The sequence below is a fragment of the Pristiophorus japonicus genome, chromosome 10 (assembly GCF_044704955.1).
Source record: "Pristiophorus japonicus isolate sPriJap1 chromosome 10, sPriJap1.hap1, whole genome shotgun sequence".
Lineage (NCBI taxonomy): Eukaryota > Metazoa > Chordata > Chondrichthyes > Pristiophoridae > Pristiophorus > Pristiophorus japonicus.
In genome coordinates, this window is record NC_091986.1 from 10,195,166 (window position 1) to 10,267,254 (window position 72,089).

General features: G+C 47.1%; 1 protein-coding gene across 1 annotated transcript; it reads left to right on the forward strand.

Moving 5' to 3' along the window:
* The first annotated feature begins 28,958 nt into the window (after positions 1 to 28,958).
* Positions 28,959 to 50,452, forward strand: LOC139275344 (small ribosomal subunit protein eS28-like). The gene is made up of 2 exons (XM_070892656.1): positions 28,959 to 29,037; positions 50,205 to 50,452. Exons 1-2 carry the CDS (start codon positions 28,959 to 28,961, stop codon positions 50,450 to 50,452), a joined length of 327 nt encoding a protein of 108 aa, XP_070748757.1.
* The last annotated feature ends 21,637 nt before the right edge of the window (positions 50,453 to 72,089 follow it).

Here is a 72,089-nt window from a genome sequence, read left to right on the forward strand (position 1 = left end):
TAATAAGAGTTATATAAGAGTGATAAAGAACTATTTAAATAATGTTATCATTAAGTAATATGATGCCATTTACAAATATGATCAAGAACATCATTTTAAAAAGTACATTCATTGGGAAGTTATTGATGCTTTAGTCACAAATCTATAGACAGTTGTATCAGTAACTGGTACAAATAAAAGATGTGTAAAAAGGTAATAATTAAAATTAAGCAGATCTTAAAAGTAATTGTAAACGGGTGGATTTAAAATCTTATGCAAGTTCAGCAGAAGAGCTGCGGAATCTCTGACAAACAGTGCAAGTGGTGCTTACAATTTGTTTCTGGGATTTCTGCAGCTCTTTTGTTGAAGTTAACAATGAACAAGTAGGAGACCCTCTGCAGAAATTCACCCAAAAGTCTCAGACTGAAAAATTTAATTAGTCACATTCAGGGACTGAAAGCAAATTGAACCAGTGGAATGGGTGATGAGAATGAAAGTGTTACGGTTGATGAATTGATTTAATGTGTAACTGGACAATCACAGCATACTGTGAGAACAACCTGACCAGAAATAACACATTTATTTAAATGGTATATATCATTTTTTATAGTGCCGATCAATTCACTGCAATTACTGTTCAGTTGGAAGGCAACAGCCGAGAATGGCCAAAGAAAAATGTATTTCCCTCACCATCCAAGGTAGCACTTGCATCCCTTCAGGAATTTTTGAATTAACATTTACCAGTAGCTTTTCAAGTAGAACAGAATCTCCATCAATCTGTTCGCTGATGTAATCAACATGTTTTTATTTTGGTTTATTTTCCATGCTGTGCACTAATCAGCTGGAGCAATGGCCACTGAACTCCCACCTGAGTTTGACAAACGTGGTTCCCGAGTTGTGTGAATCCCATGGCCATTCATGAAAATTTAAAAAGTCAGGGGAAAAAGATTCTTAAGTGCCTGTAAATGACCTCATAACGATTTCAATTGTTCCTCTGCCAGTGCAAGTCGGGTCGGCTCTGCGATGACAGAAGAAAAGGCGCGTGGGAGCGAGATAACAGCGGCCTCCCGACCCGCTGTTAAAGTAACAACTTTCCCAGCCGACCCGCCTCCGATCTCACCCGTTACCACCGCAGAAAATTCAGCCCATAATGTCCAATGACGCTCCAGCGGTGGAGTGAGAGATTGCTGCGTGGGATGTTAAACTAAGATCAGGGCCGATGTAAAAGATCGCACAGCACTATTTGAAGAGTGGAAGAGTTCTCCTGGTGTCACAGCCAACAATTTATTCCTCGGCCAACACCAAAATAGTTTAGTTGATCATTTACTTCACTGGTTGTTCGTGGGACGTTCATCATCATCATCATAGGCAGTCCCTCGAAATCAAGGAAGACTTGCTTCCACTTCTAATTACTGTGCACAAGTCAGCTGCCACACTTCCCCATGTTACAATAATTCAAAAGGGCTTCATTGGCTGTGATGCACTTTGGTACATCCTGTGTTCATGAAATATGCTACATAAAGGGCCAGCAGATTTAGTGCGAAAAACTAGGCCATATATTAATACTCATATGCTGCAATTTATTTTGGCAATATTAGCGGATGAATGCTTAGTGCACTCAGATGGACAACTTCTGCCTGTAATTTTAATGGAAGCTTTGCTCCATTTAAAATTGAACAAGTTAATGCCTAAACTAAATTAGCACACAGCAGAATGTCCTATGAAATGGTTAAGGATGCCGACACTGATATCAGCAGTAGTAATTTGCAGGCATATATATCTCTCAAATGGGATTTTGTTCCTAAACCCAAAATATTCTCTATTCTCTATTTAAAAAATAGTTTATGCAGCTCATTTTCAAAAATAGATTCTGTGTGAGCAACCTTCAATGTCACCTGGGAGCCAGTTGGATCAATACTAATAAAACAATCATTTGTGCAAACAGATATAAACAATCACTTTTTAAAAGCTTAATGCAAAAAAATAGATACATTAAATAATCTATGAATGTGTTTGTATGAAATTACATATGCTTGCTGAATAAAATAATAACTGCTTAATAGTGGTATTAATAATTGTGTTTATTTTTCTATACTATTTTAAATTTTTTACAACTTAATAAGATGAGTTCATATGTAGTTAAATAGTTGTTAAGGTATTATTAAATGCTTGTTTATGACCCCTTAAATAAAACTCCACCATAAAAAATTCCAATCCAGTTTTAGAATTAGGCCATGCATGGTCTGACCCAATTTAATGAACAAATCCGTTCACTGCAATCAGGGACTGAAAGATTGTGGGTGCGGCTTAGAAGCCTGTCCCAATTATTGGCTGAAGTTGATATAATTTTGTACTATTTTCTTATCATACAATACTTTGAATATCTCAGAAAATAGAGTGCCCAGCTTTAGTGAAGGTACTTCTCCTTACTGTCGTCCTTATCTCCGCAAGCACCTTCAGCTGGTTCTAGTCATTATCAGGGTCTTCTCGAATACACAGATATATATTTATACTGGCCACATCAAATTGTACACTCCCTCTTCAATTTTACCCATGAATTATATGACACGTTTTGAGGATTATGCTACTAGTTTGCATTGGCACTGAAATTCCCGCCTGGCCAGGTCCGTATGAAATACGGATCTGTCAAGAGAGCTATCTCTTGACAGATCCTCCAATTCCTCGGGAGAAGGACATCCGTGCGGGAGAGATTGAACTATTTGCCCATCTCTTGCTCAGTGAATGTCCTTGAAACTTTTACGCCTGGTAAAAGCAGGCGCATAGCTTATTTTTACCAGAGTAAAAATTTAAAAACATATAAAAATAATATTTAAATACATACTTTTATAGTAAAAACCCTGTCCACTAAGGTAACTTTATATTAAACCCTATTAAAACACGTTAAAAAAAAATCCCCCAAATATTTTTTTTCTCTAAAACATTTAATTAACTTTAATTTCAATGAATTTTAAGTATGTGTGGTGTTTTTATTTATTATGTTGTGTTTGGGTGTTTTAGGGGGTTATTCTCATTGATAGTAATGGGAACTCGTAAAATCGGAGTTCCCATTACCGTTAATGAGAATACTGTGCCGTGATTGGTTGTCCAGGCCCACGTGACTCCAGCTTCTCTGTCCATATCTAGAAGATGGGATGCGCGGCGAAGCACGCGGGAAGAAGGCCCCCGACCGGAATCCAAGGCGCCTCCGGGAACACCAGGTACAATCGTAGAGACATTTCGGGATGGAGGCGTTCGTCCGAAGGAAGCCTCCGAGCGGAATTTCAGAGCAAATACGTCAACCTTTTTAGACTTGTAAGAAATACAAGAGTTATAGCAAATAAACAAAATGTTTTCAATAGCATACATTATTCCTGTTATTCATTATTTCTTTGTAGATCAATAATGAAGTTTGTGTTAAGAAGAACGATACAATTCAGGACAGACAGGTTAAGAACAAGAAGAATTATCATTGTTTATTTTAAACCACCAAAGAAGAACAAAGTGTATCAGGACATTTAAACAAACAGTTAGACCAAATTGTGTACAATGTCTATTATATTATATTATTGTCACCAATGTCTCAGCTTAAGTCATCTGTTGTAAACATGGTGCTCTTTAATAAATGAGTCATGACAAAACCAAACTTAACTCCCAAAGGCAGAAGGTCCTCTGTTAGAAACGCAAAATACTAGGGATCTATCGAGAGAAACAGAGTTAACGTTTCAGGTCTGTGACCCTTCACTGATGAAAGGGCGAGATCCTCTGTTAGATTTTGTTTAGAATCAGAAAGACATGAAAGCACGTTTAAATTTAATTGGCTCAATTTCGGCAGTCAATTTTGCTCAAAGCCTTTGAAACACTCATCATTTGCCTTAAATTAAAAATAACAACTCACTCTATAAACTTGAGGAAACCAAGTCAGCAACCTCTTCAATATACTCTGTACCTCATCTTAATTTACCAGGCTGCCTTCCGTTCCAGTTCCTCTCTACTCCCCTCTGCTGGCCAACACCATAAGACAGTGCCATAGCTATAGATGTCCAACTGCAACAGAGCTGCATTAATTAACAACAAGAAAAAAATTCTCTGCAATAAATTGTAGAAAGAAGTTTCATTTTCATAATACATTTTACTCACTTTAGTTTAAGTTCTCGTATTAATTGTGCTTTGTGTTTATTCAATCTAAATTATCCTTACACATAACAGAGAACAGAGAGTCGGGATAAATGGTTCATTCTCTGGTTGGCAACCAGTAACTAGTGGGGTGCCGCAGGGATCAGTGTTGGGATCCCAACTACTTACAATTGATATTAACGACTTGGAAGAAGGGACCGAGTGTAACGTAGCCAAGTTTGCTGGTGATGCAAAGGTGGGAGGAAAAGCAATGTGTGAGGAGGACACAAAAAATCTGCAAAAGGACATAGACAGACTAAGTGAATGGGCAAAAATTTGGCAGATGGAGTATAATATTTGAAAGTGTGAGGTCATGAACTTTGGCAGAAAAAAAATCAAAGAGCAAGTTATTATTTAAATGGAGAAAGATTGCAAAGTGCTGCAGTACAGCGGGACCTAGGGGTACTTGTGCATGAAATACAATAGGATAGTATGCAGGTACAGCAAGTGATCAGGAAGGCCAATGGAATTTTGACCTTTATTGCAAAGGGGATGGAGGATAAAAGCAGGAAAGTCTTGCTACAGTTATACAGGGTATTGGTGAGGCCACACCTGGAATATTGTGTGCAGTTTTGGTTTCCATATTTACGAAAGGATATACTTGCTTTGGAGACAGTTCAGAGAAGGTTCACTAGGTTGATTCCGGAGATGGGGGGATTGACTTATGAGGAAAGGTTGAGTAGGTTGGGCCTCTACTCATTGGAATTCAGAAGAATGAGAGGTGATCTTATCAAAACATATAAGATTATGAGGGGGCTTGACAGGGTGGATGTGGAAAGGATGTTTCCACTGATGGGGGAGACTAGAACTAGAGGATGTGATCTTAGAATAAGGGGCCACCCATTTAAAACAGAGATGAGGAGAAATTTCTTCTCTGAGGGTTGTAAATCTGTGGAATTCACTGCCTCAGAGAGATGTGGAAGCTGGGACATTGAATAAATTTAAGACAGAAATAGACAGTTTCTTAAACGATAAGGGGATAAGGGGTTATGGGGAGCAGGCAGGGAAGTGGAGCTGAGTCCATGATCGGATCAGCCATAATCTTATTGAAAGGCGGAGCAGGCTCGAGGGCCCAAATGGCCTACTCATGTTCCTATTTCTTATAATACCTCATATGACACGAGGCAAGAAATTGCAGTTGACAAAATCGTTGGATGAAGGCCTCATGTTTTTATATGACATCAATGTGATTATAACCCATTTATTTGAAATGAGTTAGCACCTCCAGCAGACAGAGGAAGGTCAGACAAACACATTCAATGTCTAGTTGCTAATATTGCCAATAGTATCTTCTGGCCACTGTGCTCCGTGAAAATGCTTCACATTTCATGGAAATTATAAAGGGCAACAATGCGAGAACACAAAACAGTTCGCAGATACCTGGGCAAGGCCAGCCTTCAGTTGGTGCATCAGTTAGAGTCTGCATTTAACACTTATATCTGATTCTCACAATTTTCATTTTAATTGATTAGCAGTGTTGATCTCAAGCCAGGATTAAGCTGGGGCTGCCGAAAGTGATCTAAGCAGCTCTAGATGGTGGAGGGGAAAAACTGCCCAGAGTTGCTGCCCTCGATCACTATCCAGATACCTTTGCTGGTATATGTGTTGGGTGAAGATAGGATTAAGCTCATCTGTACTGCTTTCCCATGAGAACTAGCCTGCTGACATCCACTGATTGGCTCATGTGAATTTTGTGGGTGAAACACTGGAGGGTGATCAGTATCTGAGATACCAAAGTTAGTATGTAGGTACAGCAAGTAATCAGTAAGGCAAATGGAATCTTGGCCTTTATTGCAAGGGGGATGGAGTATAAAAGCACAGAAGTCCTGCTGCAACTGTATAGAGTATTGGTAAGGCCACACTGCATTCAGTTTTGGTCTCCGTATTTAAGGAAATATGTTCTTGTATTGGAGGCTGATCAGAGAAGGTTCACTTGGTTGATTCCGGAGATGAGGGGGTTGACATGAAGATAGGTTGAGTAGGTTGGGCCTATACACATTGGAGTTCAGAAGAATGAGAGATGATCTTATCGAAACTTATAAGATAATGTGGGGGCTTGACAAGGTGGATGCAGAGAGGATATTTCCACTCATAGGGGAAGCTAAAACTAGGGGACATAATTTCAGAATAAGGGGCCGCCCATTTAAAACTGAGACGAGGAGAATTTTTTTCTCTCAGAGAGCTGTAAATCTATGGAATTCTCTGCCGCAGAGAGGTGTGGAGGCTGGGTCATTGAATATATTTAAGGCGAAGATGGACAGATTTTTGAGCGATAATGGAGTAAAGGGTTATGGGGAGTGGGCAGGGAAGTGGAGCTGAGTCCATGATCAGATCAGCCATGATCTTATTGAATGGCACAGCAGGCTTGAGGGGCCAAATGGCCTAATCCTGCTCCTATTTCTTACGTTCTCATGTAAAGCCTCACTAGACGCCAATGCCTTTAGAAGGGGAGGGGAATGGATGCAGGACAAACCTTGGGACACCATTACCTCCAGGCCACACAGCATCCGAACTTAACCACATATTACCGTTCCTTTATTGTTGCTGAGTCAAAATCCTGGAATCCCCACCGTAATAATACACTGGGAGCACTATCGTCACAACAACTGCAGCAGATGAAGGAAAAAGCTCACCATCACCTTCTCGGGGCAACTAGCGATGGGCAATAAATGCGGCCCTGTCAGCGTTGCCCGCATCCCCGGAAAGCAGGTCAGAGATGATAATGTTGGGTAATAAAACAAGTTTACACTTTTGTCACCGAGTGTACCCATTCTGACATTACAAATAAGACAGGCTGGATACTTGTAAATTGTGCCCGAGTCCCAACTCCCCAAACCCTCTACACTACCCGAGACCATCAATTATATTTCCGTTTTTCTCTTCCCCATTTTTCTTTCTTTTCTCTTTACCCCTCCTAGATCCTGCTCTCCTCTCATCATGCCTCCTTTCCAATCCCTTCAGCACTCCTTCACCTTCCTACTCTCCTTACCCGCCGCCCACCCAAACTTGACTCCCTCTTATATAAGCCTACAGCTTCCCTATTCCCTCTTGGAATCCTCCAAAGGGGCCCATCGAAGCACTTGTCACTTCCTTCGCACCAGCAGCAACCCCAACTGCCCCACCCTACTCTCTTGCTGACCTTCCCACCCAGCGTGCTCGCTGGGGGCTAATCTTTCCGGCCGCCTTCCCGTCACACTCACCCCTCCCAATGCTGACCCTGTGAACCCTGCCACTGGATCAGCTATCTCCCTCCTCCTGCGCAGCTCCCTCCAGAATGTCTGTTCGCTTTTGAACAAGGTCCTTGCCATCCATCAGCTTATTGTGGGTGACTGCATCGGCATCATGGCCTTTGTGGAAACCTGGCTGAAGGGTGATGACACCTTCCCCCTAAATGAAGCCTCCCCGCCTGGCTATTCCTTCCACTACGTGCCCTGCCAAACCACCATGGTGGAGGTGTGGATCTTATCCCCAAATCATACCTTGGTCTGTGCCCCTTCTTTCTGGCACCTTCTCCTCCTTGGAGCTTCTCACCTTAACCGATAAGGGGATAAGGGAATCTGGGGAATGGGCAGGGAAGTGGACCCGAGTCCATGATCAGATCAGCCCTGGTCGTATTAAATGGCGGAGCGGGCTTGAGAGGCCGGATGGCCTACTCCTGCTCCTATTTCTTATGTTCTTATGTTCTTGTCAAAATCCTCATTCTCTACCACCCACCCAAGTACCATAACATTTTCTCACCAAGATATCTTCACTGCTTTCCTCCCTCAGCCTCATCACTGAGAAACCTCTCATCCTCGGTGATTTCATCATTCATCTCAACTTATCATGCTCTCTCTCCTCTGAGTTCATTACTCGCCTGCCCTCCCTTAATCTCTCCCTCCATATAAACTCCCCTACCCATATTCACGGCCACCCTCTTGACCTTTTCATCTCTCGTTGCCTCATTACCCCGCTTGTGACAATCACAGGTAAGGCCATCTCTGATTACTTACTCATATTGCCCTCCATCCACATATCCTTTCCCTTCCCAATCCTATTTCCTTTTGTGTCTGCCCCAGGAAAAAACTCTCCCAATTCACTTACAACAGCACTTTCAAAATCCTAACTCTCCAGCCTTTGGCCCTCCATTCACCACGACATTTCTGTAGCTACTGATCTGCTCAACAGCATCCTCACCACCACCTTATTGTCCTAGACTCCATTAAAAGCATTACTCTTTCTCACCTTGGTCATTCCCCCGATTACACCCTTCATCTTCGCTCCCTGAAGTCCAAGAATTCAGACTTGAATGGATATGGCGGACAACTGGTTTAGTCATACATCGGCAGCTCTGACTGGACCACATAAAGGACCTTCAGGTCCTACTGTCCTCTGCCAAAACAGCGCACTGTTTCAGAATCATCCTGGAATACAAAGATAACCTCGTGTTCTATTCTCTACTGCTCACCGTCTTCTTACATCCCTCTTCTCCGCCTCCACAACTCTCACCTTCAATAACAACTGCGATGAGCTCATGGAGTTTTTTGTCAGCAAGATTGAGACCATCCGTTTGGCTGCCTCTGTTGCTTACCTCCTTCCCCCCAGCCCAACAGGCCAAATTCCTCCAAGGTTCCCCCTGCCCTAGCCCTGAACTCGCATATTTCCTTGTTTCCTATCTCCCCTCATGTCCTCTCTGTGCTCATTTTGTCCATGAAACCCACTTCCTGCTCCCTTTACCCTATTCCCACTAACTGCTGACCACCCAACTTTCCTTGCTGGCTCCCATGTTAGCTAATATTGCTAACGGTTCTCTCTCCTCAGGTACTGTCCCCCTCCCCTTCAAATATGCTGTCATCACCCCGCTCCTCAGAAAAAAACAACCCTTGACCCCCTCTGTCTGTGCAAACTACCAACCCATCTCCAAACTCTCTTTCCTCTCCAAATTCCTTGAATGTGCTGTCGCCTCCCAAATCTGTTCCCATCTTTCCCAGAACTCCATGTTTGAAGCCCTCCAATCAGTTTCCTGCCCCTGCCACAGTACCAAAACGGCTCTCGTCAAATTCACAAATGACATTCTATGTGACTGTGACAAAGATAAACTATCCCTCCTCGTCCTTCTCGACCTGTTTGCAGCCTTTGACACGGTTGACCACTCCATCCATCTCCAACGCCTCTTCACCATCGTCCAGCTGGGTGGGACTGCACTCGCCTGGTTCCATTCTTATCTCGTTACCTCTGGTGTCCCCCAAGGATCTATCCTTGGCCCTCTGCTATTTCTTAGCTTCCACACTCCATAAATGTAAGCTCATCCAAAACTCAGCTGCCCGTGTTCTAACTCGCACCAACAACTCATCACCCCTGTGCTCGCTGACCTACATTGGCTCCTGGTTAAGCAATGCCTCGATTTTAAAATTCTCATCCTTGTTTACAAATCCCTCCATGGCCTCGCCCCCTCGCTATTTCTGTAATCTCCTCCAGCCTCAAAACACCATGAGATGTTTGTGCTCTTCAAACTCTGCCCTCTTGAACATCCCTCATTATAACTGCCCAACCATCGGTGGCTGTGCCTTCAGCTGTTTGGGCCCTAAGCTCTGGAACTCTCCCTAAACCTCTCCGCTTCTCTGCCTTTCTTTCCTCCTTTAAGACACTCCTTAAAATCTACCTCTTTAATCAAGCTTTTGGTCATCTGCCGTAATTTCTTCTTTGTGGCTCGATGTCAAATTTATCTGTTTCATCGTGTAACACTGCTGTGAAGCGCTTTGGGACGTTAAAGGCTCGATATAAATACAAGTTGTTGAAGTCGTTGTTGTTATATGTAAATGAGGCCTAAGCATTAATTCCTGGTGCGCTGGCTCAGACTCATTTCAATCTCAAAATTTTGTGAACATATATTCTACAACTTCCACAAGACGTGGTTAGAATGGCCCCAAGTTTCCATGTGATTTGCTCCTGATTTTTAGGAGCAACTGGTGTAGAACGGAGTATCTTAGAAATCGGAATTCTCCACATTTAGTTTTCTGCAGTTCTAGTCAGGTAGAACAGTTTCACTTTGGAACAGAATTTTTTTTTCAAAAGGGGGCGTGTCCGGCCACTGACGCCTGATTTGAAAGTTTCCACAGTGAAAACGTACTCCAAACTAACTTAGAATGGAGCAAGTGAAGATTTTTGTAGGCTTGAAAAAACCTTGTCTACACTTTAAAAAATCAGGTGCAGTTTACAAATTAGGCGTCGGGAACGAGGTGGGGGGGGGGAAGGGGGGGGGAATGGAAGTCATTAAATTCTACAATCAATCCTTAGTTATACTTATACAAATATTATACAAATAAATCCAACCTGAATAAACATTTATAAGCAAAGAAAAGATTAAATAAACCATGTTCCTACCTGTGTGAAAGTGCTTCAGGCAGGCCTTGCAGGCAGCGGTGTGGCGTCAGTGTCTCGACGGCAGTGGCAGCAAGCAGCCTTCGAGCTGAGCTGCTGTGCTTGAGGCAGGCCTTCATTCCCCACGAAGATGCAGCACCCGGATGGACTTGAGGCCATTCGGCCATGGGATTGCAGCGGCGTCAGTGGCTGGCCGGGAGCCAAAGAATGAACACAGGACACACGCAGCTCATTAAGGTTCTTGAGGCCATTCGGCCACGCTTTAGGGGCCAGTCAGTGGCTGGCCGGCAGCCAAAGATACAGCAGCAGCCTTCGAGCTGTGAGGGGGACTGAGGCCATTTGGACAGGGAGAGGCAGCCACATCGACAGTTTTATATTTAAATTTGCAGAATGGGTGCTGCATTGTCAACACCACATATTATGCAATGGTTTGATCCAAACACACAGTCCTTAATTTGCAGGCACCGGTTCTGCAAGTTTAGCAGTGAAAAGCTGAACTCACTGATTTCAGCAGGTGATTTATTCAGCAGTGCTGCTAAAAGCACTCTCTCACACACAGAAATATCAAGAAAATTAAAATACAAGCCTTTGCAGGGGTCCAAGAAACAAATCTTCACTTTTTCTGCAGCACTTTTAAAAATGGCCGAGTGCCAATGTTTACTTCAGACTGCGCGTGCGCGAACGCTCCAACGCGGACGCGCAGGGTTGCTGGCACCAAGAAGCCTCATTTCAATTGTACCCGCCCCCTCCTACTTACAAAATCGGCGCGACTGGTATACTCCGCCTCCTGTGCGCCGCGCCAAGCAGACATCGAGCTCCAAGGAGCTCGAGAATACCGCACTTTTTTTCCGGCGCTGTTTTCGGCGTGTAAAACAGGTGCCCAGCTCTGAGGTGCACCTTTTTCACCACGTGTGGAAACTTGGGGCCAATGTTTTAACAGATGAGTGCTCATGAACTCGAGTGAATTTTTGTTACACCTTTCCAGATTCTGGGGTGGAAGTGCATGTGCTTGTAGACATTGGATGAGGAGAGAATCTAGATCAGCTGTGATGTTCACAAATAACCTGCTGACACTGTCCAGGCTCACACATGAATGGCGACTTGGACTAGATACTAGAAAATGAAGGAGGCCAGCTGTCTCCTACACCGGACAGGCGAACGTGTTCAAAAAAGGGTAAGGAGAAAAATTGACAGAAGAAATTGGAGTCAAAAACACACAAGACTCATTTGGTGTTCAGCTACTAAATATTAAGATATGGCATTACAACTTAAAAACAATATACCTCTAATGGAGTGTTTCATAAGACTGTACTTAGGTACACATGGTTTAAAATATAATTTACATATAACTGTTTCTTACATAGTCAGCTATTTGCTAATCAATGTAACAATTTAGCTATTTACAAACTTAATATGACTTAATATGGAAGATTTTTAACCTTGTCTTGAGACAGAGGAATGACTTTCACATTAATATACGTAGTGCAAGTTGTCACAGGAGATGGTACCATTCCCTGGTCACACTACACAATACATTACATAACATTCTGTTGACAAAGCTGAAACACAATTTAAGATTGTAGTTGTTGTGTATCTGTAAAGCATGCACTCCCATGTTCCGCAACCAGGGAGTTCATCCCCTGAAGTCCCAAGGGATCCCAGCACTGTATATAAGCCGGCCCCCAAGGCCTGTTCCTCACTCTGGAGTGTTTTATTAAAGACTGAGGTCACTGTTACTTTAACCTCATCTGTGTTAGGAACACAATAACTGGCGACGAGAATACAAATCCAATGCAAAGATGCAGCAAACTGTGGGCATCCTGGAGAAGTTCTAGGAGGGTGAGGACTGGGAAGCCTATGTCGAACAGCTAGACCAGTACTTGTAGCCAACGAGCTGGACGGAGAAGGAAGCGCTGCAAAAAGGAGAGCGGTCCTCCTCACGGTCTGCAGGGCACCGACCTACAGCCTCATGAAGAATCTTCTGGCTCCAGTGAAACCCACAGATAAGTCATATAAGGAGCTGTGTACACTGGTTCGGGAGCATCTTAACCCGAGGGAGAGCGTGCTGATGGCGAGGTATCGGTTCTGCACGTGCCAGCAATCTGAAGGTCAGGAAGGGCGAGCTATGTCACCGAGCTAAGGCGACATGCAGGACAATGTGAGTTTGATGGCTACCTGGAGCAAATGCTCAGAGACTTTTTTGTACTGGGCATTGGCCACAAGACCATCCTATGAAAACTTTTTGACTGTAGAGGCACCAACCCTCAGTAAGGCCATTGCGATAGCACAGGCGTTTATGTCCACCAGTGATAACACCAAACAAATCTCTCAGCACAAAAGTGCTAGCAATGTTCATAAATTATCTGGAACTGTGTTTGCGAGAAGAAATGTACAGGGCAGAACCCATGAGTCTGCAACTGCCAACAGGCCTCAGGTGACCCAGATGACTCGAGTCCCCAACAAAGGATGAATGTAAGGCAGTTGCTGGCGTTGTGGAGGCTTCCATTCAGTCTATTCATGCCGCTTCAAAGGGTATGTTTGCAAGAGCTGTGGAAAAATGGGATACCACCAATGAGCTTGCAAACGAGCTGCAAGCTCTGCAAAATCTGCTAACCACCACGTGGCAGAGGACGATCGGTCCATGGTGGATCAAAGCAATTTCGAGCCTCAGAGAGAGGAGGCAGATGCTGAAGTACATGGGGCACACACATTTTCGACAAAATGTCCACCTATAATGCTAAAGGTAAAATTGAATGGCTTACCCATCGCCATGGAACTGGACACTGGCGCTAGCCAAACCATCATGAGTAAAAAGATGTTTGAGAGACTGTGGTGCAACAAGGCACTCAGACCAGCCCTGAGCCCTATCCACACGAAACTAAAAACGTACACCAAAGAGCTTATCAATGTCCTGGGCAGCGCCATGGTCAAGGTCACCTACGAGGGCACGGTACACGAACTGCCACTCTGGATTGTCCCGGGTGATGGCCCCACACTGCTTGGAAGGAGCTGGCTGGGCAAAATCCGCTGGAACTGGGATGACTTCCGAGTGCTATCACATGTCGATGAGGCCTCATGTACCCAGGTTCTTAACAAATTTCCTTCCCTTTCTGAGCCAGGCAATGGAAGCTTTTCCGGGGCAAAGATGCAGATCCACTTGGTCCCAGAGGCACAACCCATTCACCACAAGGCGCGAGCGGTACCTCACATGATGAGGGAGAGAGTGGAAATCGAGCTGGACAGGCTGCAACGTGAGGGCAGCATCTCCCCAGTGGAATTCAGCAAGTGGGCAAGCCTGATTGTTCCAGTACTCAAAAGTGATGGCACGGTCAGGATTTACGGCGATTATAAAGAAACTATTAATCGTTTCTCAGGACCAATAACCGCTACCTAAGGCAGACGACCTATTTGCGACGCTGGCATGAGGCAAGACGATCACCAAGCTCGACCTGACTTCGGGCCTACATGACGCAGGAGCTGGAGGATTCTTCGAAAAGCCTCACCTGCATCAACACGCACAAGGAACTGTTCATCTACAACAGTTTCCCGTTTGGAATTCGGTCAGCTGCAGCGATCTTCCAGAGAAACCTGGAGAGCCTACTCAAGTCGGTACCACACACAGTGGTCTTTTAGGATGACATATTGGTCACGGGTCGGGACACCGCCGAGCATCTACAAAACCTGGAGGAGGTCCTCTTCATCGACTGGATCGCGTAGGGCTCCGGCTGAAGAGGTCGAAATGCATCTTCACGGCAACAGAAGTGGAGTTTTTGGGGAGAAAGATCGCGGCGGACGGCAAGACAGAGGCTATCAGGAATGCACCCAGGCCACAGAATGTCACAGAGCTGCGGTCATTCCTGGGACTCCTCAACTATTTTGGTAACTTCCTCCCAGGGTTAAGCATTTTAGAGCCCCTACATGTGTTATTGCGCAAATGTGAGAACTGGGTATGGGGAAAAAAACAAGTAATTGCTTTTGAGAAAGCCAGAAACATTTTATGCTCCAACAAGCTGCTTGTATTGTATAATCCGTGTAAAAGACTCGTGCTAGCATGTGACGCATCATCGTACGGAGTCGGGTGTGTATTACAACAAGCTAACGTTGTGGGGAAGTTGCAACCTTCGCCGATGCTTTCAGGATCTTGTCTAAGGCTGAGAGAGCCTACAGCATGATTGAGAAAGAGGCATTAGCGTGTGTGCTCGGGGCAAAGAAAATGCATCAGTACCTGTTTGGCCTCAAATTTGAGCTGGAAACCGATCACAAGCCCCTCACATCCCTGTTTGCTGAAAACAAGGGGATAAATACTAATGTCTCAGCCCGCATACAAAGGTGGGCACTCGCGTTATCAGCGTATAACTATACCATCCGCCACAGGCCAGGCACCGAGAGCTGTGTGGATGCTCTCAATCGGCTACCATTGCCCACCACGGGGTGGAAATGGCGCAGCCTGCAAACTTGTTGATGGTGGCGCAGCCCGCAGACTTGTTGATGGTCATGGAAGCGTTTGAAAATGATAAATCACCTGTCACGGTCTGCCAGATTAGGACTTGGACCAGCCAAGATCCTCTGCTGCCCCGAGTAAAAAACTATGTACTGCATGGGAGCTGGGCCAGCATCCCCGTTGAAATGCAAGAGCCAATCAAGCTATTCCAGCAGCGAAAGGACGAGCTGTCCATTCAGGTAGACTGCCTGTTGTGGGGTAACCGCGTAGTGCTGCCAAAAAAGGGCAGGGAGACATTCATCTCAGATCTCCACAGCACACACCCGGGTATAGTAATGATGAAAACGATAGCCAGATCCCATGTGTGGTGGCCCGGTATCGACTCTGAATAGAGTCCTGTGTACGGCAATGCAGCGTATGTGCTCAGTTGAGCAACGCGCCCAGAGAGGCACCACAAAGTTTGTGGTCCTGGTCCTCCAGATCATGGTCGAGGATCCATGTCGACTATGCGGACCCGTTTCTCGGTAAAATGTTCCTGCTGGTGCTGGATGCTTTTTCAAAATGGATTGAATGTGAAATAATGTCGGGAAGCACCGCCACCGCCACCATTGAAAGCCTGAGGGCCATGTTTGCCACCCACGGCCTGCCTGACATACTGGCCAGTGACAATGGGCCATGTTTCACCAGTGCCAAATTTAAAGAATTCATGACCCACAATGGGATCAAACATGTCACCTCAGCCCGTTTAAACCAGCCTCCAATGGGCAGGCAGAGCGGGCAGTACAAACCATCAAACAGAGTCTTAAACGAGTCACAGAAAGCTCATTCCAAACCCGCCTGTCCAGAGTACTGCTCAGCTACCGCACGAGACCCCACTCGCTCACAGGGGTGCCCCCAGCTGAGCTACTCATGAAAAGGACACTTAAAACCAGACTCTCGCTGGTTCACCCCAACCTGCATGATCAGGTAGAGAGCTGGCGGCAGCAACAAAATGTAAACAATGGTCGCGCCACTGTGTCACGGGAAATTGATCTGAATGACCCTTTGTATGTGCTAAACTATGGACATGGTCCCAAGTGGATCACGTGCACGGTAATAGCTAAAGAAGGGAATAGGGTGTTTGTAGTCAAACTCGACAATAGACAAATTTGCAGAAAGCACCTGGACCAAACTAGGCTGCGGTTCACAGACTGCCCTGAACAACCCACAGCAGACACCACCTTTTTCGAGCCCACAACACACACCCAAAGGATCAACGACACCACGCCGGACCAGGAAATCGAACCCATCACGCCCAACAACCCAGCAAGGCCAGGCTCACCTAGCAGCCCTACAGGGCCAACAACACGCCAACCAAGCGAGGGCACAGCCAACACACCAGAACAGACATTTGTACCGAGGCGGTCCACCAGGGAAAGAAAGGCTCCCGACTGCCTCACCTTGTAAATAGTTTTCACTTTGACTTTGCGGGGGGGGTGGGGTGAGTGATGTGTATCTGTAAAGCATGCACTCCCATGTTCTGCCACCAGGGAGCTCATCCCCTGAAGTCCCAAGAGATCCCAGCATATAAGCCGGCCCCTAAGGCCTGTTCCTCACTTTGGAGTGTCTTAACAAAGACTGAGGTCACTGTTACTTTAACCTCCTTTGTGCAGCCTCATCTGTGTTAGGAACACAATAGTAGTCACACATACTTTCATGCCTAGAATACAGAGCTTAGATGTCAGAGATCTGGTGAACGAGATTATTGACCAGCATCTAGAGTAAATGAAAACTTTTCAGAAATGAATACTCGCATACAATTGTTCTTTCTCCCGGAAGACACAACCCCTTGTGTTGCTGACCAATCAGAATTTCACAGCAGCCACGCAGGAGTCTACATCCTTTAAACAATGCCCCATAAATTCCAGTCTCCCCGGGTCCGTACGGAGTGTGTACGGAGAGTGTACGGACCCGGGAAGGCATTACAAAAGTTGGTTTTCAGTGCATAATGCATCGCAATATCCATGCCCGTTTTCAGGGGCTATCAAATTTTGCCCCCATGGCTCTAGTTATAATGCCGTGGATCCCGTATGTTTATTTAACAACCTTATCAACTTGTCCTGCCAGCTGTCAGTGGTTTCCCTTAGGTGTTTTCGATGCACCCCCACGTTACACTAGTTCTCGACCTAGGAGTGATTACTGTTCTGAACAGATCAATGAGTCACGGACAAATACCTTGGTCTTAACCGTCAATGCTTTCTTAAAGCTACCTCAACACAGCAAAACTACAAGTAAACACAGTGACGATGTAGTACAATCCAATACCCTGGCGTGTCTAAACCACCCCTATCGCAAAGTGCCCAATGTCTAAACCCTCTGCTCAGATCCACTGTGTACCCCTGAATCTGTACCGACCGTCTGGGCATACCCCTATGGTCCTTGCAGCAAAACCTCCCCACTGAAACCCTTCTAATGCTTGGTTGGGAGAACACACAACATCTCCTCACACATTGGCTGTGTTCTTAAAGAAGGGTGGGCAGGGATGATGCTCACTGATTCGTTGGCTTACTTGCTGATTCTCCTGGTTCCTCACTGTCTATAGTATACAAGTCCCAATCTCCAGACTAGCTTTACAGTTGAATAGTGAGGCTCTAGTTGCTCGTTGGTGGTTTCTTCTCTCTGTCCCAGATGGAGTGCTCGGTTCTTGTAGAGGTGAAGCAAGCAAGAGCAAAAGAGAGAGAGAGACTGATGGCCACGCGGCCACCTTTTATATCCAAAGTCTGTTTGCTTCTTCTGGCTAAATAAAGATTTTCCTTGTTTCGACGCTTCTGTCTGAATGGTCCATGTGTATTCCAGTGATGGCTGGTGATGGGTTTTCGCTTCCAACTGGTCTGGGGCTTAATGGCTTTCATTTGTTCTGGTTTCCCGCCTCTCGGGGTTACCTCATCCAGGTAATGACGTGACCATTGACCAGTTCATATCTGATCTATCTCTGTCGAGTTCACGTTGCTGAACAATGGATCCTCCATCTTTGCCCATTACCTGTGATGAGTTACCTTCTCCTGGCCCATCAGATGTGGATTTTTCGTGTACACATGGAAAAATACCTGGGCCCCTCCCACAACAGGCTGCCAGCTCTTTCTGCTTTGAGAAATATTAAAACGCAATGTCCAGATAATGCCCAACAATCCTTGGGGAGCCGCTACATACACACCTTCAAAGATTTGTGTACGTAAACGTTACAAGGACACCCTCAAAGCCTCCCTGATAAAGTGCAACATCCCCACCGACACTTGGGAGTCCCTGGCCAAAGACCGCCCTAAGTGGAGGAAGTGCATCCGGGAGGGTGCTGAGCACCTCAAGTCTCATCGCCGAGAGCATGCAGAAAGCAAGCGCAGGCAGCAGAAAGAGCGTGCGGCAAACCTGTCCCACCCACCCCTTTCATTCAATGACTATCTGTCCCACCTGTGACAGAGACTGGGGTTTTCGTATTGGACTGTTCAGCCACCAAAGAACTCATGATAAGAGTGGAAGCAAGTCTTCTTCGATTCCGAGGAACTGCCTATGATGACTTCATGCCTGATAATTCACATAACACATCTGTGCTGGGGTGTGCAAATGAGAGAGTTTCTAACCTCCATGTAATATTTTATACCCAGGTCATTGCTCAAGCCTACACTGACTGGGACAGTCATTTGTATGTTCTGCTTCTACACGGTGATGTGCCACACTGAGCAAAGCAGCTACCCCTTAGCTCACACGATTATAAAGGGTGGAATGACCAACGCCTCCAAAAGCACTCTCAGAGACCCAAAGAATTCGGAGAAACAATGTTGAAAGCAAATGCCACCTTTACTGGTTATCAGCAAGCAACTCATAGCAGAATGGGTTCCTAAACGAGGTCTCAGCTCTTGATAGAGGTCAAGAACTGTTTGTTTTGGGAAGCGGTTTGTCTCTAAAAATGTTAGCCAGGTTCAGGCTAAGAACACATGCTCAGAATTCATATAGCCACACAGGAAGACGTTATTTTTCCCTTGGCTTGCTTTCCAAATCTCACTCTGTCTCAAACCAGAAAAATAATTTGTGGCATAACTTTTTACATACTGCCTATACTTACAACCGGACTTTATGGCGGGGGGGGGGGTGCGGGGGGGAAATTGCGGTCGGAGGCTTCCTGCGCCCTTCGACCGAGATTTTTTTAATGAAACTACCTGGTGGTCTCGGAGGAACATAGGATTGTGCTCTGAGGTTTAGTTTCGCAGGCCAGCATACGGCAACATGTCTTCCAGCATCACCTGCGGGTCCTGGGATCGCATGGGCCTGGACCACCAACCACTATGTAATATTCTCATTCATAGTAATGTGAGCGCCCAGCTCTGAGCTCCCGTTACTATCAATGAGAATACCCCTAAAAGCAAATAAAACACAAATATAAATTTAAAAAAACATTTCACTTTTTAATAATTAATAGAAATTGCATTTAATTAAATGATTTAGCGAAAAATATATTTTTTTTAAATTTAAAATAATATATTTTAATAGTGTTAAATATAAACTTACCTTCATAGACAGGGCTTTTAATATAAAAATAAGTAGCAACATTTATTTTTTCTACGTTTTAAAACTCTTACGCTAGTAAAAGTAGGCTATGCATGAGTTGAGCAAATAGCCCAAATCTCTGCTCGCGAAGGTCCTTCTCCCGCGGATGCATGGCAGAACGCAAAAACCATCGCGCCCCGAGAACCGGCATTTGCGAGGCCTCCTTGGGTGCGTGTGCACATCGTACACACCCGGAGAGGCTGCAATTTTCGGGCCTACATGGTCTGATTAGCATCTGTAATTTGGCGACAAAACCTCCAGAGAAAATTACAGGTGAGGCTAATAATTCCTCTTGTTGCTATGCTCAAGTGAGCATTCCTTTTTTTTGGTACATTTGGCAAGAATATAATTGTGTTGTTTTTAAACATAATTAGAATTCCACCAGAACTAATAAATAGAAGAAGTCTCCAAAAAGTAACCTGAGGAGTTCAAAATTACAAATTACACTTCACAATTAATGTATTCATTGGGTGCAAATGTACCCATACAGATTGTGAAAAATGGGCCCATTGCTAAGACATGCAGATCAATAGACCCATTGATAAACTACCAAAAGAATATTAAATCCCCCAAAATAATTCAAGGCTCTTGTTAGTTGTCTATGTTAAAACAGCATTGTAGTAGGGAAGAAATATGGAAAATTCCTGCTCTACTGCAGATAATTACTCCGAACAGAAAACTAATCAATTTGAAAATTTTACAAATGTAAACTTACTGATGCTAATGCTGGTGACCTCCATAAATACACCAATCAATTGAAAAAAAAAACTAATTATATGGAGAACTAAAGATAAATCACTACTTAACAAAGACATTGCACAAATGAGGAGCAATGTTTGGAATAAAAAGCATTGGAACTAAAATATTTGTAAATGAAGATCAGTCCACTCACCATTTCTGTCCAAGGGGGAGAACTTCGGGTCATTTGCGCCTCCTATGAGTGCCCCCGGTTTGGACGTGGGGTCCATGCAGCTTGTGATCAGCCTGGCGCTCTGCTTGAGTGCTGGGCTGTTGTCACAGCACCCCCGCTGCCCAGTGACCTGGATAAGACCCTTTTATTCCTGCAAAGAATGCAGCTTGGGCCCTTCCCTTTAATTCAGGGAAGGTCCCCTCGTACACAGCAGTATTACGCGGCCCAGTGCTTAGCGCTGCTGAGCGGTGCGGCCCCGCTAACGTGCAGAAAGGAAGCAGAGCACTTGATTTAGCGCTATACTTACTTTTGGAGGCGGTAACCCCAATTTCTCGCGAGCAGTGAGACTTCTGCGCCCGGTGTAAACTCTCGCACTTCGCTAGTGATACCATGCCGACATTTTTGGCCTCAAATCTCTATCTTCCTTTTATCATAGAAACATAGAAACATAGAAAACAGATGCAGGAGTAGGCCATTCGGCCCTCCGAGCCTGCACCACCATTCAATAAAACCATGGCTGATCATTCATCTCAGTACCCCTTTCCTGCTTTCTCTCCATACCCCTTGATCCCTTTAGCCATAAGGGCCATATCTAACTCCCTCTTGAATATATCCAATGAACTGGCATCAACAACTCTTTGCGGTAGGGAATTCCACAGGTTAACAACTCTCTGAGTGAAGAAGTTTCTCCTCTACTCAGTCCTAAATGCCGTACCCCTTATCCTAAGGTTGTGTCCCCTGGTTCTGGACTTCCCCATCGTCAGGAACATTCTTCCCGCATCAAACCTGTCCAGTCCCATCAGAATCTTATAAGTTTCTATGAAATCCCTCTCATCCTTCTAAACTCCAGTGAATAAAGGCCCAGTTGATCCAGTCCCTCCTCATATATCAGTCCCGCCATCATTGGAATCAGTCTGGTGAACCTTCGCTGCACTCCCTCAATAGCAAGAACGTCCTTCCTCAGATTAGGAGACCAAACTGAACACAATATTCCAGATGAGGCCTCACAAAAGCCCTGTACAACTGTCGTAAGACCTCCCTGCTCCTATACTCAAATCCCTTAGCTATGAAGGCCAGCATACCATTTGCCTTCTTCACCGCCTACTGTACCTGCATGCCAACTTTCAATGACTGATGAACCATGACACCCAGGTCTTGTTGCACCTCCCACTTTCCTAATCTGCCACCATTCAGATAATATTCTGCCTTTGTGTTTTTGCTCCCAAAGTGGATAACCTCACATTTATCCACATTATACTGCATCTGCCATGTATTGGCCCACTCACCTAACCTGTCCAAGTCACCCTGCAGCATTTTAGAGTCCTCCTCACAGCTCACACCGCCACCCAGTTTAGTGTCATCTGCAAACTTGCAGATAATTCCTTCATCTAAATCGTTAATGTATATTGTAAATAGCTGGGGTCCCAGCATGAGCCCTGCGGCACTCCAATAGTCACTGCCTGCCAATCTGAAAACGACCCGTTTATCCCGACTCTCTGCTTCCTGTCTGCCAACCAGTTCTCTATCCACATCAGTACATTACCCCCAATACCATGTGCTTTGATTTTGCACACCAATCTCTTGTGTGGGACCTTGTCAAAAGCCTTTTGAAAGTCCAAATACACCACATCCATTGGTTCTCCCTTGTCCTCAAAAAATTCCAGAAGATTTGTCAAGCATGATTTCTTTTCATAAATCCATGCTGACTTGGACCGATCCTGTCACTGCTTTCCAAATGCGCTGCTATTTCATCTTTAATAATTGATTCCAACATTTTCCCCACTACTGATGTCAGGCTAACTGGTCTATAATTACCCGTTTTCTCTCTCCCTCCTTTTTTTAAAAGTGGTGTTACATTAGCTACCCTCCAGTCCATAGGAACTGATCCAGAGTCGATAGACTGTTGCAAAATGATTTCTGTCGCCACTTCCTTAAGTACTCTGGGATGCAGACTATCAGGCCCCGGGGATTTATCGGCCTTCAATTTCCCTAACACAATTTCCTGCTTTATAAGGATATCCTTCAGTTCCTCCTTCTCACTGGACCCTCGGTCCCCTTGTATTTCAGGAATGTTATTTGTGTCTTCCTTCGTGAAAACAGAATCAAATTATTAGTTTAACTGGTCCAATATTTCTTTGTTCCCCAATATAAATTCACCTGAATCTGACTGGAAGGGACCTACATTTGTTTTCACTAATCCTTTTCTCTTCACATATCTATACAAGCGTTTGCAGTCAGTTTTTATGTTCCCAGAAAGCTTCCTTTCATACTCTATTTTCCCCCTCCAAATTAAATCCTTTGTTCTCGTTTGCTGTATTACAAAATTCTCCCAATCCTCAGGTTTGCTGATTTTTCTGGCCAATTTTTATGCCTCTTCCTTGGATTTAACACGATCCTTAATTTCCCTTATTAGCTACAGTTGAACCACCTTTCCCGTTTTATTTTTACTCCAGACAGGGATGTGCAATTGTTGCATTTCATCCATGTGATCTTTAAATGTTTGTCATTGCCTATCCACCATTAACCCTTTAAATATCACTCGCCAGTCGATTCTAGCCAATTCAAGTCTCATACCATCGAAGTTACCTTTCCCGAAGATCAGGACCCTAGACGCTAAATTAACTGTGTCACTCTCCATCTTAATAAAGAATTCTATCATATTATGGTCATTCTTCCCCAAGGGACTTCACACAAGATTGTTAATTAGTCCTTTCTCATTACACATCACCCAGTCTTGGATGGCTAGCTCTCTAGTTGGTTCCTCGACATATTGGTCTAGAAAACCATCCCTAATACACTCCAGGAAATCCCCCTCCACCGCATTGCTACCAGTTTGGTTAGCCTAGTCAATATGTAGATTAAAGTCACCCATGATGACTGCTGTACCTTTATTGCATGCATCCCTAATTTCTTTTGTTTGGTGCTGTCCCCACCCTCATTACTACTGCTTGGTGGTCTGTACACAACTTCCACTAGCATTTTCTGCCATTTGGTATTCCGTAGCTCCACCCATACAGATTCCATATCATCCAAGCTAATGTCCTTCCTCACTATTGCATTAATTTCCTCTTTAACCAGCAACACCACCCCACTACCTTTTCCTTTCTGTCTATCCTTCCTAAATGTTGAATATCCCTGGATGTTGAATTCCCAGCCTTGGTCACCCTGGAGCCATGTCTCCATGATACCAATTACATCATACATGTTAACTGCTATCTGTGCAGTTAATTCATCCACCTTATTCCAAATACGCCTCGCATTGAGGCTAAAGCCTTCAGGCTTGTCTTTCTAACACACTTTGCCCCTTTAGAATTTTGCTGTAATGTGGCCCTATTTGTTTTTTGCCTTGGGTTTCTCTGCCCTCCACTTTTACTACTCTCCTTTCTATCTTTTGCTTCTGCCTCCATTTTATTTCCCTCTGTGTCCCTGCATAGGTCCCCATCCCCCTGCCATATTAGTTTAACCCCTCCCCAACAGCACTAGCAAACACTCCCCCTAGGACATTGGTTCCGGTCCGGGTTCCAGGTGCAAACCGTCCGGTTTGTACTGGTCCCACCTCCCCCAGAACCGGTTCCAATGTCCCAGGAATTTGAATCCCTCCCTTCTGCACCATTCCTCAAGCCACATATTCATCTGAGCTTTCCTGCGATTCCTACTCTGACTAGCATGTGGCACTGGTAGCAATCCTGAGATTACTACTTTTGAGGTCCGACTTTTTAATTTAGCTCCTAGCTCCCTAAATTCGACTTGTCGGACCTCATCCCATTCTTTACCTATATCGTTGGTACCTATATGCACCACGACAACTGGCTGTTTACCCTCCCCCTTCAAAATGTCCTGCACCTGCTCCGAGACAACCTTGACCCTTCCACCAGGGAGGCAACATACCATCCTGGAGTCTCGGTTGCGGCCGCAGAAACATCTATCTATTCCCCTTACAATAGAATCCCCTATTACTATCGCTCTCCCACTCTTTTTCCTGCCCTCCTGTGCAGCAGAGCCACCCACGGTGCCATGTACTTGACTGCTGCTGCCTGTACCTAAAGATTCATCCCCCTCAACAGTACCCAAAGCGGTGTATCAGTTTTGCAGGAGGATGACTGCAGGGGATCCCTGCACTACCTTCCTTCCACTGCCCATCCCCTATCTGGCTGTTTACCCTTCACCTGCGGTAAGGCCAACTCACTAAACGTGCTATTCACGTCATTCTCAGCATCGCGAATGAATCCACCCGCAGCTCCAGTGCCGCAATGTGGTCTGTCAGGAGCTGTTGTCGGATACACATTCCGCATATGTAGTCGTCAGGGACACTGGAAGCATCCCAGACTTCCCACATAGTACAGGAGGAGCATAACACGTGTCCGAGCTCTCCTGCCATGACTTAACCCCTCGATTAACTTAATTTGGCAACAATAATGCTAAAGAAAAGAAAATGAAAATCTACTCACCAATCACCAGCTAATCACTTACCCCCTTGGCTGTGACGTCACCTTTCGATTTCTTTCTACTGCTTTTTTGCCTTCTCTCCCAGCTGCAGCTGTACCAGCTGGGCCTTTATAGGCCACTCCGTTATCCCCGAACCTCTTGCTGTGACGTCACACTTCGTTTTCTTTACCTCCCAGGTCGGGGAGTCAGCACTGGTGGGGAAAACAAATCAAAGCAATACCTCCCGCTCCCACTTACCAAACTCTTACCGTTGCACGCTGACCTGCCGCTGCACTCCAAACAAGACTGTGCCAAGCCCCCCCTCTTTTTATACTGTTCCTAGCTGACACACGATTGGCCTGTTTAGGGAACCAGTTTTTACTATCTGTCCAATTAACTAAGCTAGCTTACTTGTTTGTCTCGGTTTAAACCGACAAGAATCCTGTTTAATGTTGCAGTTTTACTTAAACTTGTAATCTTATTTTGCCTTTAGAAACTACTAGAAATTGTCACGAGTAATTTACACCAACCTTGAAATGGTTTAAAAGGGATTAACCCTTAAAGTTTCTCTTCATATCGGTTCTAAATGGCTTACCACTTATCCTTAGATTGTGACCCCTGGTTCTGGACTTCCCCAACATCGGGAACATTCTTCCTGCATCTAACCTGTCCAATCCCGTCAGAATTTTATATGTTTTTATGAGATCCCCTCTCATCTTTCTAAATTCCAGTGAATATAAGCCTAATCGATCCAGTCTTTCTTGATATGTCAGTCCTGCCATCCCAGGAATCAGTCTGCACCCGCTCAATAGCAAGAATGTCCTTCCTCAGATTAGGAGACCAAAACTGAACACAATATTCCAGGTGCAGCCTCATGAAGGCCCTGCACAATTGCAATCTTTCAATCTATCCATCAGTACATCCTTCCCTCTGTCTCCATTCTTGTATATCTTCTATTATCTAAGTATAGACGTCACGACCCCGAGTTTATAGGAGGGGCGTCTGTATTAACCCGAAAGGCCTGTCGATCATAATAGCCGGGCTTCATTTACATAAATGTTCCCGGTATCCCGCTCACACCTGGCCAGATCGAGGATCTGGATGGCGGGCGGGGGCAGTAATTTGTCAGCAGGTGGCTGCAGCCAGGGAGGCGGGAGAGTGGTCCCCAGCAGTCAGTGGAGGCCTTGTGGTGGGGGAGAGGGAGAGGTGACAGCCGCAAGCAGGGATCAGAGGTGTGTTTCACCATGATTGGGGGAAGGTGGGGGGGACGGGGGGGGGAGGCGGGGAGGGTAGAGCGGGGTAGACCCGAGGTGGTGGGAGGCCCAAGGACTGGTTGCAGAGCCTGGGTGGAACATTCCTGCTTTTCTTGGTCCACAAGGACTTCTCACAAAAGTCATTTTTTTCCTAAGGTACCGTAGCCTGTTCTGGCTAGTGTTGTGGTTGGACTGTCGGGTGACACGCAGCGGCAAACACTCCCAACACATCGATAATGTCATTGGGACGTGACTTCTTAGTTTAGTGTAGGCTCGCACTAGCCTGCCTGTAGTGGGAGTCTTGGCCAACTCGAAAGTCCGTGAAAGCGAACTCAGGCTGGTAAAAGTGGACAACCCAATCGTACCCCCTCCCACACACCGTTCTTGCTGGGTGAGGGGGGCTTAGAATTGAGATCCATATGATTTTTTTTTTTAACAATTTTGGGCTGGACTTTCGCTGGGCTTGCGACTCTTTTGGTGCCCCACAGGGGCGGTAATCGGTATGCAAATGATTTCCGGCTGGGCAACCAGCTTCCGGCACCCTGCCAGGACATTTGGTGCCAGTTTTGCGGTGAGCATTACCGCCCGGTAGCGTCGATCCGGTGTGCAACGCCCCCGGTTGCTGCAGCGTGGTGAACATTGTTCCGAGCGGGACGCGTAGCGCTCCCTAGCACGCCGTAGTGGGACCGCCTGAGGAAGCGGGGGGTCCGAGTTGTTGGGGCGATGGCGAGGGAAGGAATGGCAACCTGAGGTAAGTGCGATTGTTTTTTTTTTGTAATTTATCTTAATGTGGGGTGAGCAAGGTATTGGGAATGTTTGTTATGTTTATTTGCCGATTTGTTTTTTCCCCAGGGAAGTCTCTCGTACGGCGCTCCGAGGCCGGCTGTTTAGCAATGGATTTTCAGTTGCTCAGCCGGCCTAGCACCCTAAAAGAGGTGTGAGGCACCTCCCTTAGTGCTCCGCCCCACACTCAGGGCACAGCTGCTGAATTTTGTGGCTGCAGGCGCCGAACATTCCCCGATCCAAAATTTATCGCCCCGCCGCCATTATCGCCCGAAAAAGCCTCCAATCGAAAATCCAGCCATTTATGTCTTACTTTGGTAAAGCTTAGCATGTTCAGCAAGTTGATAAGCAAGATATTGTGGGGCTGATGTGAATAAAGGGATTAGGTAGGGACAGGCTTCCTGAAGGCGGTGCAGCAGAATGGAGGTCGTGGTTCGAAAGTTTGGTTTGTGGGCTGGAGTGAGTGACAGTGGCAGAGTTGGGTGGGAGTAGACAGTATGGGAGTCAGGCTGCTGCTCGCGAGTGGAGCACGTGGTCGGGGGCAAGCTACACGGGTTTGGGACTGGGAGCATTTGTGTAGCAGTTTGCTTAAGGAATTGTTTAAGGAATTTCTCCTCTCAGAAGTCGTGAATCTTTGGAATTCTCTACCCTGGGTGGGTCATTGAATATATTTAAGGTGGAGATAGACAGATTTTTGAATGATAAGGGAGTCAAGGGTTATGGGGAAGTGGAACTGAATCGTATAGAATGGTGGAGCAGGCTCGAGGGGCCAAATGGCCGACTCCTGTTTCCATTTCCTATGTTCTTATGTTCTGGCAGCGCTCAGAGACATGGGGGATCAGGTAGCACTTGGGGATAGGGGTATGGAGTTTAGCCTGTAGGAGTGGCAGAGTCTAGGGTGTAGAGGTTGGGGCAGAAGGTAAGTCTAAAGGACCTGAGGGAAGGCTAAGGATATACGGTGGAAGTTTGTTTTGGAGGAATCTGTAACATGGAATGAATGAGCTTCTGGATTATTTTAGGGATTTGTTTTCATATTTGTTCACCTTTTTTAATGTGTTTATTATGGTCATTTTTGGTGCATATATTGAGACGGGGACCAAGCAACTTGCAGTTCAAAGTAAGTTTGACATTGTTGCAGCGATTTCATTAGTTGTTCTTGTGTTGTTTGCTTCTTGTTTGTTTTTTTAGAGAATAGAAACTTTAATCAATAGATTTAGTGATTAGTTTTGCAATAATGTCCTTTTGATTGGTCAGCATTTAATCATTGTAACATTTGGAGTAGTTAGCCAGCAGGGGTTTTGATTGGCTGAATTCTCCCATTCACTAACCATCAATCCATCAACTGCTTTGCTCCTTGTGAGCATTTCGATCATCTTGTGGACATTCCTGTCTCATGGATGCGCTGTAGACAAAAAAAAATGCTTAATCATATAGATTAAGACACGCTTTACTCAGACTGCCTAATTAGCTGCTAGACATTCATTAATGTCAACACTTCGTTGGCCAGTATGAATATGTGCTGTAAGGTTACATATCTTCAGAAAAGTACAGAAGGAGTCCATGAAATTGATTTATACAAGCTTCTGGAATTAATTGGACAATGGGAGCAAAATGGCACCAGCCTGAGGGCAGGTGGTGATTCACCCTAATTAAGGGCACTCTGTGGTCAAGGAGCAGATGGACTTTATGCGTAAAAACAATGGAGTTGCTACATTTTTAAGTTAACTGATGAGGCCCTGAACTTGATTGGCCAACGGGGGGGGGGGGGGGGGGTGGGGTGGAAACGAGCTCGCTGGAGACAGCAAGTCTGCAAGAAGACCGGACAACAAAGGATTCACTCTTGCTGCACATTTTTGGGGAACGAGGTGTTAAGATGGGGAGTCATCTTGAGCCTCGCAGAATCCGTGTGCAAACTGGGAACAGTCGAGTCCTTTATTGCAGTCAATCAATCAGGATCGATACAAAACAACGTATCGATGCAAACACATTATCAGAAACCGCAGTGGCGGGAGATAACGTGGATATAAATACGCGAGCTAGAATTAGCCCAGGGTACATGAACCCGTACACGTACTCACCCTACCAGTCATCCATCATCGTTCGGCAGGGTAACGGAAGCATGGTACTGAAGCAAGGTACATAACGAACACAGAACAAACAGGCACTGCAGAGAATGGCCAGAAGAAGAACCAACCGGTCACGGAATCAACAACCACGAACCTGCAAAAGTTACAACCAGGAAGGGTGATTGTATGTCTTCAGTTGATTTCTCTCAGAAGTCTAGTTCTGTAGTTTTGTTTAGTTTTGCTGCGTAATAAAACTGGCACTGGGTTAAGCCTAAATTTTGTGCCACGTGTTCTTTTCCCCTATAAATCCCGAGGTCAAGAATCAAGGGAGAATGTAAAACAAACACCCTCTACAGTGCAATAAACTTGTGCTTTGGCACTGCTTTTAGCTAGTTTCTGAGATCTCATAACATTTGGCTCAATGGCTCAGTAAAAGAAGAAATAAGAATTTAGCATCTATTGACTTAGAAGTGCAATGGGAGAATTGGTCGTCCCACAGGCCATGTAGGAGAGGCATCCAGGAAGGCGCCAAACACCTCGAGTCTCTTCGCCGGGACCACGTGGAAGCCAAGAGCAAACAGCGGAAGGAACGCACGGCAATCCAAGCACCCCACCCACCCGTCCCTCCAACCACTGTCTGCCCCACCTGTGACAGAGACTGTAGATCCCACATTGGACTCATCAGTCACCTGAGAACTCATATTACTGTAGAAGCAAGTCATCCTCGACTCCGAGGGACCGCGTAAGAAGAAGATTCCTGAGGCCCTGAGATTCTCTTGCATCACAATATCACAATTATCATACGTTCCATTTCAGACAGACTACTGAGCATTGCTCTTACATAAGAACATAAGAATTAGGATCAGGAATAGGCCATATGGCCCCTCGAGCCTGCTCCATTTTGTATTCCATTTTAGGAAGTGGAACAACTTGCAAGCATGCTCCTCTGGCTTGAAGCATGCCTTCTATTGGCACATCACAGAGCAGTACTATGGTGATTGCATCAATATTTGTGGCCTGAATTGCCCCACTGCTATATATGGAACTGCATGGTGAAGAAAACGAAAGAGAGGCCACTCCTTTCACAAGTTCGCTCCCTTTCCCTTCATTTATTCTGCAGCACAATCTGGCCGCCTGCAACTCAGCCAAAAGCTTATCCAGTGAACAAAAGCATTCCCTCCACGACTAGGCACCCTTTGGAAAAGGCCCTACCCAAAATGATATCCCAAGAACAACGCTATTGGGGCCTAAATTTCTTAACGGCCCAAACCACATGTAATTCTGGTGGTGAGCAGTGACAGCATAATGGAATGAAGAGACACAAGAGCAGAAGTAAATCCATCATTGGGCCTCGCCAGAATAAATCAGGCGCGCTGCGGGCACCAAACGAGCACTCCGATGTAGCTCACCTGGCGGGCTCCGACTGATTTTGGCCAACGGCGAGGCTCAGAAGTAAGGTGGGGTGGGGCGGATTTGGGCCTTCAGCATGGGGTGGTCCCTTCAAGTCTTCTCAAGGCCCAGAAATGCCAGTCAGAGCTTGCGCATCGCAAGATCCGTCCAGGGCAAACGGGTTTAGGAGGCCGGGTTTTCAATATTGAAGACGCCTTTGCTCATTTCATGTGGCCATCGGGGCTACCATGAAAAAAAGGCCCTGTACAATTTACCAGTAGCCTGATTGCTCAAGTAGATCAGGCGCAGATTCATGCACTGATAAATTGGTTGTCACTGCACTCGTTTTACTCCCATAAAACGGGGGCAGTAATGTTAAATCTGAGAAAGACTAAAGGGGCTCAAAACAAAGAAATCCCCATGATATTTATCCAGAATGCTGATAGAAGAGATATGTGAGTGACTGGACCAGCCACATAAATACTGTAGCTACAAAAGCAGATCAGAGGCTGGGTATTCTGCAGCGAGTGTCTCACCTCTTGACTCCCCAAAGCCTTTCCACCATCTACAAGGCACAAGTCAGGAGTGTGATGGAATACTCTCCACTTGCCTGGATGAGTGCAGCTCCAACAACATTCAAGAAGCTCAACACCATCCAGGACAAAGCAGCCCGCTTGACTGAGACTCATCCACCACCTTCAACATTCACTCCCTCCACCACCGGTGCACCGTGGCTGCAGTGTGCACCAGCTACAAAATGCACTGCAGCAGCTCGCCAAGGCTTCTTCGGCAGTGCCTCCCAAACTCGCGACCTTGAACACCTAGAAGGACAAGGGCATCAGGTACACGGGCACACCATCACCTGCAAGTTCCCCATCAACTTACATACCATCCTGACTTGGAAATATATCGGCTGTTCCTTCATCGTCACTGGGTCAAACCCTGGAACTCCCTCCCTAACAGCACTGTGGGAGCATCTTCACCACACGGACTGCAGCCGTTCAAGAAGGTGGCTCACCACCACCTTCTCAAGGGGCAATTAGTGATGGGCAATAAATGCTGGCCCTTGCCAGTGACGCCCACATCCCAGGAACGAATAAAAAAGAGCAAGCATTATGAGGGAAGCAATGGACTCCAGGGAGGTGCCAGTAGATTTCAAACAGTCTGACATAGTGCCCCTATTGAAAGAGGATGAGACAACAGACACAGCTAATTAAAAACTCATTATTGTTAATGAATAAAACTCAGGAAGGTTCTACAAAATGTGGGCGATCCATTCCACTACAATACCATCCAGCCAGTGAAGATAAACTTCTAACCACATGAATTTTGGCTAACACTGTTTGCAGACAGGATGTGAAGGTTTCCTAATGGAGGGTTTTTGATAGAGCTACAAAGGACATATGAAGGCCATGTTATCTATGTTTAAATTCTTTACACACAAATGTGTTAGTATTAATGAAAATGTAAAATCTACATAACTGTGATTATTGTATGGTAACTGCTATATATAGCAGAAATTCACTGTGTATAAAGAACTGAAGATTTCAGTCCATTGATTAATACAATTCATAGGTAGTCGCTTGAACGAGGATGAATTGCTTCCACATGGCTTCACAGGTATTTCTATGAAGGACCCGATGTTCCAGTCCTGAACTCCAATTGAGGGGGTGGAAGATGCCTGTGCGTGGATTTTTTTAATGTATGCTGAACGTTCACATCAGCCACCAGACATTAAAAAAATCCATGCACTGAGACAGAGCTCAGCCTTTATCCAGTGGCAAGGGTTAACCAGGACGACCGGAGACCTGCTCTGCTGCATGGACCTAGTGCGCGCACATATCGCAGTGTGGGCTGGCCGGTGCTGCCCCTGGGCCCTCGGCTCTTCTGGGCCCCGTACCCTCAGCTGCCGCACCTCCGCCACGACCTCTCACCGCTCCTCCGTCACGATATCTTGCTGCTCCTCCACCACAAATATTCGCTGCACCTCCGCCACGATATCTCAAAATTAGTGTACAATTGGTGTAAAGGACAAAAAAAACAAAATGGGGGTGTTGCAATTTAAATCATACTTTGCATAGTTTAATTTTACACACACAAACAGAGCACAATGTTCAAGTATACTTTTCATCTAAAATGTTTAGCAATTGTCCACCTGGTATACATTTCCTTATTGTTTTTTCATCTTAATATGAAAACAGAAGGGTCATTTGGTCTTGACAAAAATTAGTTTATTTATTTCTTAATCTTAGAAAGGACTAATAAAGTCCTATGCATTTCTATTATCTCGATATGAAGACAGGTGGGTCATTTGTCAGTCATGGAAGTTCAGTCGTTGATTGTTTTGTGCAAGATTTCCATCTATTATCCCATATATTAGAGGTCCATGACCTAGGCAGCTCATCAGAGCTTAATATTCTCAGTTTAAAGTATTCAGCTGAATTAGCCATATTTTCACCATATAAACCTTTTAAATCAGCTTGCTTGTGGCCTGCAAGGTACGAATGCAGGATACATATAGCTAAAATATGATTTTTTACATACCCACTTAATTAATTTGGGTTTTGTTATGTTTTGAATAAAGAATCCGACCAGATACTGTAAGCTTAAAGTAATGTGTGACCGTAGTCCTTTATTACAGGTCTCCAGAGTGCCTCTCCAGCCTGTGAGGCCTCCTTATGTACAGCTGCTCCCAAGGCATTGTAGGATCCTTTGGGACTCCAGGGGATGAGTCCTCTGGTGTTTAAACAAGGAATTTACAGGTTTACATATATAACAACACTCCCCCCCCCCCGCCAAAGTCAATAGTGTAACGATTTACAATGTGAGTTGATCTGGGGCCTTCCTTTCCCTAGTTGATCGTCTCGGTGAAAATACTGTTTTGGTCCAAGTGTTTTCTGCAGGTCAGTCCATTTGAAAATTTGACCAGAAACACCCTACTCCTCTCTTTGGCCACAATAGTGCCGGGAAGCCACTTGGGACCTTGTCCATAGTTCAACACAAATACAGGATCATTAATCTCAATTTCGCGTGACACAATTCCGCGATCATGATATGTATTCGGTTGAAGCCGCCTGCTCTCTACCTGTTCGTGTACTAACGAGAGCTTTGTCTTAAGTGCCCTTTTCATGAGCAGTTCAGCGGGTGGATCCCCAGTGAGCGAGTGGGGCCTTGTGCAGTAGCTAAGCAGGACTCAGGATAGGTGAGTCTGCAGAGAGCCTTCAGTTACCCTCTTCAAGCTCTGCTTGATTGTTTGCACTGCTCACTCTGCCTGACCATTGGATGCTGGTTTAAACGGGGCAGATGTGACATGTTTGATCCCATTGTGGGTTATGAACTCTTTAAACTCGACACTGGTGAAGCATGACCCATTGTCACTCACAAGGACATCAGGCAGGCCGTGCGTGGCAAATATGGCTCGCAGGCTTTCAATGATGGCAGCAGACGTGCCTGCCGACATTATCTCACATTCAATCCATTTGGAGTATGCATCTACAACCACAAGGAACATTTTTCCCAAGAATGAGCCTGCATAGTCGACATGGACCCTGGACAACGGTTTGGAGGGCCAGGACCATAAACTTAGTGGCACCTCCCTGGGTGCATTACTTAACTGCGAGCATGTGTTACATTTGTGCATGCAGGATCTAAGTCTGCATCGATACCTGGCCACCACACGTGGGATCTGGCTATCGCTTTCATCATTACCATGCCTGGGTGGATACTGTGGAGATCACTAATGAAAGTTTCCCTGCCCTTTTTTGGCACCACTACCCGATTACCCCATAGGAGGCAGTCTGCCTGTTTGGACATTTCACCTTTGCGCCACTGGTACGGCTTTATTTCTTCCTGCATCTCTAACTGGACACTAGACCAACTCCCGTGGAGCACACAGTTTTTTACGAAGGACATTAAGGGGTCCTGGCTCGCCCAGGTTCTAATCTGTCGGGCGATAACAGGTGATTGCTCACTCTCGAATGCTTCCATTACCATAACTAAATCTGTGGGCTGTGCCATCTCCACCCCTGTGGTGGGCAATGGCAGCCTACTGAGAGCATCGACAGTTTTCTGTGCCTGGCCTGTGGTGGATGGCGTAGTTGTATGCGGACAACGTGGGCACCCATCTCTGGATGTGGGCCGATGTATTCGTATTTATCCCCTTACTTTCAGAAAAGAGGGATATAAGCGGCTTATGGTCAGTTTCCAATTCAAATTTGAGCCCAACCAGATATTGATGCAGTTTCTTTACCCCATATACACATGCTAACGCTTATTTTTCAATCATGCTGTAGGCCCTCTCATCCTTAGACAGACTTCTGGATGCATAAGCAACCGGTTACAACTTCCAAGATTAATTAGCTTGCTGCAATACACACCCGACACCGTATGATGACACATCACATGCTGGTACCAAATGCTTACATGGATCATACAATGCAAGCAATGTGTTTGAGCATAACAGTTTCCTAGCTGTCTTAAAGGCATTTTCTTGGCTTTTATCCCATACCCATTTATCTCCTTTACGTAATCAATAGTGCAATGGTTCTAACAGTGTGCTAAGACCCGGTAAGAAGTTACCAAAGTAGTTCAGGAGTCCTAGAAGCGACCACAGCTCCATCACGTTCTGTGGTCTCGGTGCGTTCTCGATTGCCTCCGTCTTTGAATCGGTGGGCCTGATGCCGTCCGCCGTGATTCTTCTCTCCAGGAACTCCACTTCAGGCGCCAGGAAAACGCACTTCGAGCGTTTTAACCTGAGCCCCACATGATTCAGCCAACTAGGTTCTGCAGGTGTTCCGCGGTGTCCCGACATGTAATCAAGATGTCGTCCTGGAAGACCACGGTTTGCTCAGGACGACTTCAGCAAGCTTTCCATGTTCCTCTGGAATATCACCGCGGCTGATTGAATCCCAAACGGAAATCTGTTGTAAATGAAGAGACTTTTGACCTTTGTGCGTGTTGATGCATGTGAGGCCCTTCGATGATTCCTCCAGCTCCTGCGTCATGTAGGCCGAGGTAAACTCCAGCTTCGTGAATGTTTTTCCTCCCGCCAGCATCGCAAATAGGTCATCTGCCTTTGGTAGCGGGTATTGATCCTGCAGTGAGAAACGCTTGATAGTTACTTTATAATCACCACAGATTCTGATGGTGCCGTCTTCCTTGAGGACTGGAACAAGCAGACTGGCCCACTCATTGAATGCAATCGGTTCAGCTCGATCTCCACCCTCTCTCTCATTATATACGGTACCGCTCTCGCCTTGTGAAGGATGGGTCGCACCCCTGGAATCAAGTGGACCTGCACTTTTGCTCCTTGGAACTTCCCGATGCCTGGTTCGAACAGTGAGGGGAACTTGTTTAGGACCTGGGCACATGAAGTATCGTCAACGAACAAGAGCGCTCGGACATCGTCCCAGTTCCAGCGTATCTTTCCCAGCCAGCTCCTGCCGAACAGTGTGGGACCATGGCCCTGTACCACCTAGAGTGGTAAATTGTGCACCGCTCCATCATAGGAGACCTTTACGGTAGCATTGGCGATTATGGGAATCAGTTCCTTTGTGTACGTTCTCAGTTTAGTACGAATGGGAGTCAGGACTGGCATTGAGGCCTTGCTGCACCACAATTTATCGAAAGTCTTTTTGCTCATAATTGACTGGCTCGCACCCATGTCCAGCTCCATTGACACCGGGAGTCCATTGAATTCAACCGTCAGCATTATTGGGGGACAAGTTGTGGTTAATGTGTGCATCCCATATACCTCTGTCTCCTCAGTCTGAGGCTCTGATTCATCCCGAAGCATGTGCTCCAAATGTTCATCAAATTCGCAATGTCCTGCAAGGCGCCTTAGCTTGGCGACGTAGATCACCACTTCCTGGCCTTGAGACCTCTTGCATGTGTAGAACCAGTACCTCGCCATCAGAACGCTTTCCTTTGGGGTTAGATGCTCCCGGACTAGTGTGCACAAATCATCGTACGACTTCTCTATGGGTTTCGCTGGAGCGAGCAGATTTTTCATGAGGCCATACGTTGATGCCCCACAAATGGTGAGGAGGATCGCCCTTCGTTTGGCAGCATTCGCTTCTCCTTCCAGCTCGTTGGCCACGAAGTATTGGTCGAGTCGCTCCACGAAGGTTTCCCAATCATCTCCCTCTGAAAAATTCTTCAGGATGCCCACTGTTCTCTGCATTGTTGCGGTGGGGTTCGTCATCTATATCTCGTCGCCAGTTGTTATGTCTTGAATAGAGAATCTGACCAGATACTGTAAGCTTAAAGTAACGTGTGACAGTAGTCCTTTATTACAGGTCTCCAGAGTGCCTCTCCAGCCTGTGAGCCCTCCTTATGTCCAGGTGCTCCCAAGGGATTGTGGGATCCCTTGGGACTACAGGCGATGAGCCCTCTGGTGGTAAAAACAAGGTATTTACAGGTTCACATATATAACAGGTTTCAAAAACACCCCTGCAGGACAATTGTCAGCAAGTGCTGTGCTTGTGCTCATTGATGGAGGGGCCTGGTAGCTTCTTATACACTTCCACAAGAATTGCTTCTTTTGTTCTCCTTGAACTCCATACTTTGCCTTCAAACAGGAAATGAACACATACTTGAAACTGAGAACATTTGCAGGGCTATGGGAGAAGAATAAGTGAATGCGACTAAGGGTCGCTCTTTCAAAGAACCGGTACGATGGGCTGAGTGGCCTCCCCTGTGCTGTAAGGTGCTATGATTCTATAACTTCGGCTGTGAGGATAATCTTTTCAAGTATTCTCATTTCAACTTCTCTACTGTCTTCTGATCAAAATGGCGCACTCCTTTTATAACAATATTGAGAATATCCCAGCAATTGTTGGAATTCTGCACTATTAAATGCTGGACCATTCACGGTATTATTAACTTTCAGTATTCCATGAGCTGCAAAGATCTTGTTCAGGTGCAGGGGGGAGCGGGTGTGGCTCAGGAGGACATTGATTTCACAATTGCAATTTTGAGATATCTCAAGCAACCTCTGCGAAGACTGCAGATGGAAAGAGTCCACAACCATCAATACTTAGGCCGGAATTATCCGAGGTATCAGTGGGTGGGATCGGTGGTGAGTCGGATGGGAAAGTGCTTTTTTTGACAGTGGGTCTGGAACCTGCTGTCAACTGGCCGCAACTTGCCTTTACCAGTGTCGGATATCTCAGCGCTAAGCAGAACCAACAGGCAGCGGCGGGCAACCCAACTAAACTCATTATAATGTACTTAACAGGACTATCTAACTTACTTTTTAACTTTAGCTTCATGGCCACAGGAAACCACGCTGTTCAGGGACCACCGCTGTCCACCTGAGGTGTGAGTTCAGTGGCCATTGCTTCAGCTGATTATTTTACAGCTTCAAATGCACAGCAAAAGCTCCCACCTGATAGATCATCACTCCACGTTCAACAGATCATCCTCCGCCATTTCCGCCACCTCCACCGTGATCCCACCACCAATCACATCTTCCCCTCCCCTTTCAGCATTCCGAAGGAACCGCCCCCTCCCCGACACCCTGGTCCATTCCGCAGTCACCCCCAGCATCCCCTCCCCTCCCCTTCCCGCGGCACCGTTCCGCGCAAGCGCAGGAGATGCAACACCTGCCCTTTTACCTCCCACTTTCCAGGGCCCCAAATACTCCTTCCAGGTGAAACAGCGATTACTTGTACTTCTTTCCATTTAGTATACTGTATTCACTGCTCACGATGTGGTCTCCTCTACATTGGGGAGACCAAACACAGATTGGGTGACCGCTTTGCGGAACACCTCCGTTCAGTCCACAAGTGTGACCCTGAGCTTCCGGTCGCCTGTCACTTTAATTCCCCGCTCCACTCCCACTCCGACATCTCCATCCTCGGCCTCCTACACTGTTCCAATGAAGCTCAACGCAAGCTCTAGGAACAGCATCTCATCTTTCGTTTAGGCACTTTACTGCCTTCTAGACTCAACATCGAATTCAACAATTTCAGACCATAACCTCTGCCCATCTTTGGCACCTTTCCCCCCACCTCCCCCGCAACCCCCCAGAGCCTGTGTCTTTTTTCCCCTTGTCTCTTATGGCAGTTGGTCATTACCCACCATTCACACCCTATCTCGACTAATGTTTTTCTAACTCCTGGCATTACCATTTGAATTTGGGCCACCATCTATTTTGGTCTCTCTAATCTCTCCTGTCTTCCACCCAATCACAGACCTTCCCTTTTGTTCTTTCTTCCCCTCCCTCTTTCAGTGCTGGTTAAGAATCTGTTCATTCTGAACACTCTCCAGTTCTGACGAAGGGTCATCGACCTGAAATATTAAGTCTGCTTCTTCTCCACAGATGCTGCCTGACCCGCTGAGATCTCCAGCATTTTCTGTTTTTAGATCATCACTTTCCTCAGGCACAAGCTGTATCTCAGTCGATTTCTAACACAGGCTTTCCACTCTCCATCAGTATCACCTCTTTGGAAGAACCTCTCTCAGGATTGACAGAATGCTTCTGTCATCTGTACTTTACATGCCGTCTATTCTATCAACATGAGTGCCCTTTATATTGTCTCACCTGGGTCCTCAAAATCAGACCACAATCAGCCCCAACACCAACATCACTAAATAAACCAGCAGCACCACCACCAACAACACCAACCATCTCCGCAATCACCTGATGCTGCACAGGACACAGGGCATCAGCGCCACATTGCTGCCTGGGACGACAGTGGTGGCCTCACCATGGCCACATTTACTTCACTTGATGCTGTGCCCGTTGGCTGCCACATGACGCGTCAGGTTGGCACCACCCTACACCAACAGCTTAAAGCATCCCTACAATGTCCAAGCCATTCCTTTCACACCCACCACCATTGCAGGGGGTACCGTTAAGTCTCACCATTTATACAACTCACTTCCAAAGGTGCACACCAATCTGTGCAAGAGCAGAAAGTGTTGAAAATAAAGGTTTTGATGTTTGACAACACATTAACAGAAACTTTACATGAACATTGGCTAAAACACCTAAGTGGCTACCCTTGTGTGTTGTTAGTTGGTATGATTGGACAAGGATGAGTGTGAGGGGTGGCTACTGAGATGGGGATGTGATAATGTAGATAGAGAGAGAGGGATGGGTGGAGTTGCAAGGTAAGTTGGTGTGAGTAAGGATGTGCAGGAGTAGGGTAGGGAAGGCAGAGTGATGAGGATGTGATGAGTGACACAGCAGGATAAAGATGAGTGTGGCTTTGTACTAATGGTACCAATGTAATAATGTTTCGAAATCTAATGATATAATTGAAAGGTTTGCGTCACTGCAGCCAGGTCCACCTGACAACAACCCTGCTTGTGCCCTCCTGTACAATGCTCACCCAGGCTGCGTTGTTCTCCTGGGAAGGTTTCTTCCACCCATTGGAAGGGAAGAGAACCTTCCTGCGTGTTGTGACTCCCTCCATAAGCATCTGGAGGGAGTCAGGGGAAAGCCTGGGTGAAGCCCGCCACCAACATCACTTGCCCCTGACCCACCTTGAGACAATCACTATCACTAGGGGGGGTAGTGCTGGACAGGCTAATGGGACTCAAGGTAGACAAGTCCCCTGGTCCTGATGAAATGCATCCCAGGGTATTAAAAGAGATGGTGAAAGTTATAGCAGATGCATTCGTTATAATCTACCAAAAATCTCTGGACTCTGGGGAGGTACCAGTGGATTGGAAAGCAGCTAATGTAACGCCTCTGTTTAAAAAAGGGGGCAGACAAAAGGCAGGTAACTATAGGCCGGTTAGTTTAACATCTGTAGTGATGAAAATGCTTGAAACTACCATTAAGGAAGAAATAACGGGACATCTAGATAGGAATAGTGCAATCAAGCAGACACAACATGGATTCATGAAGGGGAAATCATGTTTAACTAATTTACTGGAATTCTTTGAGGATATAACGAGCATGGTGGATAGAGGTGTACCGATGGATGTGGTGTATTTAGATTTCCAAAAGGCATTCGCTAAGGTGCCACAAAAAGGTTACTGCAGAAGATAAGGGTATGCGGAGTCAGAGGAAATGTATCAGCATGGATCGAGAATTGGCTGGCTAACAGAAAACAGAGAGTCGGGATAAATGGGTCCTTTTTGGGTTGGAAATCGGTGGTTAGTGGTGTGCCACAGGGATCGGTGCTGGGACCACAACTGTTTACAATATACATAGATGACCTGGAAGAGGGGATAGAATGTAGTGTAACAAAATTTGCAGATGACACAAAGATTAATGGGAAAGCGGGTTGTGTAGAGGACACAGAGAGGCTGCAAAGAGATTTCAATAGGTTAAGCGAATGGGCTAAGGTTTGGCAGATGGAATACAATGTCGAAAAGTGTGAGTTCATCCACCTTGGGGAAAAAAACAGTAAAAGGGTATATTATTTGAATGGGGAGAAATTACAACATGCTGAGGTGCAGAGGGACCTGGGGGTCCTTGTGCATGAATCCCAAAAAGTTAGTTTGCAGGTGCAGCAGGTAATCAGGAAGGCGAATGGAACGTTGGCCTTCATTGCGACAGGGATGGAGTACAAAAGCGGGGAGGTCCTGCTGCAACTATATAGGGTATTGGTGAGGCCGCACCCGGAGTACTGCATGCAGTTTTGGTCACCTTACTTAAGGAAGGATATACTAGCTTTGGAGGGGGTACAGAGATGATTCACTAGGCTGATTCCGGAGATGAGGGGGTTACCTTATGATGATAGATTGAGTAGATTGGGTCTTTACTTGTTGGAGTTCAGAAGGATGAGGGATGATCTTATAGAAACATTTAAAATAATGAAAGGGATAGACAAAATAGAGGCAGAGAGGTTGTTTCCACTGGTCAGGGAGACTAGAACTTGGGGACACAGCCTCAAAATATGGGGGAGCCAATTTAAAACCGGAGTTGAGAAGGAATTTCTTCTCCCAGAGGGTTGTGAATCTGTGGAATTCTCTGCCCAAGGTAGCAGTTGAGGCTAGCTCATTGAATATATTCAAACCACAGATAGATAGATTTTTAACCAATAAGGGAATTAAGGGTTACGGGGAACGGGCGGGTAAGTGGAGCTGAGTCCACGGCCAGATCAGCCATGATCTTGTTGAATGGCTCGAAGGGCTAGATGGCCTACTCCTGTTCCTAATTCTTATGTTCTTATGTTCTTATGTTCACCGAGGTGAGCAAAATCCCGACATTACTTTCTGCGAAGGGTAAGATTGGACATCACAAGGGCTGTCCCTTATTTACAATGCAGGAATTCACACAACCTCCCCGGCTTTCTTTCTGGTGCCGGGTAACCACACAGGCAGTAACGGCTGTGGTTTCACGATCCCGTGTTGATGATTACAGGAGCCGTGCACTGGGAGATCTCGGGATGATGAAGGTCAGACAATGCTGTTTTCTCTGAGACCAAATCCATCGTCAGTGTCTGATATTTCTCCTCTTGCATTCCATGGTGTTTTATGTGTCGCTTTTACCTTATACCATTGACCTATACTGATGGCGAAGGGCAATATCTTTGAGGTAGATTTGGAATTTCAGGCGGCTGACCCGATCACTTGCGCTGGCTGGCTGCCCATTCGTGCAGCAAAGAGGCACTTACAATTAGAGGCTCAGTCCTCATTTGAATCTGATGGGTGTGCTGTGGGCACCTGATGGTATCTGAGACAGCTTGTCGGTTGAAGGCCGCAGTTCTGTGGGCAGCTGCAGGCAGATCGTAGGGTGGGGGAGGTCAGGCTACAGATGGTGAGCCTTGGCCAGAAGTGACCTGCAGTACTTTTGTGAGGCTCGGAGGAGCAGTCCTCTTATAGAATAGAATCCTAGAACGGTTACAGCACTTAAGAAGGCCATTCGGCTCATCGAGCCCATGCCGACTCTCAGCTAGTCCCACTGCCACAACCTTCTCCCCGTAGCCCTGAAAATATTTTTCCTTCAGATACTTATCCGACTTCCTTTTGAAAAATAAAGGCCCAGAAATTGCGGTCAGACCTGAAAAATTTCTACGCAAGTACCTGGTGGTCCGGGGGGAGCGTGGGATTCCGGTGGGGAGGCCTTCTCTTCCCGCGCTGTGAAGCGCGCTCCCGTCCTCCAGGTTCCCACGGAGACGGTGCAGTCACGTGAGACTGCTCAGCCAATCAGGTACAGTATTCCACAGCTTTCTCATTAATAGCACTGGGAACTCCGTATCTACCAGTTCTTATTGTTATTAATGGTAAAAAAAAACACACTAAACACAACAATAAAAACTAAAAAAACACACCTCACATAATGAAAATTAATTGAAATTGAAGTTAATAAATGCCCTAGGAAAAAATATATTTCTCCAATTTTTTTTAAAGTTTTGTACTTAGGGTTAAAAATAAACTTACCTCAGTGAGTAGGGTGTTGAACAATAAAATGTGCTTTTTAAAATTAATTTAATTACATTTTTGTTTGTTTTCAAACTCTTATGCCTGTAACAGTAGGCTATGCGCCTGCTTTTTCAGGCGTGAGAGTTTTGAGGACATTTGCCGGACAAGAGACAGGTAAATCCCGCAATCCTGCCCATACAAATGTCCTCATTCCCGAGATACGGAGGATCTGTCAGGCTCCAGTTTGACAGATCGGAAAAGCCGGTTTTCAGCGCATGCGCATTGTGCACTGAAAACCGGCTTTTGTGATGCCTTCCCGGGTCTGTACACACTCCATACAGATCCAGGGAGGCCGGGATTTCCGAGCCAAGGCTGGAGTCTGCCTCCACCACCCTTTCAGGCAGAGCATTCCAGAACCCAACCACTCGCTGCGTGAACACGTTTTTTTTCTTACATTGCCATTGGTTGTTTGGCCAATCACTTTAAATCAGTGTCCTCGGGCTCCACAGAAATTATTTGATACTTAGCTTTTGTTCGGCTGGGCGGCCAATGAAACTGATTGGAAGGTGACCGATCCGACCAGCCCGCTCTTAAAGTGGCAATCGGCGTCTCGATTTGGATATCCAATGGTTTCTGCCACCCGATTCGGGGCGTGCACTCTGGCCATTCAGCGGTTGGCCCTGGGCTCGGGGGGGGGGGGTGGTGGGGCATTGCCATGACCACAGCGACAGTGAGACATTTTCCACCATGTTAGGGGGATTTTATTTCTCATGTGACTTCACCAGGAATAAGCTCCTGTGAAGTTGCACACGCTGGAATGAAGCTGATGAATTCTTTGGCCGAATTTTGAAGAGGGGTTCCCAGCAAAGTGTCAGTGTGGGTGATGTGAAATGCAATTTGACATAATTTGCTACGCAATTCTCTGCAATCACATTATAAGATTGCCATTCCAAATGCTCCTTCTGGATCCAGAATAAAAGATTTAGAGGCATCTAATTTACTGTTGGTGCACTGAATGGGCATTAACTGAAAGTTAATTGCACCTTCCATTTTTAGTTCTCTATCTACTCCACACAACTTTATTCGGTGGTCACTCTTTGAGCTCTGCTGTGTTAACACTAACACACAACAGGCCAGCTAATCTGATAACATCTGATGTGAAATTATTTAATCATTCTTTAACCAAACACAGTTGGAACTTACAGGTTAAAAATAATACACCTTGGCTTGAACTTCGCGACCGGGATGACGGTGCGTTCGCCCTCATTCCGCTTTTGAAACTGACCGCAACTTTGGGATTTGTACGGAAATCCTGAAGTTGCAGCCTGCCATGGATGGATCTGTGGCAAGCTGAGCTTTGCACGCACCCTCCATCCCCCACAGAGAGGCAATCTGCGAAATCAACCAAATCATTGAAACTGACAAAAAGTTCAGCTCTCCGGGCACTTGAGCACAAAAATCTAGCCTGACACTCCCAGTGGACTGCTGAGGGAGCGCCGCACTGTCGGATGTGCCGTCTTTCGGATGAGACGTTAAACCGAGGCCCCGTCTGCTCCCTCAAGTGGACGTAAAAGATCCCACGGCACTATTTTGAAGAGCAGGGATGTTATCCCGGTGTCCTGACCAATATTTATCCCTCAATCAACATAACGGGGCGAAAATTCCGGTCGGAGGTTTCCTTCGGATGAACACCTCCGACCCGAAAAAAATCTACGCAAATACCTGGTGTTCCCGGAGGCACCTTTAATTCCGGTCGGAGGCCTTCATTCGATGCGCAGCATACCGGGAGATGACTTTCCCATATGTAGGGAAATGCTGCAGTCACGTGAGCCTGGACCACCAATCACTGGGTAGTATTCTCATTGATAAATATGGGATCTCTGTTTGTATGGACTCCCATTACTATCAATGAGAAAACCCTCCTAAAACCCAAACACAGCATAACAAATAAATAAAACACCTCACATATTTATAATTAATTGCAATTAAATGTAATTAAATGTTTTAGAAAACATTTTTGGGGGAAAATGTTTTAATAGGTTTAAAAATAAACTTACCTTAATGGACAGGGTTGTTAATATAAAAATGAGTGATTAAATTACATTTTTATATTTTTTTAAACTCTTACGCTGACAAAAGTAAGCTATACAAAAGTTTGAAGGACATTCGCTAGGCATGAGTTGGGAAAATATCCCAATCTCTCCTGCGCGGATGTCCTTCTCCTGAGGGTGCGGAGGATCTGTCAAAAGAGATCTTGACAGATCGGAAAAGCCAGTTTTCAGCACATGCGCATCTTGCCCCGAAAACCAGGGCCACGCTGGGTCCATGCGCACTTCGTACGCACCCCGGCGAGGCTGGAGTGTTCGGGCCAACAAAAAACGATTATCTGGTCATTATCACATTGCTGTGTGTGGGAGCTTGTTGTGCGCAAATTGGTTGCCGCGTTTCCCACATTTCAACAGTGACTACACTCCAAAAGTAATTTGTTGGCTTTAAAGTACTTTGAGACGTCCGGTAATCGTGAAAGGCGCTCTATAAATGCAAGTCTTTCTTTCAAGTCTTTAAATTCCCTATTAAAAGTTAGCCACAAAGGAATTAGGAAAAGGCTCAGGGGGACCTAATAAAGGTCTTCAGAATTGTGAATGAAGCTCATGTTCATCAGCTGGAAGTTCGTACTGCAAGTAATGTGCTACGATTTCATCAAAACCTGGAACCAACAAGAAGTCCAGTTTTGCCAGCAATCCTCCATCACTTCTCAACTGTCTATGAATTAGATTGCAATACAGGTCATTAAATCCTCTTGGAGGCTTAGTTGCTAGGTTCCACCTCCTTATTTTGCTCCTCTTCAGTTTATTTTTGTGAACTTTTGAGTACGGGTCCTTAGTTCCATGCTATGCAGCCTTCCAGCATTTCAGGTTGCAATTCGTACATTCAGATTCTGTGTGCACAGAAGCTTGGGGCTATTTAAACCTGAAGCACGCGTTGGGAAATTGAGGGGATTGGATGCGATGCTGGCTTTACACCCCGTCTGTAAGGGGTGGTTTTCAGGGGGTCAGCTTTCCCTTCTGACCTTATATGAGCAGTTCCGAATCGCTCCCACATCCTTGGTTCTAGACACTGGAATTATGAAGGGACTGTGACAGACTTGGACAGACAATCGGTTTTAAGGTAGGAAGCAGGTATGGCTTTATTGTGGTTAAAAAGAAGTAAAAGGCACACCTTTAATAACACACACAGAATAGTGATACCAAAACACACTGAGGGGTACAACACATTGAATAAAATGTCAAATTACAGCCTGTGGGGAAAGGAATACAGCTTAAACTCTAAATGGGGTAAAGAGGAGAATGCAGATACATTTACACAAGTTATCCCAGCCTCCCCCCTCCCAATTCCCCTAACTAACTAAGTTATAGCTCTGGGGGGTTCAGGGGCTATGCTCACCAATCCCCTTTTGACAGTTCCAATTCCGGGGTTCGCCTTAGTTGTCCCTGGGGTTCGCCTTAGTTGTCCACGTTCTATAGTCTGTACCCTTGGTGGCGTAGGACCAGCTTGTAGAGTGGAAAAATCTTCGGTTTTTCTTCGGTTTTGTCGGGTTGGTTCCGGTTGACTGTTTCATTGGTTGCGATGGTCCAAAACTTTCTGATAGTCATTTTGAAAGCCTGTTTGCTGTTGTGGTGCTGTCCTTCTGGGTTTTATAGATTCCTTTCGCCGATGTTTCGGGGTCCCACTTTTAGAGGCTGGTGTAGAACTTCTGCAACGAGTCTGCTAGCTTAATAGTGTCTCTAGAAGCACACCTAGCTGCCAGAACAGACTTCAATTATACTAAAACAGGCTTCCTTATCTTCCATCAAATCTAGCTCAGCTCGTTGTTTCGATTTTGCAGCCCAGCGAACTGAAACTTGATTAAGTGATTTTAATCTGGCGTCAATTGGCTTTTCAAAGTTGGTGAGCTCTCGTCCATTGTGCTAGTCTGGCCTGAGCCAGATATTTCTATGCCAGTTGAAAAGGTGTTGGAATATGTATGTGACATTTGGGTCCTCTGGGTGGGTTGATACTGTTTCTTCCATGGTCGATTGTTTGAATGCTAATGTTTTCTAGGGGCAAGTTTTCGAGAGTAAACAGTTCCCAGACAATTTGATTAGCTCCAATGTCCAAACTGGCCCTTTAGAGATGGATCCCACCCCTTTACTTGCTGACCCAACATTCATCTTTTAAAATTCCCAAATTTGATTAAAGTTCGTAGTTTCTTCCATGTGCACTTTAGGATTTCAGACTTTCTGGTAGATAGTTCCAAATTAAATTCCCTTTCCTATGAGTCCAAACACTGAGGGGGCGGGGGGGGGATGTCTCCATGAATGCATCCCCTTTTATCTCCTGCAGGCTTCGTCTGCCCCTTTAAACTCATTTTAACAGTCCAAAAAGGGGTTCTTCTCCTCTGCAGGGGAAAGGTACCAGGAATCTTTGCGAAATATTGGTAAATTCTACACGCCTGATTTTTCTCTCCTTTAAATTCAACGGAGAGTAATATTGGGTGGTGTGTAAAACTCGTGCTCCACCCAATCCCGTCAGTTTCCCACCAGGCGGATTAGTTTAAAATTGCACCAAGGTCTCCTTAAACTGATCCACCCTGAGACTTAAATTCTCCTGTTATGAGCCTCCGGTTAGCCCCTCCAGGAGGTGTTAATGGGGCGCAAAATTGTTTTCGGCTGGTGCGGGGGGAAGGGGGGCGTTTGTGGGGGGTGACGTGTGTGGGAGCGCTACCGGCTCCTGTGAAATTGCACAGGAGTTAGCAGAGGCATGAACGTGGTGGCACCAGCTCCCACAGTGGCGGCCCAGGCCGCTGTGCTTCCGCCAATGACATCATCGCTGTGCGTAGTGACCCCTTTTGGCCCCGCACTGGAAATCGGCCAGTGCCCCGTGAGGCCACCGCGGGCGATGCATGCGCCAGCCTCACGTGTCGCGGACCGGGCTGGTGTCCCACCGCGGGAGGTGCACTGCGCCGTGCGCTGCCATCTTTGTTTCTTCCCCCTGTCTCCCCAGTCGGGCCGGTTTGCCGCTTCTTTCTTGGTGTTCGGGCCACCGTCGTGCACCCCGACACTCCGTCTGGATGCCGGAATGTGGCCACTGCACCCCTTAGCCCTGGTGGTCCAGTGCAGCTCTTTCAAATGCCCTGCAGAGTTCGCAGTGCCCCTCCACATTAACAGAAGAGGAGGGATGTTGAAATGCATCAGCACTACGTGAAAAAGCCGTGTCGTGCTCCCAAACCTGCCCGCGTAGCACTCCCGAATCCGTCCCAAAGGGAAGTGGAGGGCGCGACATTGCGCTCCACTACCTGTGAGGGGCGGTAACTGCAATTTCACTGCCAGGGCGGGACTTCCGGATCGGGCACAGGAAGTCCCGCCTCCCCTCGGTTACCACCCCCAAATGGGGTGCAACCTAATTTTGCCCCCATTATCTCAGTTCTTCTTCACGACCATAATTGTTTTTGCTGACCTAACATAAGATCAGCCATGATATACACACCACCCCAAAGCTATTGTGGAGCAGCCTAACCAAGTACATTGCTCCAAAGCCAGGCTAGTTTCTGTTTTTTAAACAAATAGTCTCTCTGGCCCCACAAAGTCCTTGAAACCCGCCGCTGGACTCACTGCGGTTACCTCCCCTGTCACCTCTTTCTGGCCAGCTGTCTTCTGCGCTACATGTTGCCCCATGAAAAGCCAAAATAAACTCGTGGGCTGTAGCTGTGGAGCACATTGACATCTTGAAAAATCCGCAAAGAATAGATGACAAGAATAGATGACTAACAATTGCCCTCAAAAGCTCACGAACTGAAGGTATCTCTTTAAGACGCAGCACCAGAAATTTATTGCTGCACCAACAATCAGGGCCCGAAATTGATCGACTCACTGCCCACTGCCACCCACTGCCAGCCAGTGCCGCGCACTGCCAGCCAGTGCCGCCCACTGCCATCCAGTGCCTCCCACTGCCACCCAGTGCCTCCCACTGCCACCCAGTGCCGCCCACTGTCACCCAGTGCCTCCCACTGCCACCCAGTGCCGCCCACTGCCAGCCAGTGCCGCCCACTGCCATCCACTGCCACCGACATTCCTCCTCGGGTTCCGCCCAGTGCCAGGTTCGAGGTGGGCTGAGGCGGGCGGGAGAGGAGAGCCACCAGGAACCGCCCACTGACGTCAGTGGACAGCCGAGTGGCGTAAGTGGAGATGTCAGATTGGTGCGGGCGGGAGTCGGCGTGAGTTAGCGCCAGAACGGGGGTAGACCGCTGCGAGGAGGCTGGTCTGTCCCCGATGGTAGGTCTGAAGAGTTGAAAAAAAAAGGTGACTAAACATTTTTTAATTTTTTCTTTGCAGGGACTTACCTGAAGGTGTTCCGATGTTTTTTTTTTAAGCTTTTTCTTTGCAGGTCTTTAACGCTCCATGGACCTGACTCCATCCTCATCAGCACTTGGGCGGTAAACGCCTCTACCGCCGAGATTGGGACCTCCCGCCCCCTGCTGCCCAGACTGGCGACGTAAGCCCCTCATTTGCCACCCGTTGCCCTTTGAAGGACCTTCACGATGAATATCCCACCCAAAGTGCCGTCAGGACCTCGACGGTCCTTTGGGTGGCACTTGGGCGGGCAGGGACCTTCATCAAATTCAGGCCCTCGGTGTTTCAGCTCTTGGTTAAATGAGCAGGAAAAATCCCCTCCAGTTACTCATGCCATGAGACGTTCATGTGTATTTCTGCACTTTAGGAGCGACTGAGCCCCAAGTGTTTGCAGTTTCTGCCGTAAATGTGTCTAAAATAACTTCAGACGTTCCTTCAGTTACTAACAGCCCATAAATGTAAAATTCATCGAATCGGTGGTGTCAGTGAATTAAATATTTAATTTGTAACAAATGAAGTTCAGACTCTCAGTTAGTTGTATCCATTAGTCAAGGTGAGAAAGGTCCAAAATAGTCACAAAAACCTGAATGTGCAAGCGATTGATTTTGTGATCAACAAATATGCTATTTGATTCTTACAAGTATGACTCATCAGCAGTGCTGACTCACCAATGACCTGCTTACCAGTGCCCCGTTTGGGTTCAACTAGGATCACTCGGCTGCAGACCTCATTATAACCTCAATACAAACATTCACACAAGAGCTGCATTCCAGAGATGCAGTGAAAGTGCCCGAGTTATCAAGCCAGCATTTGACTGAGTGTGGCTCCAAGAAGCCTTTGCAAAACTGAAGTCACTGGGGAGCAGGGGGAAAACTCTCCAGTGACTAGGATCGTACCGAACGCAAAGGAAGATGGTTCTGTTTGTTGGAGGCCAATCATCACAGACCCCCGGGGATATTACCGTTGGAGTACCTCAAGGCAGTGCCCTCGACCCAACTATCTTCAGGGATGGTGAAGCCCTCTTGAAGACAAAGTAAAGACTGTGGGAAGGTGGGCACATATGCTGACCTTGTGACGATAAGAGCTTTCAAAACTAGTAACACTTGTATGTCGCACCAATTAATTGCTTCACAGTCGCCGCCATCACGGAGGGTCTGCAGACGCAGAGCGTCAAACTGGCGCGGGTTAGCAAAGTTCTTGGAAGGACTGGCTCCCAGGGGCAGTGCACTCAGGTCCGCGTGGAATTTATGGATGACGGCAGCCGATCCATCATCCGTAACGTCAAGGGACTGGTCCACGAAGGAGACGTGCTTACACTTTTGGAGTCTGAGCGTGAAGTAAGACGATTACGACAACAGGTCTACAAAACCGATGCCAAATGAAGCCCCCATCTAAATAACTGGTTACGGACATTCACGTATTTGCATTTTTTTTGACAAAATGGAACAATAAATTTCTTCGATAAATGGGGAAAAAGAACCAGAGCTGGCTCGGTTGTTGCAATGTGAGCTCACAGAAATTGTTGCACTTGGATGAACGATGCCGCAATTGTTTGGTAATCGCCAGAGATGCCTACCTTGTTACAAAATGAACTGATATCAATGGGTGCACTTGGATGTCTATGAGAATGTTTGAAGGGGTTTTGTGGGTGTGTTTGATAGAAACATAGAAACATAGAAAATAGGTGCAGGAGCAGGCCATTCAGCCCTTCTAGCCTGCACCGCCATTCAATGAGTTCATGGCTGAACATGAAACTTCAGTACCCCCTTCCTGCTTTCTCGCCATACCCCTTGATCCCCCGAGTAGTAAGGACTTCATCTAACTCCTTTTTGAATATATTTAGTGAATTGGCCTCAACTACTTTCTGTGGTAGAGAATTCCACAGGTTCACCACTCTCTGGGTGAAGAAGTTTCTCCTCATCTCGGTCCTAAATGGCTTACCCCTTATCCTCAGACTGTGACCCCTGGTTCTGGACTTCCCCAACATTGGGAACATTCTTCCTGCATCTAACCTGTCTAAACCCATCTGAATTTTAAATGTTTCTATGAGGTCCCCTCTCATTCTTCTGAACTCCAGTGAATACAAGCCCAGTTGATCCAGTCTTTCTTGATAGGTCAGTCCCACCATCCCGGGAATCAGTCTGGTGAATCTTTGCTGCACTCCCCCAATAGCAAGAATGTCCTTCCCCAAGTTAGGAGACGAAAACTGTACACAATACTCCAGGTGTGACCTCACCAAGGCCCTGTACAATTGTAGCAACACCTCCCTGCCCCTGTACTCAAATCCCCTCGCTATGAAGGCCAACATGCCATTTGCTTTCTTAACCGCCTGCTGTACCTGCATGCCTACCTTCAATGACTGATGTACCATGACACCCAGGTCTCGTTGCACCTTCCCTTTTCCTAATCTGTCACCATTCAGATAATAGTCTGTCTCTCTGTTTTTACCACCAAGGTGGATAACCTCACATTTATCCACATTATACTTCATCTGCCATGCATTTGCCCACTCACCTAACCTATCCAAGTCACTCTGCAGCCTAATAGCATCCTCCTCGCATCTCACACTGTCACCCAACTTAGTGTCATCCGCAAATTTGGAGATACTACATTTAATCCCCTCGTCTAAATCATTAATGTACAATCATTGATGTATTGGGTGCGCTCATCCTGGTCTTCCTTGGACATGCTGAACATTATGTAGTCCACTGGTTTCCCGTAGAGAGCGTTGGTCACCTGGTGAATGCAGCAGCATACTGCTAACTGCGAGATGTTGCCTACATCGCCGAGAGGTGATTGGAAGGAGCCGGTACCATAGAAGTTCAGCGGTCCTGTCACTGTCACTGCCACTGACAGCAAGGTCCTGGTGCCAATGACAGCTGCCAGGTATGTCCGCAGAAGGTTGAAAAGCTCCGTGACCACCTCCTTATGGCGCCTCAGCCTTCTTAAGCACAGCTCCTCGGATATCTCAAGATAAGAGGAATGTGCGCGGTAAACCCTGCGTGTGTAAGGCCTCCTGCCCCGAGGTCTGGGGCCTCTCCTCTGGGGTGGATCCCACATTCGCCATAAGCTGTCTCTGCAGCCGGTGCCTTTCAAGTCGGTGCCGCAGGACGATGTGGTGTGCCATCAACTGCCCCCAGCACTCGGCACAGGTCACAGCGAAATGCAACTTTCACATGTATCCGATATGGAAGCCAATGTGCCCCAGATACTAGCAGTCAATCTGACAAGGCAACCGCAGTGCGACGGCAACACCCTACTGTCTGTGTGAGCATCAAACGCAGCGCTGACCAAGACCTCTGAGTCCCAGCTGCAACTTCCGGTAAATAACGCCCCGGATTAGTTTCTCCACTTTGTACAGTCCAACTTTTTCAGGCATCATGGGCGCCAGCCATTAAGTGAAGTGACAAAAGTGAATGTGCTGAGAAGGGCACCAAGGAGGCGTTGCACGCGTACTGACGTCATGATTTCCATTAAAAAATAACCATTACATTTCGTGACCGACGTGAACAGCACTGGGCGCCACTCCCAATCGCCTAACTCCCAGTAGAAACATCATCATAGGCAGTCCCTCGGAGTCGAGGAAGACTTGCTTCCACTCTAAAAGTGAGTTCTCAGGTGACTGAACAGTCCAATGCGGAAATTTTACAGTCTCTGTCACAGGTGGGACAGACAGGTGTTGAAGGAAAGGGTGGGTGGGGAGTCTGGTTTGCCGCACGTTCCTTCCGCTGCCGGCACTTAGTTTCTGCATGCTCTCGGTGACGAGACTCGAGGTGCTCAGCGCCCTCCCGGATGCACTTCCAGCATTAGCAGCAGGCATTAGCAACCAAATTCCGACCCCTGGGTGCTTGGATTCATAAAGGCCTAAGATACTGAGCTCAGAGTTGTAACATGTTTGAATCCCCAACCAACCTTCATTAGATCTAGCTGTTCATATTATGGGTTAAATTCTGGTGTTTCACGCCACCCATTATCGCCATGATATGGTGAAAAAAACTATGGCTGCCGCTGTTCCGCCATCTGGTGGTGGGTCTCACCGAGGCCACCATTTTGCGAAGGCCGGTAGAGCTGCCGATCAAAGCGGCCGCTGGAAGGATCGAAATTAACGAGATGGCGACATCAGTGAGCGTGCAACGCTCGCTTGATGCCCCATCTGTCGCATTGGATTTCGGTGTTCAATTTACCAGCATGCCTCAACAGTGATAGGCAGAGCAAGGGTTCAATAGCAGGAAGGAGGATCCAGCGGTGATATATTAGAGGGCAGATCAGCAATCCATTGCTTCTTGACACGGTTATGCAGCTTGAGTGGCTCTTTGCTGCCTGCTGCAATCCTACCAGCTTTATTAACTTCTTTCAAGGTCCGAAAGTAAAAGGGAATATTGTTGCAAGTGCAGAATGCCTTCATTATTTATTAAAGGCTTCTGCTCACAACACTTGCTCACTCTCGTGGGGGCTGTACTGGCAGTAGACCTCACGCTCCAGGATCTCTGGCAGACCGAAGGCAGTGAGGAGGAGGGGAACATGCACGCAGAGAGAGGAAGAGGAGGAGGGCCATGAGGGCTCTCAACAGGAGGCCTCATCCACCTTGGATCTTCCGACAGCACTTCACTTATCTCCACTTAAATGGGAGAGTGTAGAAGAAAGATCTGCTTCAACAAGGAGGTGGTCACAGGACTCTGCCACCTCCTACAACCAGACCTCCAGCCTCAGATCAGGGCGACCAAGGCTCCCCCAGTGGCAGTCAAGGTCACCGTGGTGTCTCAATTTCTTTGCCAGTGGGTCCTTCCAGTCTGCGGTGGGTGACGTAGCACAGCTCACCACCCATCGATGCATCCAGGAGGTCACTGATGCTCACTACACCGGGAAAGGGGACTATGTTTTCTTCTCTCTGAGCAGGGAGAAGCATGGTATGTGGCTTTTCCAGGATAGCGGGCTTTCCCAGGGTGCAGGGCGACGTCGAGTGCACACACGTGGCTTCGCGGGCACCGCATAACGATCGTGAGATCTTCTGTAACCGCAAAGGCTGCCACTCACTGAATGTGCAGTTGGTATGCGACCACACACAGTGAAGCCTCACCGTCAATGCCCGCTATCCTGGCACCAGCCACGGTGCCTTCATCCTCTTCCAGCCACCACAACATATCCGTGGCTGGCTACTCGGAGACACGGGCTATCCGGTCTGCACCTGGCTCATGACTCCCTTCCGCAAACCCAACACTCCTGCCCAGCACTCATACAATGAGAACCATGCTGCCACCAGGAACATCATCGAGCAGACCGTCGGAGTGCTGAAGCAAGGGTTCTGCTGCCTTGACCGCTCGGGAGGAGTCCTCCAGTACTCGGCTGAGTTGGTGTCGCATTTCATGGTGGTCTGCTGCATGCTCCACACCTTGGTCATCATGACAGCACAGCCCTTGTCACCAGGAATTGCGGGACCACCTCAGGAGGATGAGGAGGAGGAGGAGGGGGAGCAAGAAGATGAGGAGCAAGAGGAAGGGAGGAGGGTGCCAGCCAATTGTCTATCTGGACGGGCTGTCCGTGAATGGCTTGTCGGACTCCGATTCCAGTGAATGAAACCCTCGTTGCTCACCACGCCCCCATCATACCATCCCTGTCTCACAGAATATCACAGCGTCCCCCTTGGCAATAGCTGCAATGAGACGCCCCACAGAAGATTCCAAACAACATTTTAAAAATTGACCATAAATCAATTCACAAATAATTACATGAAAAATATTAACTAATCCCCCTGGTGCAATCCCTTAGTGCCTGTCTGTCACGTGGCTTTTCCTGCTCTAGTGTGCCCCCAGTGTCTGCAGCAAGGCTGGTGGAAGGCTGCTGAGTGTCCGTGTGGGAGACTTCAGATGGCCTTGCAGGAGCACCTCGAAAAGCTCTGGCCTGAGAAGACCCGGCTGTAGACTGCACCACCTCGGCCTGGGAGGCAGCAGTCTGGGCTGGCTGGCTGACAGACAGCAGCAAGGGAAATGGCGGAGTGACAGTGGTGGGAGCAGGAATGCTGTCATCCTGAGAGAGGACAGCAGGTTCCTACTCCACTGACCCACTGCCACTCCCCCGGGACCGCACCTCAGTATCCCTAGCAACCTGTCGGGGCGCAGATTGCTGGCCTGCTGCGACACCGTGAAAGTCCTGGTCGACAATGTTAAACCCAGTCACATTGGCAGCAGTTAGAGACTTCAAGCTGAGACTGCATGAGAGCAGTCTGAGCTTCTGCTGCAGCACTAAGATGTTGGGTTGCTTCCGCATGTGCGGCAATGGAAGCTGTGACATCGCCCATCATGCACACCATCGAGTCTGGGACAACACAGTGTCTTTACATAAGAACATAAGAAATAGGAGCAGGAGTAGGCTATACGGCCCCTCGAGCCTACTCCGCCATTCAATAAGACCATGGCTGATCCGATCATGGACTCAGCTCCACTTCCCTGCCCGCTCCCCATAACCCCATATTCCCTTATCGGTAATAAACTGTCTATCTCTGTCTTAAATTTATTCAATATCACAGCTTCCACAGCTCTCTGATGCAGCGAATTCCACAGATTTACAACCCTCTGAGAGAAGAAATTTCTCCTCATCTCAGTTTGAAATAGGCAGCCCCTTATTCTAAGACTAAGTCCCCTAGTTTTAGTTTCCCCTATGAGTGGAAATATCTTCTCTGCATCCACCTTGTCAAGCCCTCGCATTACCTCTGTCTCTCTAATGCAGATGCCTGCATCCCCATGGTTTGAGATTTGAGCCCGGATACTGGCATGCCAATCATTTGAGCTTCCACCAAAGCTGAAAAAGCTGTGAACATGGATTCCTGAGACCCCAGTTGTAGCGTCTATGGTGGTGGCAACACTCTCAAAGGTAGCCTGCAGGCTGTTGATGCCCTGGGAGATGATACCACAAATGCTGGAGGCGGACTCCACCAAACTTGTAGCCATGATGGTGAAATTCACTGGCAGTCCTTTCAGTACTTGATATAACATTTTTTATTCATTCCTAAGATGTGGGCTGTTATATATGTAAACCTGTAAATACTTTGTATAGCCACCAGAGGGCTCATCCGCTGGAGTCCCATGGGACCCCACAATCCCTTGGGAGCACAGGTATTTAAGGAGGCCTCACAGGTTGGAGAGGTACTCTGGAGACCTGCAATAAAAGACTAACGTCACACTTTACTTTGAGCTCAAAGTATCTGGTCAGACTCTTTATTCATACCTAACAACTGGCGACGAGATGCAGATGACGAAGCCAACAATGCAGAGAACAGTGGGCATCCTGGAAAAATTTTCGGAGGGAGATGATTGGGAAACCTTCATGGAGCGACTTGACCAATACTTCGTGGCCAATGAGCTGGAAGGAGAAGCGAATGCTGCCAAACGAAGGGCGATTCTCCCCGCCATCTACGGGGCACCAACGTATGGCCTCATGAAAAATCTGCTTGCTCCAGTGAAACTCACAGAGAATTCGTGCGATGTTTTGTGCACACTGGTCCGGGAGCATCTGAACCCGAAGGAAAGCGTTCTGATGGCCAAGTACCGGTTCTACAACTACAAAAGGTCTGAAGGCCAGGAAATGGCGAGTTATGCCGCTGAGCTGAGACACCTTGCAGAACATTGCGAATTTGAAGGATATTTGGAGCACATGCTCAGGGACTTCTTCGTACCTGGCATTGGCCGTGAAGTTGATACTTCGCAAACTTTTGACTGTAGAAACCCCAACCTTGAGTAAAGCCATAGCGATAGCATAGCATTCATTGCCACCAGTGACAATGCTAAGCAAATCTCTCAGCACACGAGTGCTTCCACAAGTACTGAGAACAAAGTGATGTTGTTTTCAAATCACAACGTACAGGACAGGCCCCACATGCCTGCAGCTGCACGTCCGCAGATGTCTCAGAGTTCACCATCAAGGGTGGTGAATGCAAGGCCATTAATACCTTGTTGGTGCTGCGGGGGTGATCATCGTTTTCATTCATGCCACTTCAGAGGATATTGTTTGCAATGGCTATGGAATAATGGGACACCTCCAAAGTATGTGCAGGCGAGCTGCAAACCCTGCTAATCCTGCAAACCATCATGTTGCAGAGGAGGACAGATCCACGGTAGATCATGATGAACCAGAGCCCCAGACCGAGGAGGCAGAGGTATATGGGATGCACACATTTACCACAAAGTGTCCCCTGATAATGCTGAAGGTTGAATTAAACGGTCTCCCGGTGTCAATGGAGCTGGACACAGGCGCGAGCCAGTCCATTATGAGCAAAAAGACTTTTGATAACTTGTGGTGCAGCAAGTTCTCAAGGCCAGTCCTGACTCACATTCGCAGTAAACTGAGAACTTATACAAAGGAACTGATTCCCGTAATCAACAGTGCTACTCTAAAGGTTTCCTACGATGGAGCGGTGCACAAGCTACAACTCTGTGTGGTACCTGGCGATGGTCCCACGCTGCTCGGCAGGCGCTGGCTGGGAAAGATACGCTGGAACTGGGATGACATCCGAGTGTTCTCGTCCGTTGACGACGCTTCGTGTGCCCAGGTCTTAAACAAGTTCCCCTCGCTGTTCGAAGCAGGCATCGGGAAGTTCCAAGGAGCAAAAGTGCAGATCCACCTAATTCTGTTGGCGCGACTCATCCATCACAAGGCGAGAAAAGTACCATACATGATGAGAGCGAGGGTGGAAATAGAGCTGGACCGGCTGCAACGAGAGGGTATAATTTTGCCGATCGAATTCAACGAGTGGGCCAGTCCAATCGTTCCAGTCCTCAAGGGAGAGGGCACCGTCAAAATCTGTGATGATTACAAAGTAACTATCAATCGTTTCTCCCTGCAGGATCAATACCCACTACGAAAGGCAGATGACCTTGTTGCGGCGCTGGCGGGAGGAAAGACGTTCACGAAGCTGGACTTGACTTCGGCCTACATGACGCAAGAACTGGAGGAATCATCAAAGGGCCTCACCTGCATCAACACGCACAAATATCTCTTCATTTACAACAGATGCCCGTTTGTGATTTGATCAGCCGCGACGATATTCCAGAGAAACATGGAACGCTTACTGACGGCTGTCCCACGCACGGTGGTTTCCGAGGACGACATCTTGGTTATAGGTCGGGACACAATTGAGCATCTGCAGAACCTGGAGCAGGTTAGTGGTCGACTCAACTGCATGGGGCTCAGGTTAAAACGCTCGAAGTGCGTTTTCCTGGTGCCTGAAGTGGATTTCCTGGGGAGAAGAATCGCAGCGGATGGCATCCGGCCCACCGATTCGAAGACAGAGGCAATCGAGAACGCACCGAGGCCACAGAATGTGACGGAGCTGCGGTCGTTTCTAGGACTTCTGAACTACTTTGGTAACTTCTTACCGGGTCTCAGCACACTGTTAGAACCACTGCACGTCTTAGTGAGTAAAGGAGACAAATGGGTATGGGGTAAAAGCCAAGAAAATGCCTTTGTAAAAGCTAGGAAATTGTTATGCTCAGACAAGTTGCTTGTATTTTATGATCCATGTAAGCGTTTGGTACTAGCATGTGATGCGTCGTCGTACGGGGTCGGGTGTGAAATGCAAAAAGCTAATGAATCTGGGAAATTGCAAACGGTTGCTTATGCATCCAGAAATCTGTCTAAGGCTGAGAGAGCCTACAGCATGATTGAAAAAGAAGTGTTAGCATGTGTTCAAAATAGAAACATAGAAAATAGGTGCAGGAGTAGGCCATTCGGCCCTTCAAGCCTGCACCACCATTCAATGAGTTCATGGCTGAACATGCAACTTCAGTACCCCATTCCTGCTTTCTCACCATACCTCTTGATCCCCCTAGTAGTAAGGATTTCATCTAACTCCCTTTTGAATATATTTAGTGAATTGGCCTCAACAACTTTCTGTGGTAGAGAATTCCACAGGTTCACCACTCTCTGGGTGAAGAAGTTTCTCCTCATCTCAGTCCTAAATGGCTTACCCCTTATCCTTAGACTGTGACCCCTGGTTCTGGACTTCCCCAACATTGGGAACATTCTTCCTACATCTAACCTGTCTAAACCCGTCAGAATTTTAAACGTTTCTATGAGATCCCCTCTCATTCTTCTGAACTCCAGTGAATACAAGCCCAGTTGATCCAGTCTTTCTTGATATGTTCACTAAATATATTCAAAAAGGAGTTAGATGAAGTCCTTACTACTAGGGGGAATCAAGGGGTATGGCGAGAAAGCAGGAATGGGGTACTGAAGTTGCATGTTCAGCCATGAACTCATTGAATGGCGGTGCAGGCTAGAAGGGCCGAATGCCTACTCCTGCACCTATTTTCTATGTTTCTATGTTTCTATGTCAGTCCCGCCATCCCGGGAATCAGTCTAGTGAACCTTCGCTGCCCTCCCTCAATAGCAAGAATGTCCTTCCTCAAGTTAGGAGACCAAAACTGTACACAATACTCCAGGTGTGGCCTCACCAAGGCCCTGTACAACTGTAGCAACACCTCCCTGCCCCTGTACTCCAATCCCCTCGCTATGAAGGCCAACATGCCATTTGCTTTCTTAACCGCCTGCTGTACCTGCATGCCAACCTTCAATGACTGATGTACCAAGACACCCAGGTCTCGTTGCACCTCCCCTTTTCCTAATCTATCACCATTCAGATAATAGTCTGTCTCTCTGTTTTTACCACCAAAGTGGATAACCTCACATTTATCCACATTATACTTCATCTGCCATGCATTTGCCCACTCACCTAACCTATCCAAGTCACTCTGCAGCCTCATAGCATCCTCCTCACAGCTCACACTGCCACCCAACTTAGTGTCATCCGCAAATTTGGAGATACTAATTTAATCAACTCTTCCAAATCATTAATGTACAATATAAACAACTGGGGCTCCAGCACAGGACCTTGCGGTACCCCACTAGTCACTGCCTGCCACTCTGAAAAGTACCCATTTACTCCTACTCTTTGCTTCCTGTCAGACAACCAGTTCTCAATCCACGTCAGCACAATACCCCCAATCCCATGTGCTTTAACTTTGCACATTAATCTCTTGTGTGGGACCTTGTCGAAAGCCTTCTGAAAGTCCAAATATACCACATCAACTGGTTCTCCCTTGTCCACTCTACTGGAAACATCCTCAAAAAATTCCAGAAGATTTGTTAAGCATGATTTCCCTTTCACAAATCCATGCTGACTTGGACCTATCATGTCACCTCTTTCCAAATGGGGTAAAAAAAATGCTTCAATATTTGTTTGGGCTCAAATTTGAATTGGAAATGGACCATAAGCCACTGATATCCTTCTTTTCCGAAAGTAAGGAGATAAATACGAATGCATCGGCCCACATCCAGAGATGGGCGCTCACGTTGTCCGCAAACAGGCCAGGAACAGAAAACTGTGCCGATGCTCTCAGTAGGCTGCCATTGCCCACCACAGGGGTGGAAATGGCACAGCTCGCAGATTTAGTCATGGTAATGGAAGCATTCGAGAGTGAGCAATCACCCGTCACAGCCCGACAGATTAGAACCTGGACGAGCCAGGAGCCCTTACTGTCCCTAGTAAAAAAGCTGTGTGCTTCACGGGAGCTGGTCCAGTGTCCTATTGGAAATGCAGGAAGAGATAAAGCCGTACCAGCGGCACAAAGATGAAATATCTATATAGGCAGACATGCAAATAATCGGGTAGTGGTCCCCAAGAAGGGCAGGGACAATTTCATCAGTGATATCCACAGTACTCACCCAGGCATTGTAATGATGAAAGCGATAGCTAGATGCCATGTGTGGTGGCTCGGTATCGATACGGACTTAGAGTCCTCCGTTCACAGATGTAACACATGCTCGCAGTTATGCAATGCACCCAGGGAGGCGCCACTAAGTTTATGGTCTTGGCCCTCCAAACCGTGGTCTAGGGTCCATGTCGACTACGCAGGCCCGTTCATGGGTAAAATGCTCCTCGTGGTTGTTGATGTGTACTCCAAGTGGATTGAATGTGAGATAATGTCAGCAAGCACATCCGCTGCCAGCACTGAAAGCCTGCGCGCCATGTTTGCCACGCACGGCCTGCCTGAGGTCCTTGTGAGTGACAACGGGGCATGTTTCATCAGTGCCGAGTTCAAAGAATTCATGACCCGTAACGGGATCAAACATGTTACATCTGCCCCGTTCAAACCAGCGTCCAATGGTCAGGCAGAGAGAGCAGTGCAAACCATCAAGCAGAGCTTGAAGAGGGTAACTGAAGACTCACTGCAGAATCCCCTATCCCGAGTCCCGCTTAGCTACTGCTCGAGACCCCACTCGCTCACTGGGATTCCACCCGCTGAACTGCTCATGAAAAGAGCATGAAAGACAAGACTCTCGTTAGTCCACCCTGATCTACATGAACAGGTAGAGAGCAGGTGGCTTCAACAAAGTACATATTATGATCGCGTAAATGTGTCACGCGAAATTGAAATCAATGATCCTGTATTTGTGTTGAATTATGGACTTGTGTGCATTATGTAATCCTTGTGAGTGGTCTTTTGTGGCCAATGATGTACCATTTTACGGGGTTGCGGATACCTTATAACAAACCAAAGTAGCGGGTGAACACCAACTGGTCGTATATGTATCTGACAAAGTACTTGGAACAAGTGATGTGTTATCACACGGGGTCGGGTGTATTGTACTGCAAGCCAAAGTAGCAGGCGAACCCCAACCAGTGTATATGTATCCAACAAAGTATTCGTAGCAAGTGAGATGTTACCGCACGGGGTCGGGAGTGTTGTGCAGGAAGCAAAAGTAGCGGGTGAGCCCCAAATAATTGAACATGTATCCCATAAGTTAAACAAAGCAGCAGCCTGTGTTCACGGGACCAAAGAGACGTACCAAAGAGTGTCCCAATATGTGCTCGCGTCAGACAAGCTGCTCATCCCACAAGCTTGGGAGAGCGGAGGCACCATTATCGATGCGGTGTTTTGAGAATGTCCAACACTGTCTGTGCACTGTAACATGATCCGCCACGGGCCAGGCACTGAGAACAGCACTAATGCCCTCAGTTGGCCACCGTTGCCCACCCCCGGGGTGGAAACGGTGCAGCCTGCATACCCACTCGCGGTCGTGGAAGTGCTAGAAAGCGAGGGATCAACCGCAACGCCCCCCCAGTTTAGGACTTGGACCAGCCAGGATCCCACATTGCCGCCTGCCAAAGGTGAACTGCTCGATGGGATGTGGCAACCTTTCCATCGCAGAGACGAAAGACCCATCCCAACGTTGCAAAGTAAGGCAGGGTGGCTACACACAGTCTGTGGTCCGGGGCCCCCATACTAGGGCCCAAGGTCCACGGGGACCACTAGGCCTCCCACCACTACCCAAAGTCTCAAGGCCACTGCGACCATCCTGGGCTTGCCAGACTTCAGGGTCAGCGACAATAGCCCGGAGCAGGCAGCCCAAATCACTAAACCGAGCACCATGTGTGTCAGAGTAGACTCCCGACAGACCCGATTATCCTGGGTGTTAGGCAGTCACCAGACACAATCACTCAGAACCGAGCCTTCCGTATGCCATCAGCAGAGAATGCACCATCATTGCATGGCCCCTCTACACGACATCAGAATAAGTTATGTAGACCATGTTCAGGGCCCCATTGGGCCGCTAGCACTGCAAGAGCCAAGGGGAGGAATGGAGTGTATGTGATGAAAACGGAGAGTTTGATTGTGAAACCATGTACTGGGCTAACGTGTAAAGCATTTGGACAAGACCAAACTGTGAAGTACAGATAACCAGGAACCACTGTGAAAGGACATGGACCCCAGCGACCCGCTAACACGATAAACCTCGCCATCAACCACGAGGATAAACCCACCACGTCAGGACTTCAACCCAGACGATCGACCCGGGGACGCAGGGCGCCAGAATGCCTCAACTTGCAAATAACTTGCACATTAAGACTTTGGGGGGGAATTATGTTATGTATGTATGTAAACCTTACCAAAATGTAAGACTTGCCACCAGGGGGCACACCTGTGGGAGACCTAAGGGTCACCTGTGCACCCTGGGCAAGCAGGTATAAAAGGTGACTCACCTTGCTGCTTCCTCACTCTGGAGTCTGAATAAAGGGACCAAGGTCACAACAGTTTGAGCTTGCGATATAGTCCTGTGGATTTATTCTGAACATGACATTTGTCCTGAAAAACAAATTTATATTAGTGGAATCTCAAATTTCTCCATTAAAGTTAAACATTATTTGATTTTAAAATTAATTTAAACATTTTTTTTTACATTCTTTGTTGAAAGTTTGTCCATGATATTTCTGCTTCTACATTAACCCAGTGTGCAGGTAAAAATCTTTATTTCACTCTCAGTAAGTTGAAAAATAAATGCGATTGTTTATTAGTGCTTTCTATGGGCCCGATTTTCCCCATGACTTGCTCCAATTTTTTTGGAGTAAGTTGTTTTTTCTGGCGTAAGTTGAAAAATACCATTTTCCCCAACAAAATTTGCTCCAGAGTAAGTCAGTTAGATTAGATTTTTTTTACTTAACTTTTTTTTTTCCAAAAGGTGGCGTTCCCATAGACTTACTCCACTTTTGGCCATTTATGCCATTTTGGCCAGCTAAAAGTTACTCCAAATCCACTTAGGTCAGCATATGTGACCAGCTCTGAAAAACCTTGTGGGCAGTTAACAAATCGGTGCAGGTAGGACCTGCACCAAGCACCAAGCACCAAACATTCATATAAAAGTTCAAATAACTACATAAAAATAGGGTAAACAATTGAACAACAATTAAAACATTGTATTAACTCCTACCTTTAGTTGAAATCAGCCGGGGAAGGCAGCGGGCCGGGAGGGGGAGGAGGGAGAGGAAAGGCTACAAAGTGCTTCAAACATGCTGATCAAAATCAAAGTCCTCCAGGTTGAGCGGGAAGATGATCTCACACACGGGGCACTTTTGGCTGTCAATGCTCTCCTCTCCGGTATCCTGCGAATTCTCCTTGCCATCCTGGCTCTGCACCAAGTCAATGCTCCGTCGAGCCCGTGCCGGCTCTCTGCAAGAGCACTTCAGCTCGTTCCGCTCTCCTGCCCTTGTCAAAAGGGCCACAGCCCACCTGCCACTAAAACTCACATGTCCCTTCATCACCTCCAGACTCCATTACTCCAATGCGGTCCTTCGATATCAGAGAGTGCGGCAGGCCACTCGGCCCGGGATAGGGACGGCGTGCTTCGGTCCCTCCCACACAGCATCGGGCTGCGATGAGCTACTGCACATGCGCGCACACTCTAGCGCGCATGTGCAGAGGTACCGGCAATGTTTGCTGCGCAAGACTGTAGCTCCGCCCACCCCACCCCACGAGAAATGTCACGCCAGGACCTGGGACGCACAGCAGAGCGGCCAGAATGGGGGCAGATTTTATCGGCACCGTTTCCAGCGCACGAAGTCGGCGCGTTTACGGTAAGTGCGCCGAGAAAACTGCTTGGGGAAAGTCTAGCCCATTTCTGGATCGCAGGCTATGAGAATTCTGCACTGTGATTGGCTGCTTAGACAGCTTGTTGACATCACAGCAGCTCGCACTATCGGATTCCCACTACACTACGTTGAGTTCAGCTGCACATCGGAAAAGTCAAACTTCTCGACACAGAGATCGCAAGATCTTTGTGGGAAGCTTACTTCAGAGTCAGCAGAGAACACCTTTTCTTCGCCGCTGATCGCAAATCACGGGCCAATTACTTTTTATCAGCTAGGATTTTCATAATCTAACTGTCATGTATCTCACATTACTGTATATAACTGTATCTTACCATGCTATACATGACCGTAACTGGATATGACCTGTAACAATAAGCAGACCTTACCACCAGGGGTGCACCTGCAGGAGACACTCCATACCTGTCCCACTGAGGTATATAAAGGGAGGTTTCAGGCAAGTGTAGCACTGGAGAGCTGGAATTAAAGGTGCAGGTCCTGAGTGACCTTGACTTCAGCATGTGTCTCGTGTAAGTCAGCACATTAGATTCCGGACTTAACAGTGGCGACGAGTTACGGGATCACAGAATCCACAGAATGGCTACCAACAACTCAGATGAGAAATGCAATGCTGGAGACAATTGGGATGACTTTATAGAAAGGCGCCAGCAAAGCTTTGTGACCAAAGACTGGCTGGGCGACGATAAGGCAGACAAGAGAAGAGCCCATCTCTTGACCAGCTGTGGCTCGAAAACATGCGCTTCAATGAAAGACCTGCTGGCACCCGAGAAACCAGCAAGCAAGTCATTTGAGGAGTTGAGCTCACTGGTGAGAGACCACCTGAAGCCAGCGAGCAGCCTACACATGGCCAGACACAGATTCTACAACTACAGACGCTGTGTGGGCCAAAGCATCCCCGACTTCGTGGCGGAACTTCGGAGGCTGGCTAGTTCATGTGAGTTCCCCGATGAACTAAGGAGAGAAGTACTGAGAGACTTTTTTTATTGAAGGAATAGACCACGCAGGCATAATCTGAAAGTTTATAGAGACTAAGAACTTGACTCTAGAGGCAGCAGCACTGGTCGCACAGACGTTCTTGGCAGGCAAAGAAGAAACGAGGCTGATTTATACTTCGGGTATGACAACCATCGAGGCATTGGAACAAGGGGTTCACATTGTGAAACAAACCGCTACCCCCACACACAGACAAAGGCAGGAGAGCAGGCCTTCAACAGCAGACAGTGGCGCCAGAAGCCATCAAAAGCAAGGGCCACATGAACGGCCGATCACACCTCATCAACCCACAATGCGAGCAATCAACAACAGATTGAGAGAAGCTCAAGGGAGATCAGCCAAACACAGCTCATCCTTCAGAAACAATGGAAATGGTCTGTGTTGGAGATGTGGGGGAAGGCACTCAACCAGGGTATGTCGATTTCAGCATGCTGTTTGCGGAAACTGAAACTACACAGGGCATCTGGCTTGCATGTGCAGAAAAACAGCAGCTCGGCTGGTATACGAATCGGAAGGGTCAGAAAGCGGACCAGAAGGTGGTGGGGACAGTGCCCGGGACACCGAGGTACAGCGGGTTAACACGATCAATGTCCACTTTTCTTATACCAAGACGCCTCCAATTATGATGAGGGTTCTACTCAATGGGATACCTGTCAACATGGAACTGGACACGGGAGCCAGTCAATCCCTCATGAACGTTCAACAACTTGAACAGCTGTGGTAGCACAAAAGCAACAGACCAAAACTCACAAAGATCGACACCAAACTAAGGATCTATACGAACGAAATCATCCCAGTCCTTGGCAGCGCCATGCTCTCGGTCACACACAAAGGGAGTGTGAACCGACTTTCCCTGTGGATTGTCCCCGGGGATCTCCCATCCCTGTTGGGGAGAAGCTGGCTAGCAGAACTTAATTGGAAATGGGATGATGTTCATGCCATGTCGTCAGAGGAACGGACCTCCTGCTCAACAGTTCTAAGCTGTTTTGAACATCTCTTTCAGCCAGGTGTGGGCACCTTCAAAGGGGCTAAACTTAGAATCTACATCACACAGAATGCCAGACCGGTCCATCACAAGGCTAGAGCTGTGCCTTATGTGATGAGGGAAAAGATTGAAAATGAACTGGACCGGCTTCTGCGGGAAGGCATAATTTCTCCCATGGAATTCAGCGACTGGGCAAGCCCCATCGTCCCCGTCATGAAGCCTGATGGATCCGTGCGAATCTGTGGGGATTACAAGTCTATCATAAACAGAGTCTCCCTACAGGACCAATACCCGTTGCCCTGAGCGGAGGACCTATTTGCCACGTTGGCTGGAGGAAAGTTTTTCTCGAAACTTGACCTCACATCTGCGTATATGACGCAAGAATTGACCGAAGAGTCTAAGCTACTAACCACTATCAACACATATCGAGGCCTTTTTGTGTACAATCGATGCCCATTCGGCATCAGGTCGGCAGCTGCTATATTCCAGCGCAACATGGAGAGTCTGCTCAAGTCCATCCCGGGGACGGTTGTATTTCAAGATGACATACTCATCACGGGCAGGGACCCGACTCTCATCTCCGCAATCTTGAGAAAGTACTAAGTCGATTGGATCGGGTAGGCCGAAGAGTTAAGAAATCCAAGTGTCTGTTTCTCGAGCCTGAGGTTGAATTTTTGGGCAGATCGACTGCCGCTGATGGAATCCGCCCAACCGAATCCAAAACCGAAGCGATTCGCCTGGCACCCAGGCCCCGGAATGTCTCGTAACTGCGCGCCTTTCTCGGGCTACTCAATTTCTTTGGGAACTTTATGCAGAACTTGAGCACGCTGCTGGAACCTCTCCACATGCTACTCAGAAAGGGGTGCGATTGGTTTTGGGGGGACACCCAAGAACGCACCTTCAATAAGGCACGCAACCTTCGATGTTCCAAGAGTGTTTTAGCCTTTTTTGACCCAGGTAAAAAGTTAGCCCTTATGTGTGATGTGTCAGCGTACGGGGTTGGGTGCGTTTTACAGCACATCACTGATGCGGTTAAATTGCAGCCCGTTGCTTATGCCTCCAGGTCACTTTCGCGGACGGAACGCGGGTACGGTATGGTTGAGAAGGAGGCGCTCGCGTGCGTCTAAGGTCTCAAAAAGGTGCACCAATACCTTTTCGGGGCCAAGTTTGCATTAGAAACTGACCACAAACCCGACTATGCGAGTGCAAGGCAATCAACGCCAACGCCTCTGCGCGCATTCAGCGGTGGGCACTCATGCTGGCGGCTTACGATTACACGATAAGGCACAGACCAGACACAGGCAACTCTGCCGACGTGCTTAGCAGGCTACCCCTGGCGACCACAGAAGGGTCCAACGAACAGGACTGTGAGATGGTCATGGCAATCAATGCCTTTGAATCCACAGGTTCGCCCAAGACGGCTCGCCAAATCAGAGCCTGGACGACCAGCGACCCGACGTTATCTCTAGTTAAAAGATGTGTTTTAACCGGTGACTGGGCAGAGGCTTGTGATGCCTGCCCCGAGGAGGTCAAACCCTTCCATAGGCACATGCATGAACTCTCACTATAGGCAGACTGCCTGATGTGGGGCAGCCGAGTAGTTATGCCCTTATGAGTTTGTCTGAAGCTCCATCGCGAGCACCCAGGGATCATCCTTATGAAGGCCATAGCCAGATCTCATGTCTGGTGTCCTGGCATTGACGCGGACTTGGAGCTCTGTGTCCGGCGGTGCACCATTTGTGCCCAACTCAGTAATGCCCCCAGGGAGGCCCCACTAAGCACCTGGCCCTGGCCCACCGAATCGTGGTCGCAGGTGCATGTAGACTATGCGGGCCCATTCATGGGCAAAATGTTCCTCGTAGTCGTTGATGCATTTTCAAAATGGATCGAGCGCACCATTTGAAACTCGAGCACCACCTCCACCACTGTGCAGAGCCTTAGAACCACGTTTGCAACGCACGGCATTCCTGACATATTGGTCAGTGATAATGGTCCGTGCTTCACCAGTGCAGAATTTCACGATTTTATAGTTGACCACGGTATAAATCACGTTAATATGGCACCTTTCAAGCCAGCCACCAATGGCCAGGCGGAGCGAGCAGTGCAGATCATTAAACAAGGCATGCTCAGAATCCAAGGTCCCACGCTACAGAGCCGCCTGTCATGACTGCTGCTGGCATACAGATTTTGTCCACATTTGTTGACTGTGGTTCCCCCCGCGCAACTATTGATGAAACGAACCTTAAAGCCCAGGCTCTCGTTAATCCTCCCAGACATGCATGAAATTGTTGAGGATAAGCGTCAAAAGCTAACTGAGTACCAAGACCAAACTTTAAGGGGGAGTGGAATGAGATAGGGGACAAAGTGTTTGTGCTAAACTATGGCCGGGGTCCCAAATGGCTTGCAGGGACAGTAACAGACAAAGAGGAAAACAGGCTACTGGTTGTACAAATGGACAATGGCCAAACCTGTCGGAGGCATGTCGACCAAGTAAAAAGTAGATTCACTGATAACATTGAAAAACCAGAGGCAGACGACAATGTGGAACTCACACCACACCTGATGGACAGACAGGTGGAACAACCTGAGGAAAGGGCAGTCTCAACAGACAGCCCAGGCGAGATACCAGCAATCACACCGAACGAAACACAAGCACCAAGGCAAACAACTGAACCACAACTAAGACGCTCCACGCGAGAGTGCAGACCACCTGAGAGACTGAATCTATAAAGGTGATAAGACCTTGGGGGAGGTTGATGTCATGTATCTCACATTACTGTATATAACTGTGTCTTACCATGCTATACATGACTGTAACTGCATATGACCTGTAACAATAAGCATACCTTACCACCAGGGGTGCATTGCAGGAGACACTCCATACCTGTCCCACTGAGGTATATAAAGGGAGGTCTCAGGCAAGTGCAGCACTGGAGAGCTGGAATTAAATGTACAGGTCCTGAGTGACCTCGACTTCAGCATGTCTCACATGTAAGTCAGTACATTAGAGTCAGGACTTAACACTAACATTTCCCCTGATATTCCCATCATGCACTCCCAATGACACACACAGGGAAGAGTGGTGGGAAATTGTGAATTCACAGTGGCTGGTTTATCATCCACCAAAAGTTAAGCCATCAAGTCCCACTTGGACACTACCAGAAAGCATCATTTCGGTATTGTCAGTTGGATCCTATCATGTGATGCAAAGATGTTATTAGAACTGAATTGAATAGAGCTATTGAAGTCAAGGATGATTTTATGAATGTGCACTCTCAACACACAGTTTCACGCTCCTCGAATGCATAATAGCTGGAAAAATAAAAGAAGGGCGTGCTTGTATTTCCAATAAGCACCCTTGACATATAAAGCTGTGCACCAAGAATGCAGGGGCAACATTCCCTGGGAATGTCCAATCAGGGATGAGCCCTATTATTGCCAATAGTCCACATTGGAGTTTGAGAGCTTGAGGAAAATAAGCGTACAGTTTTGTCTTTAGCATTCTTGGAGCACAGCTTTATATGTCAAAGAGTGCTTATTGGGAATAGAGGCATGCCCTTTTATTTTTCCAGCTATTACGCACTCGAGGAGCGTGAAACTGTGTTTTGGGAGTGCACATTCAGAAAATCACCCTTGACTTCAATAGCTCTACTCAATTCAGTTCTAATTACATCTTTGCATCACATGATAGGATCCAACTGACAATACCGAAGTAATGTTTTCTGGCAGTGTCTTACCAACACGAAAGAAACCTCCTCCGAACAGTGCATGGTGGGACGTATTGGGAAGAATCCACTGCATTATCAGAAGGAAATATGCGTCACAGTACTGCGCCACAGAATGTCAGTGCTGTCACAGTGCCAGTTAGTATTGCATTGACATAATATGGCGTGGTACATTTTCTGTCATGCTACCTCAGTTCGAACTGGACAAAGATGGCTTGCTTGTTATGTCAGTCCGCTGTGGTTCGAGATTCCAGGTGTAGGTTAGTTAATGATTTAATATTGTAGTCACAAATGGTGGTGATTTTTGTTCATATTTTCCTGCTATTATTAATTATTACAGTAATAATAGTAAAATCCTTGCATTAAAATAAAATCTAATTTATTTCCAAAGAGATCTAAGCACAAGGGTTAGGTTTGCAATTTTTACATTAGCATGGTGCAGATGAAAGGTCACTGACTGTTACTGTTTTTTTTTATCTGTATGCAAATCAACAAAGCTGCCAAGACTTGTGCTCAGCTACAGGAACATTAATGTGATTTATTTTTTGCTTTTCTTTGTGGCTGTGTGCTCAGACTTCACTTTTCGATCATTCGCTGCGGTGATCTGCATTTTTGTTCACACAGACGTGTTCACTTTGAACATATTCCTATCTCCCGGTCTCTCAATGCCTCCAATTTAAAACTGCCATCTTTGTGTTTAAATTCCTTTATGCCGTTGCCCCCCACCCTATATTTCTGTAACCTTCCCCAGCCCTACAACTCTCTGGGAAATCTACAGCCCACAAATTGCGGTCGGAGGCTTCCTGTGGGCAGAAAGCCGATAGCACCCCGTTATCGCTCCCCGGAGGAGCTAATGGGAGCTGCAAAGGAGGCCAAATTCTCCCCCTTAGAACGTACAGCACAGCAACCTGGCTATTCGATCCAACTAGTCCATACCAGTCCACTCGAGTCCTTCTCCTATCCCTCTTCATCACCAAGATCCAGAATAAAACAGAATCATCAAATTCATCTAACTTCTGAACAGCAATGAGCCACCAAGAATCTCTGCCACCAGTTGACAGTAGATGCACTGGACACTTTTACTGCAAAATAAACTCAACAGATTTCTCACTGTTACTGGAAGCACATGACAAAAGCCATGGCTGATCCTGCCTGCACATAATCTTCGCATCAGCGGCAGGTCAGGGCCATAAAAGGAGCGGCTAATGGCGGCCTGGGAGCAGCGTAGAGGCATGCCACGACAAGGTACAGCGCGAGCTGGTGCAGGAGGGCAACGGCAGCGAAGAGTGACGTCAGCAAGGTCCAGGTTGGTGATTGGCGTGTGGGCAGATACAGCAGGGCGAAGGAGCTGTGATAGACTGTGGAGGGATGTGATCGGGGCCCAGGGGAGGCATGAGTTTGAGGCCAGGGGCCCAGGGGCAGCACGGGCCAGCCCACACTGCGATATGTGTGTGCACTAGGTCCGTGCAGCAGAACTGGTCTCCAGTTGTCTTGGGTAATCCTTGCCACTGGACCAAGACCTAGCTCTGTCAAGCCCAGTGTGGTGGCTGGTGTGCAACGGCTACCCCACGTTAAAAAAATCCACACACAGGCATCTTCCACCCTTCAGGATGTCATTCGGGTCCTTCATTCGAAACACCTGTGAACTCATCCCTTTTTTTTGGTGTGGAAGCAAGTCATCCTCGTTTCGAGGGACCGCCTATGATGATGATGATCATCATCTAACCTTCTCAGTCTATCCTTCTATTCCTTTCTCCCTCAAGTATTTATCCAGCCTCTCCTTAAATGCATCTATGCTATCTGTCTCAACCACTCCGTGTGGTAGCGAGTTCCACATTCTCTTCACTCTCTGGGTAACAAGGTTTCTCCTGAATTCCCGA

Excerpts from the sequence above, each read along its gene's own strand:
- LOC139275344 (XM_070892656.1), top strand. The coding sequence starts at position 28,959 with ATGAACCCGTACACGTACTCACCCTACCAGTCATCCATCATCGTTCGG. Across the intron at positions 29,038-50,204 it reads AAGCATGGTACTGAAGCAAG|TCGCCGCCATCACGGAGGGT; the intron begins GTACATAACGAA and ends ATTGCTTCACAG.